Source organism: Macrosteles quadrilineatus, unplaced genomic scaffold (assembly GCF_028750875.1).
Source record: "Macrosteles quadrilineatus isolate MER2022 unplaced genomic scaffold, UCM_ALF_1.0 Scaffold_6__1_contigs__length_79288215, whole genome shotgun sequence".
NCBI lineage: Eukaryota > Metazoa > Arthropoda > Insecta > Hemiptera > Cicadellidae > Macrosteles > Macrosteles quadrilineatus.
In genome coordinates, this window is record NW_026542599.1 from 55,324,697 (window position 1) to 55,396,785 (window position 72,089).

A 72,089-nucleotide genomic window follows, 5' to 3' on the forward strand; every position below is an offset into this window, starting at 1 on the left:
CATATATTTTAAAATAATCAGTGAATTATAGGCTTTAATTTAAGCGATTGGACGTTTGAATCAGTTCAATATACTTTACTCAATCAAAAATCATAGATTTGATTAATTCTCGGATTATATTTATTTTAACGCTGCAGAGCAGCATGGGGCCTCTAGTTAACAATGATTATGATTTGTTTATTTATTTTAAAAACGTCACATATGAAGATTTCCTCTTGAGCAATACTTCCTGTGTAAAGGAAGCATTCTGAGTTTGTAATCTGTTTGTAGATCAACCAAAAGCTTCGTTTCCTTTTACAAACAAATGTACAAAAGAGAAATGTTGTTTATGTGACCAAGATGATTGTATGCATTTGGTGAACTAGGAGCTCTTTGGGGGATTATAAGTAACAAATAAAAAAGTTTTGTCGTTTTCAAAATGTGTACTTCAGGAGGACTGTACTACAGTAAATTTAACTTTTTAATAATTGTACTCATTGAAGACAATTAAGTACAAAGAAGTGTGTAATATAGTTTTGCCCCCACTTAAAAATTATAAAACAAATTGAAATTTTAACATTTACTTTTTAAAATTTTGTTATATGGGCATATCAAAGAGTATCATTGTAATAATGTATATTATAAAGCGTGCAGAGAGCGTTTTGGTTTTATATTAAAGTGTATATAATACATTTTTAACCCATATTAAATATTTACATTTTATGGATTACGTACATTATAACTCTAATAAAGGAGACTTAACTATATAGGTAAAGGAGGATCAATACATTATCTTTCATGACTTTTTATTTTTGACTTATGAGTGTATAGTGATAACGCAATTAATTATTTTACTGAAAAAAAAAAATGTGTTTTTGACCAAAGTTACTCAATGCTGTAAGTATTATCCATTTTAAAATCCTTTTAATATTACAATAACCGCGTACGATTATTGTAATAAACGATTTTATTACAATATGAATACTGCATGCTTAATGCAAATAACGAACTTAAAATAAAAATTACTTTTAATTTATTAAACTTACCAAAAAGAAAGCAGAGTGTGAAAATCAATTAAACACCGGCGACAGAACCTCTTCCCTTGCAATGTAAAATAAAATCCCCGACAGACGCTCCGTTGCCGTTGCTTCTCTACCCCGCAAAACCACAACATGCTACACATGTAGGCCTAAGGACTTATCTTGATGTAATTATGGTATTGACCCATCTATAGGTAAAACGTTTATGAAAAAGTATTCGGGTAAAATTGTCGTTAATTGGCCCTGTCATGTGGTAGTTTGTCTGGTAAAACATTTTCGTTGTAAAATAATTATTTTATGCTTTTAAGAACCGTCATTTGTAAATTAATTCGTATTGTAAAATCATTTGTGTGATGTCTTACTTAGTTTTATTCTAAGGTTAACAAAGACAATACACATTCAGATGTAATTTTCCCATGTTGACTTCTTGGCTGTTTATTTCCCACTGAAATAGCTTCCATCTGACCTGGAGACTTTATACGTATATGAAGAGAGGCACGAGGCTCTTTTTGCCTGTTTAACTGTTTATAATGTTTTTATAACAAATTCATAACAATAATCGTTTGCTTTGGTACATGCAATCGTCCCTTTTGAACAAAATATTGGAAAGCGAGTTAGGCTAGTGCACAGGACTTCGGCCATTGGTAGGTTCCGGATTCCAAACCCGCCAAATAACCAATGATTTTGTCTAAGAGATAACGCTACGAACCTCAAGGTAGCCTAATGTAATATAACAGTAATATCAAAATGGTCTGGTCTAGACTGGGACCGTGGTGTCGTCCTGTAATCCAGACAGGAAATTCAAAGGTCAGTCAGGTAACTTTAGACACACTGAGTGAATGTTAGACAGCCAATGTGCAAGCAAGTGTATTGGATTTGCTTCGATAAATCTTAATGTAGGAAGTACGGGAAAGAGCCAATAACTCGAGTAAGGTAACATCCGTGAACACTGTCTGGCAAATATATGAGAGGTTCTTGTGTTCGGTTTCATTTTGTTTCACCAAACTTTTATATATTTGTTCAGGAAATCCATGTAATACAATAACTCGTGTTCAGGTAAACCACGCAGGATCATTGTAGTGATCACGGATGTTTACGTTTAGTTTGGTTTATTTAAATGTAAGGGTAAATTATTGGTACATAATTTAACACTGGAAGGATTTCGTCATGTTTAACAGTAAATGTTTTATTATAAAAACCATATAATCTTAGTTATTGTAATGGTTGTAAGCGCATGTCAAATATGATCCTTAACTATTTTCGGTTCAGGTTTTTATTATATCTTTCAAAATTCAAGGTTTTTGTTACTAAAACGTATTGGCTTTTTAAAAACTTAACTATTAAAAATACAATTTGCACTTAAAATTAATAATTTAATTTTCCAGAATGCAATATTAAACATAATTAATCGGACACTGGATGGTATATAATATTAGGTAATGTTGCTCCATTTTGAAATGCTTGCCAATGGGTTACTATTCTGAGAAATGTATATGGGTTTCAGTTGAAATAATGATAACATGCATAAAGTAACAATATCAACATTAGTCAATATAAAAGTGTATTTTGTTACAATTATAATTATTAATTTGTGTTATTATTATGCCCAAGTGTATATTTTCAGGATTGTATCACTTATATTCAACAGTCTGGCAATATAATTATTTGTGAGGCATTTTGTAGGCATTAACTCGTCAGATATTGTGTTTGCAACGGTTATGTGTATAATAGTTGTGCCTGCATATTTGTAAAAATGCAAACTGTATTTGCAAACAAATTTCTAGGCTGATACAAAAAGGTTTCAACTGAACTGACTACAAGACCCCCGACTGTAAAACGGGCACACTGCTTGTAAATGTATTATACAATCACCAGCCAATATATTTGTAATGCAAAATTTTTAATTAATTAGTTATTAAAAAATAACGTCAAATACATTACGTCCAAATAGGTTAATGGCAATTTTATAATTTTGGCAACCTATATTATGGTTTAATACTTATTTTGGGAATTTTAACATGAACCTTAATATTTGATTGAGGATCATATTTTGTCGTTTAGTACTTGCCATTCATTTGTTCTTGTTATTATATCTCTGTTCTGTTATCACTATATCTCTGTAATTGTTTAAATGTTTGGGTTAATAATATAAAATATAATTTTGTATAATCGAATCTCGAGTACCCGTCTTTGTGTTCACTGTTAAGTGACAACCATCAATGTACAAAACTAACATCGATTTTGTTAGTTTTATACATCGATGGTGACAACACCCTCCTCAATTTACTAATACTAAATAGTCTAACAATCGCTTGTACATATACAATTTTATATGTACAAGCATCAATGTATGGATGTATGTTTGTATGAGATAAACTCAAAAACTAATGAACCGACTGGGCTCAAATTGCACACAAATGGAACTACAGCTGTGAGGATATATACAGAACTATTCCCGCTTCGATATTGAAATGAAAACAAGTAAATCGGCCCCGGATCTAAGTCTCGCCGTGCCACCTAAGCCTATGTATTTTTCCCTATATAGAACAATTCGTTAAAAACTGTAACCAATTCCTGCCTAAGATTTGGTACCTATGTTTCAATGTACAGATAACGTAACTAGTACATTATAAAATACATAGAGCTATCAGAGTTTAAATACCACGAGGCTGTGTTTCGAGGGGTTACACAGAAGGGGGAACCATCGTGCCTAAAGGACAATCGGTCGACTTACGCCAAAGTCACGAGCAAACGCTGCAGGAACACATACACCCGCCTACACTACAACTACTGCCATGTCAAATTGTAACACATCTACTGAGCCCACCCATGGTTAAGTATTGAGAGTATAATGCATGATATAATATTAAAAAAAAAAATAAAAAAAAAACTAAACGCTCATCTATTTTTTACAATCGTGATGGAAAATGTCCGCAATAAAAAACATAAACATTCATTTTCCTTTTGCGTCCAAAAGGAGCCACAGAGAAGTGGTGGTACGCTCAAAGCAAATATTTGTTTTTTAAATTTAGATCTTTTGACAAATCACATCAATAGTGTTTAGGAACTTGATGAGATCATTGGTAGAGTAATAGACTATGCGCACGATATCCGATGCACCTAGGGCAATCCAAAGAACACTTAGGAGTCCCATACACGAAAAAGGAAGGACGTAAAGAAGATAATGGAGAGTGATTCAAATACTTTAAAAGCAATTACATATGGAGAAACTATTAAAATCACTAAGACTTAAAGAAGGGGGCTTAGCAACGAATACCCATGTAAAGTTGGGGGTACACACCACATAGAAACTCATCACATGACCAATTTTGTGTAGAATCTGGGGCTGAATAAGGTTTTCTTGGGCAAAAAGGACAATGGAACAAGTAGGTTGCAGAGAATTTATCAGAATAAGTGCTGTAATGGAATTTGTAATTGGACATGCTGTGGTTTTATCACAATAAACATCTTTATAGATTACTACACAAGAATATATTTTCACCAGCACTTTCCAATTTTATTGATTTCAGATTTTTTAGTCCACAATAATTTAATGTCAAAACTATTTTTGTACATAATCGTAAAAGTGGTAAAATCACTAACGACTTTTGTCGCTTGATGCTGCTGCAATGATGCATGGAAAACACACGCTTTTGCTGTATGGTGAAAAGCGATTTTAGCACAATATGTTAGAGACCAGTTTATATTTTAATCTAAGCGAGTTATCTTTGAAAATTACCTAAATTCCTTCCTTGCCATCGAAAAAAACCGCCTTCGTGTATATTTGGAACTCTGTAAGAGTTTGGTTTCTTCATTGTGACGCGTTAGTCACAAGCAGTAACTTATGTTTAACCGCGTGGGAAGCAACACAAATGTAACAGACTGTGTTAATAAATCATATGTTTCGCCCTGAATGTAATTAGCGCGGAGTATACTAGGCTTGTGACGTCACACGACACGTCACGACATGTCGGGACACGTTTAACACAACACAACGCGTAACGGTGTTTCTGACTACAAACGTCAACACCGTAATGACCAGAGAATACGTTAAATGTTTAAAGTTAAATTTGTTAATTAAAGCTTAATTAGTCATTGTAGAAATATGCTAGGGGATGAGTTTATAAATGGCATAAAACCACTGTCGGTTAACAGGAAAGCATTCATCTTATTGTTATGTTGGGAAAATGTCCAATTGAAATATGATAATTTAATATGTTGGGACATTAAGTTTGATAGAAGGTATTAAAATAAATTCATTGGGGTGGGATATGATAAATAGATTTTTTTAGGTTTGTTTTACAAAAAAAAAGCTGTAATTTGGGTTGCAAAATCGAGTCAAATTGGTGTGAAATAATTATTGAACTAACTCATAACGTTACTTGATATAGTAATGTTTCCGTCTGTAATAGTTTTATTACCACGTGAAGTATTTGAGAACAACATTCATCTTAGAATATTAATTGTTGTTATTACTCGAGCAATTAAACTTAACACACTCCTTTGCTATATTAGACTAGATAGTGTGACTCATTTAAATAATTATTAGTTTCTGACTGTCGGTATTAGCCCTAGCAGTAAGCCCAGAGTACATCATTCTTACTTAGCGTAATTGTGTTTAATTAGTTAAATTATCTATTCTATAGTCATAGTAAAGGTCTCTTTTAATTACAGCTGGAATAAATACTATATCTCTTTTCAATTCAGTTGACGATTATTAAATTACAAAAAACACACTCAATATAGATACAATACTGTGAAATAGATATTCCATTTCAAATTTGAAGTCTCAGTCAGTTTAAGTAAAAATCACAATTTAGTTTAGTTCAATTTAGTCCATGACAGAGTGCGCTTCTGTAAAATACCACAAGCGTTTTTAATAACAACTTTGTAATCAGAGTGTAGCAGAAATACGAACTTATCGTTAACCGATTCTGTATTTTGTTTACTTGAATCATGTATGTAAATGAAATAAGACATAGTATATTATAATAAGCATTACAAGACTTATGTAAAATTATTTCCCAAAGTTGTTTGGCGATTGGATTGGTAGTTTAGTAATACACAAAGGACATACAATACAATCAGTTTTACATATAGAAGATTTGACTAACTAATTGGAATACCAGTACAGCACCAATAGAGTTCAAAACAGTCAAAGAACCCCTATATGGTATCCGATAATGTTTGTGTTTGGGTAAAAAGAATCTTTGAGGACATATTAGCAGTGATTAGCACTTTTATATTCCTCTCCTCGGGTGTTAAATCTTTTTAAGTGCCACTCTTCAGATTGGAAAGTGCTTCCCCCTCAGAATTGCAAGGGAGAAGCAACGTTTCTGTTGTCGTATAACAATAAAACATTGTATGTTTTCTGATATTTTAGTTGCTTATAGCATTGTTAATCTATAAATCTTTTTGTCATTGCTTTTTAGTAAAATAGTTTTCCAATAAAGACAATTTTCTCCACAATGACTGATAATTTGTGATTACAAATTTCAACAAAACTCATTCAATTCGTAACAAACTATCACCTATTTTGAAAAAATAAGTCTGCTAAAACTAGTAAAGTTTTTAAATTAAAATATTGTATAGTGTAATGAAATATAGTTTGTTATTTCGGCAGGTTATGGAATTACTAAAATAATTAGCTTTAAAAAAATCATACTATACATTCATAAACCAAAATTATACAAAAGAGCTCGACAGATAAAATGCGATACATTTGCACTTAATTTGTTTTGAGGGATAGCATATTGAAGATATTTGTGACATTTACATTCGATAAGAGCATTTTTTGACCTCTTAACAGTCCTATGGGTTTGACTACGAATTTAAGTATGGAAATGGCAAGGTTCATAAACAAAAACAAACTACGTAAGTAGATAAAATGTAAACACATCATTGTACTATAGCCTCCTCTAATACAAGGCCACGGCGAGTCAAAAATGGCAACACTGCAGGCCCGGCCTACCAACAACTGTTGCAAATTCATAAAGGAGTTTCTGTACAATGTTAATGTTTACAAGTATCTTAATACTTTTATTTCCTTATTTACGTGGCAATAAAATGGCCGGCGTGACTTTTCCACACACTAAGAACTAATTCAAAACAGTTTTTCACTAATTTAACTAAATCCCCAACATAACCTGTATAGTTTGAAATAGGATTTACGTTAAATTTTGTCTAAGTACAGGTATAACCAACTGTCATAACTATTGTATAGTTTAAAATAATAGTATATTTTAGAAAGAAATGCGAGTTAGAGCCTCATGCTTAAGATGTGTTGTTTATATGTTTATAAAACAGGTAGAGAGCATTCCATCCATCATATAGTGGGGGGTTGTCCCGTCCCCCCGTTTTCAAACCCCCCTCAATCTTCTAACCGCTCCTCGTTCCCAAATGATCTCCTGTGTATTGAATGTTTCCTTTATTCCTGGTTCCATTCTTCCTTAACACAGCTTCAAACAATGGTTTGGAAAATAGCTCATTGGTAAATTTGAAATAAATATAAAGAGCAATGAAATAAATTTAAAAACTAACCTCAAGTCCAACCTAGTGTCCATAGTCTCAATTGAGCGGAGCGACCTCTTTGCGTTCGACTTCAATGAAAACTTTCTTACACTTTAACTCAATAACGGCTTTAACATATTTTAGCCAAACTTGCCAAGGTTGTTTTGACAAATGTTTGGAAGGTTTAGACAACGAGAGGTGTCTCAAATTGATGACGGAAAAACGGCTTAACGTACAAGGATGAAATAAAATTATTTCCCGCTAAATCAACCCCAAGGAATAACGTAAAAATATTTTTAACTTTTTCCCAATACAGGGTGTGCCAAAAACTGAGGGCCACTAGTTCGAATCTCGGAATTTTCAAATGTAAACATATGTCATATTATACATACTTTTAAAGGTATTTGATAGACAAACATTTTGGCTAAAACAGAAATTAGTTATCTTTTTCCGTTTCAAAATGGCGGCAGTTTTTTTTGGAAAAAAATCTATATTTTTTAATACTCTGTGTTTCCTATACCAATGCATTTATCCCTTCTCCGGTTGAATTTTCTTACTCGTTATGAAATTAGCTTTACTTTGATATGCTACAAGTAACGGTTTTTTGGAATAGGTAGTAGATGTAGTTTCGATTTTAAATTAAAACAGTTTGTCGAAATATTTTTTTACACATATTCACACCAATGTATTCAAAATATCCGATGCATTGTGTTCTCGATGCTACAAGACTTCCTAGTAGAAAATATATGATTGCAGCAGAATCCTATTTTCAGGTAGATTTCTATTTTCAGGTAGTTCAAACTATCAATGAATACAGGTTATAAAGGATTTCGTTTTAAAATACCTTTTAAAGTCAGGTAGCAAAGAGTGCAAAGTACCTTCAGTTTCAGAGTAAAAAAATTACAAAAACACTAAGACGTAATAGAATCCCAACCAAGTAGCCCGGGAGAAGAGATTTCTTTAATAGCTTCAAGTAATATGACGCAATAAAATTGAATACAACTCTAAGAAGATTAAATCGGCCTTTGTAGACTTAAGATGGAACGCATTTTACAAAAATATCGTCGCTGATCAGGCGAGGGGTTTATTCCAAGGAAGGTATAATTATGTAGAAAATTTATATATTGAAGTGGAATAGTAATTCTCTAGGGGTTATTACATACTTTGTACGGTTTTTAATTGTTATACTTTTAATATTTATATTTAGGGTTTTATAAAATAGTGAATTATAGACCTTATAAACCATAATAATTTGAACTGCAACATGAGGACTAAACATCCCTCGTTAAAATTACTTGTGTAGTCTAAAACATACCAAAAACTATACAACAAATAAGAATTATGATATGTATACATTGATTATAAAACTATAGTTTGTAGCCAAACCGTGGGCTTGAAAGGTTAACTTCTAAAAACCTCCTAAATAAAGATATTCAGTTTTCACCATAGATGCACTTACATAAAGTAGACATGCCATTATAATATCATCTTTTGTAGTTTCGAATAAATGAAACACAGCTACTTGTTCCATTTGTTTAACCACAAAATACAATTTACTTAGTCATACCCAAACTTATAATATTGCATTATCAAATACATGTGTATTATTGTCATGTAAAAATTTAAGGAAACCAAATCCGTAGTAAACAAAAAGTACACACGTCACTGCAACTAAGCAAATGATTTGCGTGATTTGATTTTAATTTAAATATAGATATTTAAGTTCTCCTTAAATTCTGTTTCAGATACCTTACATTTTTATGTGTTAATAATAGTTTATTTATTAAGTACTGGAATCACATCTGGAAACTTAATTTTAAACATTTCTTGGCATCAAATCAATGATTTACTTTCAACGTATTTTTCTAACTCTTCGATATTGGGGAAACGACATGTTGTGTCTTATTTACAATGAATTCCAAAATAACACTAAACCTCATATAACTATGCAACAATGCATATCAGCTGATCGGCAATGAAGAAAAAGAGTTGTTTTTAAAATGCGTCTCACAGTAATTTCAATTTGGGTTGCGCGTAAAAAAACCCCGTATAAAGAGTTTCAACTAATTGGAATACTAAAATAGTTACACTTATAGTACATTTTAAAACCTTGGATCCAATATAAATGGAAAATTCGTAATATGAATAAATATTTTATAATAACTCGAAAATCACTAATTATTCATTTCTTAAATGTATGCAATGTACATTCATGCATAACATCACAGGATCAATAAAAGATTCATTAAAAAGTCATCTGAAGACGTTGAGACAAAGTAGAAAAGTCTGTCAAAGGGAAACAGGTTAAAAGAAAAATTAAAAATCATCTCCATGGATCGCGTTAGAGCTGCTAATTTATCAAGAAGGATCTCAATATTTCTCCAATCTTCCATTGCTACAGAGAGAGACTTTAAAAGTTAATCTAACTGAGTGATTTTGTTTAGCATAAAGTTTCCTTTCCTGAGAAGAGTAGGGACAAAGCAGTCTTAAGTCTTTCAGTAAGAAATTAAACAACCGCCTTGCTCTTGGATTTGCCCCCACTCGTCGCCTTGGGCCAGCCGTGAATAAATTGTTGACATCAACATTTGCGCTAACTAGGTTTAAATGTTGTATTTGTTTCGAGTCGAATTTTGTTTTGTTTTGAATGATAACGATTTGTGTTTACCACGCTTAAACTGTAATTATTTTCTTTCAAAATGGGGTTAGATTTTGTTTACGAATAATACAAAATTTGGACATAGAGGAGCTGTTGAAAAGAGTTAAAAGAACTAAGACATTAATTTAAATTGTAATCTACTAAGTCCGGCTTAGTCTTAAGATTTGTGTAGGAGTATAATTTTATATTGTTTCGAACGGAATCGAATTTTGTTTTACAAACAATTGATACGATTTCGAATGTAGATAAAAACAAGACGAAATAAGCATATAAAGTTTAGAAATACCATTCAGTAACATTATTATGCGATATTTTTGGCTCTTATGGAAGTAAAAACTTAAAAAAATACAATAATTTGCCTTATTAAGCATATTATTATTATTAGTTATCAGAATTTGCCTTATACAGTACAGTTAAGTTTGTGATGGCCAGTGAAGAACAGATAAATATAAATACACTTTTACATAAAAACCTATATATTGGAACTGAGATATATGTTAACAATTACAAGCAACTTGGCCTAAAAATAGTTAAAACACCTAAAATGTTGATTACTCTAACAATAGACTAATTGCTATTGTCAATGTTTGTTAGGAATGTATTTTAATTTTCAACTTACAACTTTAAACGTATGTTAACATTGCAACAGACAAAAGTAAATTCAATCCTTAAATTGGCATTTGTCCTTAGGGCTGTTGTATTAAGTAACTAAAATCAAATGTATATCATACTGCAAAAATAAAATATAAAGTATTACTTAGTAAACATAGTTACTTAGTTGAAAGATAACTTTTTCGTAAATAATTAAAATGTATAAATATAAACAACTGTACATTAAATCCATACATATAATGTTGCTCAATAAAAATTATCATTCATTATAATACACCAAGTAAGCACAAGTATCTATCAAAACTTTAGTTTTAGTCTTCTTTGTGAAGCATCTCATATCAAAGAAACCTCTTAAACCAGATTTTATGTACGAAATAAGGTTTAAGATATTGTAAAACTAATCAAAAGACATCCTAAGAATAGCTTCTGTAATATCAATGTGGCTTAGCATGATATTTGCTTATCAAATATAAAGGGAGACCCAAGACGAAGCAGAGGATAAGACTTTTGTTGGTACAGTCTCGAAGAAAAAAAATTGTAACGTTAGTAGCCTACATAAACTCCATTCATACATGGAATATAATTATTAAATATTTTAAGCTTTGATACATTCAATTTTAAGGACCTAGTACTTTTTAATGTTTTAGTTATACACGGTGTTTTCTTTAAACGCAACACACATTAAAAGTACTGTGATACACATTTTAATGACAAAACAAACTTATATTTCGGCATCTTTGTTTTTTTTACTTTTCTATAAATTACCAAAAAGACTAAAACCACTTTCTGTTCTAATATTCGTGACTAAAACTCATAGATAAATATGCAGCAATGCTTATCAGATGATCGGCAATGAAGTAAAGAAAAAAGGTAAATACCGACATTATAATACACTTATTTTGTCATTAAAATGTCGCACATGGTACTTTTGACGTGTGTTGCGTTAAAAACACCTTGTATTTTGACACACCCTGTACATGATAAAACTTATTTATTTTAACTAAACTATAACAGTTATACTGTAAATAATATTTATAAACGTACTTGATGTGTATTTAATCTTGTAATTAGTCAATGTTTATAATTACATAGGCATAAACTAAATAAATAATAAAAAATAAATATTTTGTTGTGGTAATTAAAATTTGAGGTATTAGATTTGTTATTACTTTATAAAATATCTGCTAAACTTATTCCTGAGATCAATAAACCTATGAACAGTTTATAATTGAAAATAAAAACAAATAACGAGTGAAATATTTCTTATTTATCTAAAATTAAATAAATCAGAGAATCGTGATCTGTAATCATAGTTTATTATTACGAATAGAAACCCCCTCTTTACTTTAAAAAATACAAAGTTATTGGTCAAAAGGGGGTTGGAAATCATATTAAATATTTATTCGTTTAAGTGGTCAATGGATATACTTGGTAATTTAACCAATGACAAATATTTTCTTATTCCATAAAACTTCGTACACCCTCCACGAAGAATATAACCTGATGTGACTTTCAGTAACCAACAGAACATGGGTTTGATGATATTTTAGCACAATCTAAACGGACGAGACCCCATAAGAGGTCTACGCCCGTTCACATTGCACCAAGTTGCCCACGGTGTTCCTCAAGGTGTTCGGTGTGTTTGGCGTCCCACAGGGTAGCGTGTTGTAGAATTCTTCGTCCCCGTTGAAGCAAAAACTTGTCAGCTACGTGTATTCTCAAGCAATAACAGCGCTTAATGTGTGTTAATTCCCCAAGAATACGCGTGGCCAACCAAGTTAAAAAGGGTGGGACTTGTAGTCACAGTACGAGACGAGTGGCAGCTCATACGCGATTCCGTCGAAAACTGCTTGGAATACATGACTACGAGTAGGCCTACAATATAACACAAACAGATGCTCGTATTTTACAGCTAGGTATAAAACGAGTCCTTATAAGTAGTACACTGTTTCCTTGCAAACAGCTTTGATTGGGGTTTATCCCTTTAAAACAAACAACATTGTTTTTTACCTACTTTAGTTTTCTAAAATACAATCTTAAAAATTAGATGGAACCTTAATAAAAAGACCCATCAAAGAATCACCCTTGATAGTTTTTATTTTGAAGTATCTATGATTTTGTATTACCCCAAGTACATGACATTCAAAACTTCTATAAGAAGTCTAACCAGATAACAAAAGTCCCCTATTTGATAATCCCCATGACAGACATGCTATTAAGGTTCTACTGTATTATAATGACACGCATACCAACCTTTGTACCTTTGCCAACCTTTAATAACTATTATTTAAATAAGATGAAAAAAAATTAGTCTGAGGTATTATGTAAATAATAATGATTGAAACAACAGAGCATTAACCGAAAACCGTAAACAATAATGTATATAACTACACGGGTTCCGGGGTTTATCTTATATAAATAAGTGAATAACTTGTTCAATATTGGTCAAAGATATTTGAAACTACTCAGGGAATGATTAACAATTATGGTAAAGGTAGTGCTACGCGAGGCGGTACTATAAAAAAGGATTAAAACGAAAGTTTTCGTCAAAGGATTTTTCAGCTCAATTTAATTTAAATGCTCAATAAAGTAATGGAACTAAAATCAAGCAATAGTTTTACTACATAAAAAAATTAATTCCTCTAATTTTGTCTTTTTCTCTTAAGTGTGTGGTAATAGATGCAAATACTATTTACAGTATTATTTAAGAAAGTTACTATACATACTAAGCAATTAAAAAAAAAACAGGTCTTAAAATAAAACTAATGACAACAACCACACTATCCAATGTCTCAAACATTAATTTTCAAATGTCAAACTAACATTTACGACTAATATTCTTACAAGAGATTTGTAAGAATATAAACTTTTTGGGAGATTCAGGAAAAAACAAGATATGTTACAACGATGCAAAGGATGATAGACGATTTACCTAAGGGCTTATTGACAAGAATGGCAAATATAACAACCTGGGATCTAATGTATGAGCAGTGAAATCATTATTTATGATTTATTACACTGAAACAGTACTTTCTAGCTAATCTACAACATCATATTTTGGGCCTTAAATAATAATATTAATTGAGATACTGATAGAACTGTAGAACTATTGAAACTTTGAAAAATGCATTGAAACATCGATGAAGCCCTATTTCAAGGTGGCATTTTAATTGTGTAAATGGTGGAAGGTGTAAATGGTGTTGTATGTGAAGGTTCGTTGCTGAAAGTAATGTTACGTGGATCCAACAAACCACTTAATATTTGGAAGTTTTAAATATTCTTACCAAAAAACAAGTCAATGTTGATAATATAAAGCCCGATTTAAAACTGTTCATTTATGGAACTAAACTTGGAAAATCTGCACGTGGAAAACACCAAATTAACCTATATACCACATGTTATAGCATCAATAGTCGTTAACACCAACGACTATTTTTGGTACCAGCTGGACTAGCTGGACTAGCTGGACTGTTGGAATTTATAACATGAAATCTCAATAATATTTGCCAAATGTAGTTAGTTATCTGGCAGTATTTCAAGTCCTCTTTTGTGGCTTAGTATGTATAGTAACTTTCTTAAATAAACTAGAAAACATATTTCTATTACGATATCTGGATGTACATAACAATAATTTATGGGCAATCAATATTCTCATTGCATAGCATTTAAAATGCGTTCTGCAAATGTTAAGCATGAAGTTTCTTTTAAGAAACGTGTGCAATGACGTATTAAATACATTATTTATCTCTAAAACAGATTGAGTTCTGCTACAAGGGTTTGTACTTAATCAGCTGAAAGTATGACTGTGTATGATTTGCATTTGAAAGGGGAAGACCTATTCTCAGGGGGACTTCTAGGAACAAGACATCCCAGTGAAATACTTGCAGGGACGTTGAGGGGTTCAGGTTTTGTTGCGGGTGTAATTTTCCTTTAAATTGTCGTGTGAAACCATAAATGGAATTAAAACACGCATCATAGCCTGGAAAGGTAATATTTTAAGGTTTCACGAGCACATTGTGTTGAAGTCGGTTAGGGTAGCGCAAGTAAAACTTTCACACATGGATTACAAACTACAACAGGATTACTGCATGTAACTGATCCATCAACTAATATCATGCTTTGAAACCAGATAAATTTGTAACACTTGTGAAAATATTCAATATACGTCGGAAATAAGTATTTGAAATATAGAAAAAACAATGTTAATGGGAAAGTTTATATTAGAATATTGATCTTAATGTACTTTAGGTGAAGGCTTTATGCTAAAAATCTATTGAAGAATCCATATTACTTATGACTAAACTCGTATTATTAGCTATTTGAAACTTACATTAAGCTGGAGGGTCAGGTATAAAATATGTAGCACTTTATGCAAACAGTTAGTTGTTATGGCCAATACTACTTTATTATACACACCCCACCAGTGAATCGATACAAAAACAAATAAGCAAAATACTTGTTAATTCTTAAAATGATAACACTTAAAATGATCATAGCTAATAATTATTTATCTAAAAAGAAAATAGCAAATGTTCTGGCAATAAACATACTTAAACATTTATTCCTTAACTAGTATTGACATTATAAAGTATGGGGCCTCTGCTGTGAAGCAAATCCAGTATTACAACTCTACTGAATGACTCCAGCCGAATTAATAAAAAGCAAAACTGAAAAAAGCAACCTATTGTATACTATAACAATAGCTACAACTAATGTCCAAACTTACACACAATTCTTTCGCTACCTTTTTCTTATGAATGCTACCCAAGTACACACGTGCCTGTGGTCTGTCCATCTCAATGATTGCCCTATCTTTCACAGTCCTCGGTTGACATCCGTATATCTCTAAGGGTTAATTGTGTTAAGTTGTATGTTTCATCGAGAACGCATATTAATCAACCAACATTGATGCTGCATTAGACGCTATTCACAGACCTCACCCCCTGAAATCCCTCCCCTGAAAACATACCCTTTCATCAAGATTTTTATCGACATCCTAATTCTCTAGTAGAGTTGATTAGGGGCAACGTGGTTGGGGCCATGAAAAGTATTGTGGGTGACCGCAAATTCTTCATTTATATATGAATATTTTTTGTTTGCAAAGGTTTTTTTTTATAAATTAGGAACTGTGATTAAAAGTCTCTAACATTAAATTAACAAAGTTTATAGCAGTAAAATGCAAACTTGAGGTCTCTAAAATGCTCGTTTTCAATATGTATGCATGCAAGATTAGATTGAGAATTTCCCCAATTTTCTCAAGGCAGCCACTAGAGTAGTTATTACAATACTCCCATACAATATAGAAGCTTAATCAATTTTTATGAAGTAATAGAATGCATAAGGATTATGGGCTCCATAATGAAATTATAAAATAACACGAGATAAAATTATCCACATGGGCAATACAAAACGATACACAAATAAATAAATGTACACAACATTGAATTGATGAAATATATATTTAGAATAATTATGATACTACAAAAAGTTGCCAGACACCACATTAGCTTTTACAGTAATTCATAAACATAATAAAAGTTATTAACATTGCTATCCTAATATTTTACCAATCAAACACTTAAAACAGGTTAAACCGTATAATTATTTTATACACATCTAAAATAAACGTGAATTAGTCCCCAGTTATTATCATATTCGTATAACTGGGAACCAGTTAGTTCCCAATTGCCTTGTAAACATTACATAATTATTAACAAGTAATATTTTATAAACATATGCTTTACGCTTTCAACAACACAAAACTTTCTCTGCCCTAACTGTTAGATGAGTGAAAAACGCACACACAATATCTATACACTTAAAATGCAATAAGGGTTTTCCATGTAACATACATTTCACCTAAGTATTTATATCATACTTAACTGATTTTTACGATTGGTCTGACAGAGGGACGAATAGTAACCAACAAGGCAATTCCTTTTATGACTTTGCCGCCTAGTGTTTGATTTATTTATAGAATTCATGTTGAAAACAGTTTTAAAGAAAGTTTGTCAGCATAACTGGGCCCTTGAAAGCAATCTCTAGAAATAAATCAAACGCTATGGGAGCAAGGTCCTATTATAAATTAAATTTTTAGCTATCATTCTCCCCCCTCCACTGGGTCACGAGATTTAAATTAACACCCCGAACGTAAAAAAAATGTTAAGCAGGATTGGTTTAAAAGGGGTGTTACTACGAAAAGCCTTATTGATGCCATATATTGTGTTGCTAATTGTAAGTTATAGATTATAATTCAGCAGCTTCGGTTGAATTTTAACCTTATTCAGATGAAAGAAGAGACGAAATGGTTTATGAAAATGGATTTAGACTACTTTTATTGATAAATAGTCTGATTGATTAAGACAGATCTCTCTTAATGGTAAACTAGCTGTTACCACGAGCTTCGCCCCGTTTGACTTCATTCGTATTAATAAAACTATCGATTGGTTAAGTTAAGCTGGAATAAACAAAACAAAATAAAGTAATACAAACAAATAATCACACCTGATTTTAATCTATCTATACTATTATAAAATAGCTTATTCCCTATATGGGAAATTCGCTAAAGAGGTGGTTGCTGTATGTGTGTATGTGTGTATGGGAAAAGTAAACTCGAAAAATACTGGTCGGATTGGGCTGAAATTTGGCATGATGATAGCTCACATTCCCGATTAACATATAGGCATATTCTTATTTCAAAAATCCTTTCGGGCTCCGCCCCAGTGGCTCTGGAGTTTCCCATGTTAACCTTATGAGAAATGGAATTATTGAATCTTAACAGCTGTTTCAATTAAACAAGTTGGTTCTGTTCTATGATGTTCAATAGCATTAAAGTTACAAGGATTACCAACAGGGTGCAGCACTATTATTTCTTTTACATTTATGACAACAGCTAATTTGCAACCAAAAGGTGAGTGAGCGTAGCGAACGAACTTCAACCTGGAGGCGAGTTAGCGTAGCGAACGAGCTAACCTGAAGGCAAGTGAGCGCAGCGAACGAGCTCCAACCTAAAGGTGAGTGAGCGTAGCGAACGAGCTCCAACCTAAAGGTGAGTGAGCGTAGCGAACAAACTTCAAGCAGGACGTGATTGAGCCATGCGAACGAGATAATCTTGAAAATAAGGAAGTTAAACGGGGCAAAGCCCGCGGGTTACAGCTAGTAAGGTAATAAATTGAAAGAATAAACAAGAAATAAGTACAGCTGAGGTGTTTTTAACATTAGTTTTATAGAAAGTCCCTTTAGACAGGAATTACGACCTTAATGGACAACTGATGAAATAGTGGAGTTTTGCGCAACGTTTCTCGTCATGACGAACATTTTAAGTATATGGTTTATGGGGATGTGACTTGTAGTTTTCTCAAAAGTTCATGGGTACTTTGGGATTTATATATGGATATGGATTTACAAACGAGAAATTTAATTTATTGTAAATTATTAGTTTAAATTACATAAAAACTATCTTTAAACAAACTTAGTCTTATCCATAGTAATTAAAATATGAAATCATAAATAATTATTTACCATAAATAAGCCAACTGTAATTAATTATGTTAATAATTCATTGTGTTTTTTAGTATTTTATCTTGGGTTTCTACGTAACAATTTTATGTAAACAAATTTTAATATACTACGTTACATCGAAAATCTGATGTAATTGTTTTTACTTTTCGATTAATTTAGGTGCTTATTACTTAACCATATTAGTAATAATATTAATATTTAAAAGATAACCTAATTTACGATTAACGAATATGTATTAGTACAATTACTGCAAATTTATTAGACCTTTTTCAGGTCCTACAACTTGGCATTACATCACGCTGCGTGCGACTCAGTACTACATTATCCCATTGTAAATCCAGTTCCTCCTCAGGGAGCGATTTACGTCCGATCGATATTTACGTTTTTCTCCAGTCATGCTACACGCATGAAGCCATCTTTATGGTCATCCAAAAGCTGTAAAATTAATTGCGTGGAGGACTGATTTACAGTTGTCTTGCAGAACGGTGGGTAATATTTAATATTAACTGGAGTAGTAAACGTGAAATACAACTAATGAACTTCACGTGTTGAGAATCATGTTGAATACTTGAATATTAACAACAAAATATAAAAAAACCATTAGGTTTTGACTCCTAACACAGTGAGTTGGATCTATGTTCAAGTTAAGGTAGTAAATTACAAAAAATGATTATAACAACAATACTAAGTTCAATCACGCCATCGATAGAGGTCACTGCTGTAAAATTCAGTTTTCGTCTTTTACACCAACCCTTTAACTATGCGAAACAAAAGGAAAAACTAGGTTTAACCACAGTACATTTCAAACCTCAATCAAACATCATCGCTCGCGAAACTAAGAGATATTACAAAAATGAAATACTAGAACTTCTTCTTATAAGCGACTCATTCATTTAATTATGACCTTTGCTAATTCTAGTTGAATGTTGGATAGAGCTGGTCTATGGACACTATATATAATATTCATTGCCTGAGTGATAATTTTCATATATGTATATAAAAGCTAAACTCAATCATAAGTCATTCGTAAGAATATTTGATCATACACTTATGTTCACGTCTAATATAGACCTTTCCCTACGTAATGATTGAATAGAAACACGATACATATAAAAATCCTTACAATACGATAGTAGTTTTACGAAATAGTTACCACTAATTACATACTACTTAAGGGTGTTTGATCAAAAATTAAAATTCCAATTTTTATGTTGGAATCTGTTTGTTGCAATGTATTAAAACTAAAATGAGGTTTTAAAAAAATACAACATTTTTTTTTAGAGAATTACAAGGGGTTAAAGTGCTGATATTTAGGTATTTTTGTACTAACAATTAAAAAAACCCATTGGGAATTTTGAAAAAAAAAATTCGTATTATATATTTCTTCCTTTAAGCACTGAATAGAATTATTTACGAAAAAAATATTTTTAAATTTTTTTTTTATTTTACAACTTGATTATTAGTTGAGTGTAACTACTATTGTGTGTAGAACTTAATGATAGCAGTTTTAATATATCTGGGTTTAATCAGTTAGAGTAAAGACATTTTTTAATAGTTTCTATGTGTAACAATTCTGTCTCAATATTGGTATAATAGGCCTTATGTATAATGTTGGAGTGTAATGTATAATGTGGTAGTAATGTAGTGGCGATGTATTACGTGTTTCAGATAGCATATTAGATGGCTATCTATCAAACGTTGGTTCAGCCAATGTAGTTAGAACTATAAACGAATCAATTTGTCATTGTAGGCCTGTAGCAGTTGACGTGCACTTTACAGAATTTCCCCCTAATTTCACCACCGAAGCTAGGAAACGAACTTGATTAGAGAACTAGAGTGATTTGAGGGAAACCCGATTTTAGTGGAATTTATATTTGTTTATTATTATTAATTGATTGGACGCTTGGATTTGTGTTACATACAACACACTTAAAGCAGTCTTGATAGAGGAAGAGAGATTGCATTTTTAGACTAAGTACTTAGTAGTCTGTATATGTCAGCTTAAAATTATTTGAATAATATGTTTAGTAAGTGGATACAGAGTTACTTTTTACAGCTTTAAATGTGTATGTAAGTTATATTTAGGAAAACCCTTTTAAATAGTCAAACAGTAGATTGATTACATACAGCATTTATGTACAACTACTTTTGATTTATGGAATAGCTTACGTTTGTTAAATGAAAATACTACAAATTATTTATCACATTTAAAATATGCAACAAATTATTCGAAAATAAAATTTGAAAAAAAATAAACGGATCCAGCAAACTGACACATACTTTCTCCCATAAGCTTGTAAACGACCTTTATCATGGGTAACTATGAAATTAATTATAGTTATACTAATTTACGGAGGGAGTAACTATGAAATTCTATAGGAATAAATTACAAACTTGCAATAACTTTTGAACCGTAATTGTTACTAACAGCAATGGTGGGTTGCAATATTTTTGTTTAGAACTATAAGGACCATAACACATTCAATTTAATAAAATTTAATTTAATCATTTTTTTTCTAAAATCAAATATTTTTTATTGTATGGGGGTTTTTATGGGAAATAACATTAGTTACAATAACTTTTGAACCGTACTTTTGACGAAAATGAGATCCGTACCATTTCGTTGAAAAATGTAAGCACCATAACATACTAATTTTAATCAAAACCATCCTTTTAGCGAATTTCCCTATAGGGAAGTAGCTATTACCGTAGGTCTCATGGTAAGACCTAAGCCCGGGACCGATTTACTTTTTCATTTTGATGTCCCCAGAGGCCAAAAACACCATTCGTTCAAATTTTTATATATCTATATATAGATATATATATATATATATGTGTGTGTCCATCCGCACGATAACTTGAGTAATTTTTGTCCGATTTTGATAAAATTTGGTTAGAAGGTGTAATGCGGGATAAACGTGAATGAGTTCGCGAACCAGCATGATCGGACTATGGGAACGGGGGTTTATGGGGGGTTTTATGGGGTAAAAATAGGTTTTTCCCATTTTTGACCCTAAAAACACAAAATTTCACAATTTCTTTTTAAACCATTTTGTAGAGCTTAAAAAAACAAATAATTTAGTATATTGAAGCGTTATTATGCGCCTAATTGTTACGGAGAAAATTCAAAAAAATTGTAATTTAAAATTCCCATGTTATTCTTATGGAGAATAAGTTAACTGTTGTAGTTTGCTTGTTTATGAACATATTTTGATTGATTTTGGAAAATACTTTTATTTCTTACTAAACTATTTATCATTTTATAAAAAAAATCTTTTTTACCCTCCCTGTTGCAGCAAACCTAAGTACTCGTTAAACTAATTCTATTTAAATAGGAAATAAATGTGCTATTATTATGGAGGCATTTTAGTGTAAATCCAATCAGGTTAATGGAAATTCGCTTAGTCTGCAGGTTTGCTGCGGCGGGGGTATTTTCTAAAATATTTTGTTTCCTTTTTCTGGGGTTTTTATGGGAAAATATCAATAACTTTGCAACCATAATTTCTACGAAAATGGAATTTGTACCATTTTGTTCAGAATTTAAAGGACTATAACACACTAAATCAAAATCAACTTGGGCCGTTTTGAAGAAAATTCTATTTTTCCGTTATTTAATGGGTTTTTATAGGAAAATCACCATTAAAAAAAAAATAAAAAAAAACACCTGGAGATATAATTGATTGGTACCTACGTACAAAATTTAATCAAAATCGGACGACAGGTGTGGTCTGTAGCTCACTACACATCCACAAACACACACACACTTCGTAAACCACTGTTTTGGGTTCAAGGGGACCCAACGGCTACGGTTGTTTATTGGATATCACTTTCAATTAATTTTACTTTTTTGAATTTTACCCCCTATATAATACTTAGTATATAGAGAAAGTATTGTTTTCGTCAAAACTTTTGAATTTTTAGTTTTGAGGTTCAGGGGTCGATTTATTATTTTATTTTAATTTTTTTTCAGGGTCGACCATGAACAGAAGTCGTTTTACTATATTGTATAATTTCTCAAACCAAACTTACTATCTTAACCTTTTACCATCATAATGTTTAAATACTTTACCAATATCCTTACGTTTGCTCGGAACCTGTAACAAAGTAATACTCACTACTAGAAAACAAAATTAATGTAATACTAGCTTGATTTATTTATCTATATCACATTATAAGATAACCCATAATTATATATTGCAGTTACAATTATAACCACAAATAAAGAAAAAATATTATTAATAATCAATCAAAATACAGTAAATTTATTAAACTAGCTGATACCATATGAATAAATAATATTAAAGGATTATCGTGTACACGTTCTATTTAAGTTTGATATATACTGATACATAATTATCTTAAGTGTCAATGGCTATGTATTGTCACCTACCAAAACATACACAGCGCATCCCCATAAGGAACTCCTTAAAATTCAACAATATAGTTTTTCAAAATTATTATAAAATGTACCACTCACCGACAGAGTTGAAACGTTATATAGCTTAGGCCAAGAGATTTGTGTTGCAGATTTAAATAAAAATACCCTTGCCCTAGTCTATTTCTATTTTGAACTTTGAAACAAACAATTTTGAAATTACTTTACAAATAATTTTGTAGCGACACAAAAACATATAATTCAGTATATTGAAGGGTGCGAACTTAATGGTTAAAACAAAATAATTAAAATAAAATTAAAATTTAAAAGTCAAAATTGAAAAATAAATTTTAAATTCTTATGTTATTTTTATTACAATAAGTCAAATATTGTCGTTTCCTTCTTTGTGGGTACTTTTTTTATTAAACTATGTGAATTTGTTTATTTAATATTAAAATTTAAGAATTTCACTAAAACACGCATTATTACCAGGAGAAAACCTAAATGCTCATTAAACCCACTACTATTTAAATAGGAACAAATCTGGCATTTAAGGTTATATTATTGTAAAAATCCAATCAGGCAAGTGGAAATTTGCCTAGTTTGTGGGTTTGCTTCGACGTGGGTACTATAAAATTGAACGGTTAGTAACATCATAGATGAAGTAATATGTTCCTTCATCTATGGTAACATCCTGTACTTGTATCCTAAAGCCATGCAAGAATCTCGTTGGAATTTATCACTGCGTAAGAATAACATTTTCAGGTAAGATGTATGGGACAGTAAATCCAGCGGTCTAACAGATGGGGCCTGGGTATAAATCTTGCTCTCTTATTGAGAAATTGCCATGGGACAAGTTTCCTGGCTTTGGTTATTATACATCAGTGGAGGAGACAAGCAAGTAATTGCTGCAAAGTTTCCCTCGACGAAACTTGTCTAAGAAAACTCGGAGTTGTGTTTATGTATGAGTGTCAAACAGGTGGGATATTATAAAACAAATAGGAGATTATGGATTGGGTTTGGCTATGTTTAAAATGCATAAACATAACTATCAAAAATAGATTAACTGCAGTTTTTATCTTGTTAAGATACAGTTTTATTATTAATTGTAAATGTTTCCAGTTTTTTGAAAGCCATTGAAGGTTTTCAGACCACGTTTGATTGTTATATGAATGAATATAACATTATTTGGTCACTAAATGTGAGTGAGAGTAGCGAACAAACTTCAACCAGGACGTGATTGAGCCATGCGAACGAGATAATCTTGAAAATTAAGAAGTTAAACGGGGCAAAGCCCGCGGGTTACAGCTAGTTAACAATATACGAAGCTTTGCAAAATTAACTATTATTTATCAAGTGACTTTATATTTTTTATTTCACTCAGTGAAAGCTTCCTTTGGTTGCATAATTCACTTGAGTGTTGAATTGATTATTTTGTGGTTTTTTAGTCCAATCTACGGGGTTTCAAACGAGTATCTATGAATGCAATGAGACTATGTTCCTAGTCACTGAGGAAGTCACTTCATTTAAGGCCGAAATGTCTGGCAACTAGTGACGACGCGGTTGACGCCGAAAATACCACCATGAACTCTCATGACACCGGCCGCGTAAGCCTTCGAATAACAAAAGCTTGATTATTTAATTGTTTATGCATAAAATTTTTTTACTTATCTTATAATAATGAGATCATAGATCAACGTTTTACCTAGAGCCACACAAATAACTAATAATTACAAATCACAAGGAGAACTAATATAACTGAAGATAACCTACTGAGTTTAGCACTTTTAATCCGTCTTCTTTTACGGAAACTTTACTAGTACCGGTAACAATGTTATTAACTACCATAACCCAATAATGGTGTAAATTACCGTGATGCATAAAGCGTAAACTTATTGTGGTACTAATATTTTACAAACAAAACAATGAAACGTTAAGTTTGAGGTTAGGTCTGCGGGTGAAGCGAGTTTTCTCTACTCAGATCCTACCCTCCTTCAAGTACATTTAGCCTGCCAGATCCTCTCAACAGTTTTGAGTACCCTACAAACAGACGGCCGCTATTTGCAGTGCTATTAGCAAAATACGAAGTCGTTTAAGAACTTCTCGAGTTACCAATAATGTACTTTACACTTTATATAGGAAACGTGTCCGATTAAGAAGTATAGCTTGATCAATGCACTCTCTGTGTGGTTTTAATGTGACGTTTTTATTCGAAACGGTCACTTGAACGTTAATTTCGTGGTTAATTAAGACGATTTAAATAAGATTGTAGTACGTGGCCGATGTTGTATTTGATAACAAAGTATTTTTTTCGAACATAATTCCATCCATACATAGCTTCGACTTTTCCTGAAATATTTTATCCATGCAATAGAAGGCGTAGCTACCAACTGCAGTTGGGAACTAAGGTAGGTGTATTTTCAAGATATGTTGTGTATATTTAAATGGACACCTATTCCTTTAGTCACTACCTATGTTTGTTGCATAGTTTCCAAGCCCTCAAGTTTTATAAAAAAACACAGTGATATTTTACTTTGATCTGATCTAAACACCTTTTCTAAAAGAAAAAAAATCTTCAAAGTCAGTGTAAAATATGGGTTGCTATACTTTTACACTGACTTTGAAGAATTTACCTTTTCTGAATAACAACATTAACAATTCTTGTCTTCATAGTATAGTGCAATGGCTGCCAAATATGTTATACAACATTCTAGCAGTCATAGACAATTTATTAATATTGGAAAATTAATTGTATTTTTTCACTTTGAAACTCAACACTAACTATTAGCAAGCCAAAAACGATAAAACTCGTTTCCACTCAATTTAAAAGCCACCAAACACTAGTAGTTAAATATAATCTTAATGCAATTTCCCTCTTCAAAGACACAATTATTGGAGCATCCACTAAGGATTACCTGGCAACAAAGAGGTTCTTTATTGTTCTCGCTTCATTTCAAAGCATAAATATGTTTAATAGAAATCAAATTAGGTGCAAGGCAAAGCGTAACATCAAACAATAGAGTGTTGTAATTCCGCCTCGAGAACGATTGTTACTTGACGTCCAACTGAAAATTGAAAACAAAGAAACCCCGAGTATGGCCTTCTTTAGTGGCTTGGAGGAGGGGTTCGTCTGGGGCTTAAGTTTTCTCCCCCTGGAAAACAATCCCTAATAATGCCCTTGCCAGGAAATATTATATTTCATTTTTTCAACTTCAATTGCAACGGACCAATTCTACAGCGGGTTTTATACCACTAGGGACCTTGCATTCTAGCATTGTGTGTTTTCATTTAGTGTGTATTGTAATCGCACTTTGATTTATTTGTATGTACAGTATTTTATTTAGCAATTTTAGCTTGTTTTAACTCTTTCAATCAACAAGTTTTTAGTGAAAACATTCCTAAACAACAAAATTATAGTATGAATCAGTATACTAATACTATCGTTGCTTCGTAGTCAAATTGTATTACAACTTGTACAGTTGTATGTAACTTGTATAGTGTACTGTCGTAGTCTTGTAGTATAATTGTAGTTTTGTAGTGCTCTCCTAAGTCTTGTAGTACAATTTTATTCGTGTTGCCTTGTGGTCTCTGCCAAGTCTTGTAGTTTCAACGTTGTCTAATTATCGTAATCTTCTAGTAACATCGTATTCTTGTAGTTGTGTCGTGGTCTTGTAGTATCATCATATTATTGTAGTATTGTATTATTATCATAGTCTTGTAGTATTACCGGCCCCTCGGTTGTCACGGTGACCAGCACCCAAGGGGCCGTGTCAATCTCTTACTCCACTTCATCATTGATCCACTTTACTCATTTTAAGCGGTGGTATTTTTCTCTTTCGAGGGGCGTCGACATCCCCCTCTCCCGCCACTTTCTCTCGCCCTTCTAAACTGGCTTTAAGACAACGTGAAAAATCAGGCGATAAAAGTTTCACGCCTGGGTTAAGTTTCAGGTTTATTGTTTAAACTGAAAAGTTGACGATTTTCTTCGTCAGAAACGCTGGCTTGCTTTTCAATTAATTATTGATTAACTATGAATACTCTTTTACATGTTTCAAAATTAATATATTTGGGTTAAAACAGTCTTCTAGGGTGGTTATCGACTGTATAAACTCTTCCTTTGTGGTTTTCTCGTACTAAGAAATATTATTACGAATAACGCTGCCTACATGTCAAAGGAAACTGAAGTAAATATCACTCTCCCTCCTTATTGGAAACCTAAGTGTTTATTATCAAGTCCTTACATCATCACAACACTAATGACTTTAATAAAATAAACTCTGTAAAAAATCCGATATGGACATTCGCTTAAAGTGAGGTGCAGCTGGTAAAGTGGTTAGCGAAAGCCAGGAAGCTGGTTTAAACACCAACATTCAACCAAAGCATTTGGCTATGCATAAGGGGGTGAACATTCAGTTTAACTGCCTCAACATGTAGTTTCTCCTATCCTTAAAAATTGGTTGGGTTTACCAGAAGAGAAAGGTATTCTCAGTTTTAAATCACTTTATTTTGGAACTCCTAAAATAGCATACGCAGCTGAATAGTTATGACTCATATATAAATCTAGTCGTTGCGGTGATTCGACCTTGAGAATGATAAATAGCTTTTTAATGGTTTGAAACTGCTCTTAGTTGTCCAAAACAATTGGGATTTCATTAAATGTCCCCTGTTAAAGGAACGGCTGATTTAAATCAGTAATAAGGCTTAATAAATCTTTTTTTTACACTCATTATGAATTCATATTAAACAAATACGTACACAAAGTATGACACTGTCTATGTTACATTGTGTATCCTAATTAAGATATTTATGTAGGCTACTACTTTCAAACCAATTTTGAAGGAGAAGTTCATTGTGTGGTAAAAAAAAATACTTTATTCAACTTTTCAAACTTATTTGCCAATGCCTCAACAATATACTCTCCTTCAAAGCACGAACGTTCAAACGTCTTTTAAAACGTTTCAAAACACCTCCAACATTTTAGCTAGGAAAGGTCCAATAAATGGGGAGGGTCTGAAAACCAATAATTGGCCTGCAGCGTGTACAAGTGTACAAGTGGCTCTGAGAGATACATAAACGTTCCGTTGGTCTCTAATGAGGCCTCTGTATTCTGTGAGACGACGAGTCAAATGTAATAAACACCCGCCTCGGCTCATTTACATATTTCAAATATTTCCCCTTTCATAATTGCATTCCTTTAACTGTCGTTGCAGATATGTGGTAATTAGCTTAGTAGCAAAAAGTGAGCGATACCTCAGGGTAAAAAGCATGCGTGCGGGGTAACGGAGAATTGGAATTTTAGCCTTGGAGGGGGTTTTTTTTCGGGAGGGGGGTAATTGTTGTAAACCCGAATTGAAGTAAGTTTTGTTTAAAGTCATATAATTAATTACACTTTTGGAAACATATGAATTTGGAAAGTAAATTTATTCAAATTAAAGACTTTAATGGTCGAAAGAAATCATGCTTCAATTCTCTTCACTTTATATATAAATAGGATAGGATAATGTATGATTCATACTGTTTTGTATTTAAGTCCAATGAGTCATACAAAACCGAAAATACAATTATTTATATGGTTGAGTGGAGAATTGGTTAGTCATAAAAATAAACAATTTCACTGTAGCTAAACTAAACTTCATGAACTTCAAATGACCTAACGTATTTTAGTAACTGTAACCGTTTTTAGCTAAGAAACAGCTTAAATCCTATACTCTTATGAGCAATGTTTGCTTGCACAAAGATCTTGAAAACGGCTTCGACGATCTACTTAAAATGTTGTAAATAATTAATTTCTGGCCTAAAACGTGTTTAATGCAGTTAAAACTTCCAACAAAAATCGAATTACGTAAAAAAATGAAATTGAAAGTCGAAACTTTTTAACATTGACCTTATAGGTTGCTAAGTAACCATGTTTGTTGAACAAAATATCAAGGAAAAGTAAAAAAAGTCTTCTAATTTGTGACGTGTGTTCATAATAAGCCACCCCACCTATAGTATACTAACAAATTACAAAATACAGTACAAAAGGAAAATCATCAGTTCTTGCCATTGAGCAGAGATTATACTGAAGAAAACTAGTATATAGGTAATATAGGTGAAAATAGTTCCAAGTTCCGATCAAATACTGATTTTTTAACTTGGCTCTCTCCTACCAAAACTTTATCCCCAAAGTAATCAGCTGTTTTAATTAAAAAAAATTTCATAACAATGTTTTTGCAAGTATAAGCTATTATAAACAGTTTATTTGAATTTTAATTTATTTAGGTAAGTCTGTGGCTCAATCGGTAGCGTCACGGACTTCGGGCCAAGGCAGCGATGTCGTAGGTTCGGATCCTCGTCACTGCTGTAAACATTTTATCAGTACAGTTCACCTTTCTACTGTAACGGGTCACCCCTTTGCTTTTCTGGATACGTTCCACCATAGACAAATAGAATAAATATAGACGGTCAAATGAAGGTTCCGGCGCCCACCGCGTAGTTACGGCGCTTTATGGTTCCACGCACGGGTAGTTAGTGTATGTGGACGGGCAAATGCAAGATTAAAAGAAGCCGCCAACCTCTAAAAAAAAAAGAGCGACCTTTTATCGACTGTAAAATAAATGTCTCGAGGATTGCTGGGGTAAAATTTCCATCATAGTAAATTTAAATTCAACTGAAACTTAAATAATAAAAGTCAAAATTAGTTGTAAACGTGAGCTTTCTTTATATTGCTTTTACGAAATTAACTACACCGAACCATGGGTCGGTCCCCAGGTACTATGTAATAATGCGGAAACTATTAATGAACTGTTGGACTGCGAAGTCGATGACACCAAGGCATAAAATAACTACAGTAGTGAGCTTTGACCATTTGTGCACTATTGCACGGTTGGACGGTGACTATCGATGAACTATATCGAGCTTTGAATTTTAATTAACTATTATCTCTGAACGCTGACTCGATTAACTATTGAACACTATGTTGATCATTCTACTGTACTACATGTAGTAGAATAAACACTACATGTAGTTGAAGTTCATTAACTTCAAGGAATCTAACGTATTTTTGTCACTGTAGCCATTTTTGAACTATTGAACCGCCAAGCGGAAACAAGTAATGAAATGTTGGAATGTGACTATTGATCAAATTGACACAATGATTTTTAAATAACTAGTGAACTGTGGCCATTGGTACTATTGAACGGTTGAACCACCATTGAACTATTAAACTTTGACTATCGATGAACGGTTGGATTATGACAATCTATTAACTAAACTACACGAACGTCAAGTGATTGAACGTATTCTGGTAACTGTAACCAATTTTGAACTATTACACGGCAACCGCTCATGATTGATTGGAAGTGATTATTGAACTGTTGGACTGTAAATATTGGGAAAGTCAATGTCACGATGACTTTAAATAACTCTGGTGAGTTCTGATACTTCCTGTACTATTGAACGGTTGAACGGTGGCTATCGATGAACTATTGAGCTTTGAATATTAATGAACCATTGAACTCTTATTGTCTATATAATGAACTACTTTATCTATTATCGATGACATACTGCAACTCGATTAAACCATACAAAAACTATTGTAATGTGAATATCGATTATTTTAAATACAACTAACGATAATTTCACTATCAATATGTACAGCCACGACATAGTATTAGTCCTTATATCGGACAATAGAGGCCTATTACAACTCTCTAATTAGAAGCCCTTAGCTGTAACCAGAGTACAGTACAAGGACCGACTGGTCATTAACAATGGATACTGCATATGGTACTAGGTAACCCATATCTCTATCAATAATACCAGTTAACCCAGTAAAGGTGTGTTGTGCATGAAGCGACTCTTATAACATTATTAACTAAATAAATTCACCTGAAACATCATACTATTCGGACAGTACTTAAAATTTTAATAATCTCAATCTAATAAAAGCAAACTTGCATAATACCGGTACGTGCTAACCCAAATGTCTCAATAATCCTTTAAATCTCAATACTCAATTTTTTGACATAATACTAGCGAAATCACTGTTTTACAATGTCTATCTGATAACATATTGCATTACCGTACTTAATACCTACCTGTTTCACACAACGTTTAAAATAATTCTATCTCAATATATTTTGAAACTCGATATTGAGATATTCCAATGCTCATACCGAATCCTGATTCAATACAACACCAATAATATCAAATATAACATCGCTACAGGGTATAAACAACGATGATTAATTTGTAACTCTACTCTTGCTCACACACACTATTATGTTATTTCAATACGGACTGTGCATTGGAAAGAAAGAAAACGCTTCGATAACAGGTTGTAAGTATCGAAAAGTATTAGTGACTAGTAACGAATCGTAAATTCTAACAATCCAACTGCTACTCATTCATTGATAAACTAAAATCAACAGCAACGCTTTTCAGTGTAGGCCTACTGATATAATACCTAATTATCGCTGTTAAATATTTGTTTTTAAAGTCAACACCTCTAGCATTATGTAAAAATAATTCACAGATACAATACAAGGAATGCTGTCGTATATTTTAATTATATTTGAATCTAAAATGAAGGATAAATAATACGTTTTGTAGACTCGGTAGGTTTACAATACTAAAAACACACAAAAATATAAATTGTTGATTTTTATTATTTTCTATTTTAACGTGTTCAAACTTGATGTCTAATATATTTTCAGATGATTGTCAGTATTTCATTTTCAACATTACCATCTCAAAACACTATGAAATATAATAAAGTAAAAAAAATAAAATACTGTAATAGTTATACAGCGAGCGTTTGATTGTAAACAAACAAAACGCAATAAATTAACAAAGCGAGAGAGTTTCAGGTTGGCAATAATTGTGTTTCCATCGTCAAACAAAACATTTTGTACAGTAAATATTTGTCACCATATTATACAAATGGAATGCTGGAGTTAAATGTTATTGCATTTTTGATCCATATGATGTGCAACAGACTAAATATGCTATGAGCACCAAATATTCTGTAATCATAGACTATCAATGTGTAATATAGGATTTTATAATGATTATTGTTTTTCATGCATAATAAGTGACTAATACTAACGCAAGAAAACGATGGTAACACTATTTGAAGTAGGCTGGTTTAAATGTCTCACCTAAAAATCCATCACTGTTTAGTAATTATAGACGCGAGTTGCGTACACTAATAAAGTTTCCTCGGGTAAATGGCCTTTTTACTCGTTTACGTACAAACTGAACCAAGGTTGATACTTAACTGAAGTTTTGCAGCTGTGGGCTAGGAAACAGCTGATCTTATTATAGTTAAGAAACATCTAACCCATTTCACCCTCACCTTCCTTTGGTATTTGAATAAAAATATTCCTTATATGTGTCCCGATTTCACAATAGGCTACTGAAATTGATATGATTTGTTTTTATATATAGGTAGCAGAAAGGCTATAGTGCTTGTCTTCAAATTTAAATGCTGTTAGCTCAGACCAACCCCGTCATCGATTCTGGATTCTGGTGCTTTTTTCATTGGGCTATCATTGACGAAAAGTTTACGTTAGATAGTAACGCAACCCGCGATTGATTCCTTAAAAAACTTAACAATGCCAATGGCGCAATATAAAGCAAATACATAAGTTAAACCATTAAAACCCATTAAGATTCATACACATTTTAAAATAAAATGTCATTTACTCTTAGTTATTCCGAAAATTTGGAAACTAAATATGAGTATTTCCGTAATTATCTGTCACAAAAACCTCACAAGTGGGATAAAAAAACTTCACGACCGGGAAAAACGGAATTTATCGAAGTGCAAAACATTCTTTTACGGTCTGAAAAACAAGCTAGTGATCCCAATTGTCACCGAAGATCAGCCAAGTGACCTAATAAGAGTAGTAACAAGGAAGAGGCGCTGTTTTGATCACGGCCTAAGATCAATACTTGGCAGAGGGTCCAAATTAGCTGGTCGACTGCGCTTCGCTTCCCGCCCTAGAATAATGTTTTCCGAACCGACCTGCGTGATTCGTGGTATTGTGTTTTCTTTGCCTCCAATAGGTCGCTGAGAGGTAGAAGTATTTTATTGAGGTCTAATTTTAGCGTAGGAGGACTCGATGTTGGACTTACTTGTCCCTAGAACTCACTATTTAGAAACAGTTTTTACATATTTTAAATCAAAAAGTATGTTGTGTGGTATCGGTTAAAGTATCATCGGTATGAAAGTTGATGATTTGGTTTATGAGCTCAACATATTATTGGTCATTCGTCATCTTTATAGATATTATAGAATACATCATGGACTAAAGGGTTATAACAAACACGTATTAGCTAGAGAATGAATATTGTTATTAATTGTGATCATAGGCATATTAAAAATTTCCTTATTAAAAATACAGTTACATCATTTTAAGTTACATTATTAACAAAAGCATACATATCATACTTCAAATAGTAAAATAGAAAAGCTAGTTGTCTGCTCTAAAAGTGAACAGTATAGGAATTTATACAAATTTAACTGGACTTTTATGTTTTTAATAATTTGTACCAATATATTTCGATCCAAATAAAGTTTATCTTCTCTAGCCATGTCTGCATTTTTAACACAGTTTATCGTATCATTGACTTCCTACACACGAACACAGTTGTTACGTTCTACGTTTTAAACCACCTGTGTATGTAGTAAATAATTATAATCGTTACGCATAAATCATTAACTTAAAATCTATTTTTTTACAAAAATAGTGTTGTTGTGTCGGGTATTACATTTCGATGTGTATATTCTGTCTAAGATGAAATGTTTTGTAATGCGTTAATTCGTATACAATCTATACGCAAGTTTACCGAATACAGCATATTTTTGTGCTTGTAGGATGCAGTAAATTCCAAGTAGAAACCGGAACAGGAAGTGGTAGTGGTGATGAACCATTTTGGCGGATATTAAGACGGCAATGTTGACAAGCGGAAGTGAGCTCCAGGCTTGCCAACTGTGCTTTACCTTCTCGTCATCCTGTCGATATAGTTGTGAATGTATATGAAATTATGAACACCGCTATACAATATGTGGCTAAAGTTATAAATGTTTACAGTAAGTATGAACTACTAAGGTCAATATTCAAATGCACGATTTTTTGTGATTCTTTAATCTTATCACAAATACATTATGTTTTGTGATTCGTTAACCTTATCACAAATACATTATGTTTTATGATTCGTTAACCTTATCACAAATACATTATGTTTTGTGATTCGTTAACCTTATCACAAATACATTATGTTTTGTCATTCGTTAACCTTATCACAAATACATTATGTTTTGTCATTCGTTAACCTTATCACAAATACATTATGTTTTGTCATTCGTTAACCTTATCACAAATACATTATGTTTTGTCATTCGTTAACCTTATCACAAATACATTATGTTTTGTCATTCGTTAACCTTATCACAAATACATTATGTTTTGTCATTCGTTAACCTTATCACAAATACATTATGTTTTGTGATTCGTTAACCTTATCACAAATAGATTATGTTTTGTCATTCGTTAACCTTATCACAAATACATTATGTTTTGTGATTCGTTAACCGTATCACAAATACATTATGTTTTGTGATTCGTGATCTTATCACTTATTGGACTTGCAGACTATCGAAATGATTCTTTCAGTAATTTTGCAGAGAGTTCACATCTTTCGTAGCTTGTGAAAATGTTTACTTTGAAAGTGAACTTAAGATAACGTGTTGAATATCTGGTGAATGTCTGTTTAGAAAATCACAGAGGGACTTTTTGCCTCATCTTCTTTATCTGAGAAAACTATTCTGAAGTTAAAAATGAAGGTATTTCCTTTAGCAATCTGAAAATTTTTTAAATTGGTCCATGGATTAAAAGGCCTTATAACACTTGAATTACCAATGTAATTAATAAGGGTGTATCTCAATTGACCTGATTTTGGTTGTAAATTTTTGTATGTAAGATTTTCAATAAGAGATAAATTTTGTAATTATAGACACAAAAATAAATCTAATTGCTTCACGATTTCAAAAGTAATACTGAAATAAAACATACGAATATTAATTTAATATAACAACACTTTCAGTATATAAAATGTACATTACTGTATAAAATGTGAGCGAATTATACCTAGAACCGATGTTCTGTACATTTGTAATACAACTCAAAGATAGGAATGTTCACATTTTTGGTAAAAATTATACTGTATGACGTATTTGTCAATTAACGTTAATATTTTGCCAAGTGTCTTCCATAATCGGCTGGTAGACAACAAAATACATTAACAATATTTATATTAAACTTTTGAACCCTTAAAAACAACTATCTCTGTCCAAATACCCGATGTGGACTCATTAGCTATAATCAAACTGTGAAAAACACCTCAACTATCAAAAATGAATGGAAAGAAAACAGGCACGAGGTGCAGCGGGCGACGATCAAAATCAGTGTAAATAGGGCGGAGTTGGAGATCAATAAAGGGAGGCCCCCTACCCCTAGCAACCCCCCTCCACCAGGGGGATTAGCACTCCCATTCATTCCTTGTTTAATATGCGATCATACGGTTCCGTCGCACAGTGGACTCGGTGCACGCTTTAACTAATTTGTTAAAAGATCATAATCTTTAATCAGGGATTTTCCCGGTATTGTTTGGAAAAGTAAATGATTTCAAATATGTATGTTCTGTAAACAGCACAAATAACAGTGAATAATTTGAAATACAAAGTAGAGAACTCAACAAGGAGAAACACATGTGGGGATGAATAACTTTTATAAACAAAGCCTTTTTCTGTCCACAAAAACTTAATGTACAAATATAAGATACGATCCATACACGCTTGTCTGAAACACGAACTCTAACATGAACAAAGGACAGAATTAGGCTACTGAAATAAAGTAGCCACTGATAAAAATTAAGTACCGAGTATAATATTTATAACAAGTAAAAATATAATACATGGAGAGTGAGACACAATGGGAACCAAGGGATCTGTTTAGAGTACCAAACAAAAATAAAACGCCCCAGATGGAACTTACATGTAAAATGAGAGGAGATGAAGCAATGAAAAAAATATGTTAAGACCCCGACTGGAAGAAAACCCTTATTGATGCCCAAAAATAAATGAAAATATGAAGTAGCCTTATACAATTTTTGAGTTAAAAGAAGGGTCAAAAGAAGTGGACGAAAATATATGGCGAGGCCAAATTCCTACATAAATATCAGAAATCAAATCAGAAAATCTTTATTGTTTCATATTTATTTACAAGCTTATACACAGAGTAACTTAAGAATAACTTCGATTAACTAAATATGGAGGACTGTTGACTGATTTCTGACGGACTATTTTTTAATGTTTGAAAGTTATTGCACGATAACTTTAAAGAGGAAATTCGATATTCTTACATACTTTAATCGTTTGAGAGTTAAAAGTTTGCACCAAAATGGCTGATATATTTTGATTCATTTACATGTGTTACCAAGATAATCAATCATTTCATTTTGTACCACCACTACAAAGTATTGTCATCCTACTACTACCTTTATTGTCTTTATTACGTTAATTCCTATTGAGTATATTAGCAAAAAAATAAGTACTTAGTTAAATAATAACATATTTTTATAAATACCATTTCTTCGTACCAAACCGTCATAAAAAACAATAGTTTCCTAAAAAGCGCATACTTAGTGAACTTTTATAATCACAAATGTAATGCAATTTTAAAAACAAAATAAACAAATTCGATTCCACACTTTCAACCAAATTCAAACCAGCTAGCAATTTCACCCCAATTAAAAATATCACAAGTAATAATAAACATAACATAGTAAACATGTGATTTTGTTCAGAAAGGTGAGTTTTAAAAACATACGTGCACTGTGCAAGTGTGAGGGGTGACATCGGCGCAGAACTCGAAGGTTCCCCACTGCGATAATACAGTGAGACGATCTTTATTGAGTTCGTTGATATCTTCGAATGAAGATATTGGATCAGCCGTTCGGATTGCTTATTTAACAGCTGATTTAAGGATAATACAGAGAACCTCTTTCACTCCCTTCACTCCCAATTTGCTATTTTACGACGCGCACCGTGCCAATTTGACAGGTTGAAAGAATTCATTAGGGCTCGGTGTTTTAGAGCTGTAAGTTTATAACATGACATCGCAGATTGTTATTACAGTAGTTAGGGTTTTGCTTTATTCTAGTTTAATACATGTACTGTATTTGATTAGTTTTAAAAGTTAAGTTATAATAAGGTAGGCGTTAACATATTCAAAGTCGTTTAATACATTTTGTTAGTTTATAAAATTTGGAAAGTATCTGGATCAGTTGTTAGATAGGCGAACTATGAATAAATGGAAATGATGTCATTGGTTCGCCTGCTGGTATTGCCAATAATATTTCATTAGTACACGGTAGGCCTACTGTCCACTTCATTCGGCATTGGTTTAACATGTGGTGCCTTCAACATGGTTGAATAATAATCTCATACAGTTATTTAAGTGATATATTGTAGTTTTTCATACTACGCCAATTGATGTGCACATGTATAATGCCATTGATTACTTACAGTAAGTTGGCATTTTATTTTCTAATGGTTAAAAAATCAACGTATAATACAGCTATAATTTACAGTATTATCCATCAAACTGAAAACTTCAACAGTAATAAATATTTGCTGTTTATTATTTATTACCTATGTATTTACCAATAACAGAAAGTTGGTTATTACTTACGCATTTAAATAATCTAAGAATGTGATTGTTACCTGTGCATTTAAATAATCGGAGAAAGTTATAATAACCTATGAATTTAAACAACCAAAGAAATTAACTATAACCACTGAATTGTAATAATGAAATACAACAAAACTTTTGTATATGAATTTCAACAAAACTAGATCTTCACAAAAGTACAAGAAAATGGCTGATACCCTATTTTGTAGCTGCAAGCATGTAAAATATTTATTATCACACGTGAGTATAAGGAAATAATTATTTTTCATACTGTGAAATATTTAACGTAGCACATATTTTAATTCAACAATTTTACTTTCCAACCCTGGTGCGATATCTTGCAGTAACCTGCCGGTGCCGATATGTGATTTTATGAGCTCAGGAGAGCAATAACTGAACATGTTATCGACGGAAAAGAATTCAATATCCAGTTAGAGGTACAATAGCCTTTGAACGGGCTTATTAGAGTCATACCGTTTAAAGCCCGACTTAGCTCAACGGGTGTAAAAACGGGACAAAGAACCGTGCGTTATAAAGCATTAGACTTCATACGTTTAGATTTATTATATCTTAAGGTCGAATTTATCCCAAATTATTAAATCCTCGATTAAATAAATGTAACGGTTTGGTAATACTATGTAGGTTTTGACTACTTTCAATTGTTAGATCAATTGTGCTAATATCTACTTGTTATGGAACTAACTGTTAAGAAAAGAAACCTTATAAATAAAATTAGATTCATCCAAAATTGAAGCGGTTCCTCTTCCCTAAAACAATTCTTAAAAATCCTACTAGTATTACATTTTTTGAACACCCTAAAAAGAGGGATGGGCCGTTGTGCACCTGAGTGTAGTGTTTGTAGACCATTAGACCACACCCTCTACACGACAGGTATGACGTCATACAACTGAAGTGTGGGACAATACACGGTGTTAGTGTTAGCTAGTAAACAAACGTGACAGTGTAAACTGTGAACTGGATCTTGGGACTTATCTTTCACATATATCTAGTACAACTGTTCTTATAGATAGTGGATCACCTTTGGAAAAAATCCAAGATAAAGCTACTACAAAGTGGTGAGATAGAACCGCCTGATTCAGTTTCGAGGTTAAAATCAGTAAGAAGTCTATAATAAACATGTAATATAGGTTAACAATAGAATAAGTTGTAATGGGTACAGATGGTAAAGGGGGGGGGGTACAGAATAAACTAAAATTTCGAGTTTTTTTTCACACTCGTCCAATTAAAGATAGTATAATTTAAAATACCTCTATTGGTAACAAATCATTCAATTAAGCTCCAAAGTTTATGAGTAACTTACCTTAGTAGAACAGATTATTTGGACCTGAAACAAAACACAAATATGAAGCCACATTCGTTACATTCCATACGTACGTTATGAAAATAGTTCAACCCTATTAATATTCATCAGTCGTATTAGATTTTTAGCTATATTACACCATTTTTTTAATGAAACCCAAATAAACATTTTTCACTCACAAACTCGATTTATTACTTATTTCGTTGACTTAATCAAAACATATTCTTGCACTGAAGGTGTAAAGACTATCGGATGCCGAGATTACTCTTGGTAGCTGCGTCTTCATTTATTGAATTTATCAACCAATTAAACGTAATTAGACAAGTCATCGCTGAGCTCTCCTAGCGGCAATATTCCCAACTACAGCTTGCTAATGCTGTCTGCACCTGAGTGTGTTTATATGTGTAAAGATACGATATGATTAAATTAAATTACGATGGACAAGATAAGTGTATATTTTTGGTTTTGGGAATCGAACAAAATACAACGCCTAAAAAGTATGTTGACAAATTCTAGAATTGGACTAATTAGATTGCTGATTTCATGCTACTAGTATCTAATAATTCAGAATAGTCTTCTGCATATAGGCGGGGCTAAGAGTAGTACGTAGTTATGTCCCACCTTAACATTCTAGAACGAAAGATCCTAGCCCTGCTCTTTCTTACACATTAGGTATAGATGATCGTGGTTATAATTACATAGAACCCCCGTTGATGACTGTCCGGAATCCCCGGAATCAAAGCTCCACGCTATTCCCCTAGGTCAGTTTGCTCCCTGATTAATGATACGTAATATAGAAATGTTATGGTTGAACGTCATTTTGTGTATCAGTTGGGGCCGTTATAAAATAATAATGACGAACACTTAGTTATGCGTTCCAGATTTTAAACTTCGAATATGAGCGCTTGAAACTTGTTGCTGTTTTTACAAGGGCACGTTGTTGGTTGTTTAGATGTTAGATATGTGTGTAAAGAGGGGGGAATTCTGATTCAGGGGAGGGGGGTTTACTGTACCGGACATTCTGTCTGTCTTGCGGAAATTTGTGGCGGAAACCTCCTTTCCCCTCTTCCCCACCATCCCTTACCAACAACCTTCCCCACTGCCTTCATGGGCCTCGAGTTATACCGAAATAGGCTTCATTTATACCTATCGAGGTTTTATGCAAACAGTTGGCTGTTTGTAAAAACATAAAATAAATACTCAGTAATAAATGCAGGATTAGTTGAGTTTTAAATAGTAACTAATTGTTAGGAAGATGTTTTTGATATTAATGATTGTTGTCATTATAAGAAAACTTGTAGTAGTAGGTTGTATCATACTTTAGACTATGATGTTGTATGAGGTTCAATTGGTTGTGTTTGATTAAATCTTAAGATTTGTGTCATTTTAACACACTATTTTAAAATCCTTTGTTGAAGATTGTAAGTGGGCCTTTCAGAAAAAATTCTTGGCAATATTTTCTGCAAACGAAAATAGAATAACGAGTAAGACAATACAAACTTTAACACCTCTTTCAGGCTTTGAAAGCTTAAGCATGCTTAAGTCTTAGTGTTTTAAAACATATTAAATCCAGACAAACTGATGTTCATGACTTTGTATGACCTTATTAAATGTTTGTCCCAGTTTTATGTTAGTGATGAAGTAAATGGCGCATGATGAGACGTTGATAAAGCATGATCATTTATTACAGAACGTTCGAATTTGACTGGCTTGTGTGATAAAACGATAAAAACAGAGTCTTAGAGCTGTTACAGTAATGACGATACAAATTTAAAAACGAAACGTGTTTTTACAAAACTAATTATAGTTTGGTACAATTTATTTTTGACACTTTATATTAATATACACTCTTCAAATCAAGATAGAGAATGAATTTAGTCAACAAAACTATTCTACCTGCAATATCTTTGTAAATAAAAATAGAAAAATCAATATAAATTTAATTCAGTTTAATTTGATCAAAAAACAATAATATAATCATAAACATCTAAGAAAATTTGTAGCGCTTTACAGGCACATTTAAGATGAAAAAGAGAGAAACAATAATGGCCTAGGGGCAGAACATCGTCACTTCCCAACTTTTCTCCTTGTTCCGCACAGGGAATCTGTCCCATCAATAACCTCCCTCTCCCCTTACCTTTCTGTGCCCCTCTACCTTCCTGCTTGCCCTCAGCACACAATGTGCATGTCTGTGAATTAAATGTGAATGGGGTCTGTTAAAATATGATAGAATAGGTGTATTGGTAAGTCATGTAATTGGAAAATGGTATTCATGCTGGTTGGTAGTAGGACTGACATTCCTTTTTTCTCTTGTTGGAGTAAGGAAGGGCTGTGGCAAACGCTTCATAGTGTTGAGTCATAGAGTTGCTTTTCATTGCTAATGAGGTGATATTAACCCAATCACTGACTTAAACATAACTAATGTCAAAATTTTCAATTGTTCAAAACTCGAGAGAAAATAAGAAAAGCTGCATCATTTACATTTAATCGAATAAAGTTTACATAAACGATATTTTTAGTAGAGATGACATGACCTCTTGAGATACTATTCAGGAACATTTGTTTGGATATTGTATAGGTTAAACTAGATAAAGCAAATTCTTTTATTTGATAACATTTATATTTTCGTTTTAATTCGATTCGGTTTGCACTCAAGTAACTAATCTCTTTTTGATTTACAGCTGCAAACAATCAACTTTAAATTTAACTGTAGAATGATACCAAAACGTTTTCGAATCTCCATAATCTATGTTTATACGCCAGCCTCTGGTGACTAAACTGTAAAGGCAATATGAGCTCTATTCCTCGGAAATAGGAAGAATTTCATTGCGTGTTATTTACCAGAGACCGTCTGATCAGTAGCTAATAAGGTTACAGCGGGAAATACAGAGGGGCGCTTCTGGCGTCGCCTAATGCAATTCCAGATACCTGGTCCAATTTTTGTAAAACATATTTTAATCATACCTAAAGGCAATGCTGTAATAAATGCTCTAAAAGGGTTTTAATTAAGCATATTGTTCGATGAATAAACATACAAGTCGCTATGTTGATTGATATTTTATAATGTTATATATTGTGGAACATATTTTTAAAAGTTATAATTTATAACGATATGGCTAAGGAGAAGGGTCACTTCCAAAGGAGATGGTGTTTATAGACTTATTAATTTTCCAGCTAGGAACCAAAAGCATTAAGCAGACTTCGAACTACCAAGTCATTATTGTTTGGTGAAATTTGAACCCGAATCGTAAAATGCATGCCGTCTCGAATCAGATTGAAACAATATAATCCATTCGCGAACGATATAGTAACTAACGTATAACATAACATCATCATTGTAGGCACAAACGTTAATATTGACATTCTTTAGACCCGTATTACACTGTAAAATGTTTTATAAAAGATCTTTCATAGTAGACGTCCAGATTTTTTTTACTATGCCAACCTGTTAAATTTGATACAAAAAATTATGAAAATGACATATTTTTATAAAAGATTGCGCATCAGACTATCAAAGATATTTTAGTAAAAGAACTTTTATAAAAGCTCGTTTATAACATATTTAACACTGAAATACGGGCCTAACAAAGTGGTGGGAAGCTCTTATTGGGTACCCACAACATAAAGAATGTAGCTTTATATTGGAGTTTAATAAACAACATATTCTGTATTGGATGCATACCTTATTAATATGCAATATTTCTCAGCAGTAAATAAAGCCCGGATAACTAAAAACTGTGAAACTGTTGATAAAATTACATTTTACAACTTAAGGATCAGATTTTTGATCCGTGGAGTCTCCATAACAGTGTTTTAAGCAACAGTGACGCCTTTAACCCATAAAGAGTTTACAGCTTAGCACATTTAGTGCGGTCTTTACTCGATACTTCGGCTCCGTGGTAAAAACCGGATCAGCCCCATAAAGTGGTTTTTATCAAAACCCGCCTTAGGGGTTAACAGCAATCTCTGCGAACGTTAAAATTAAACACGGCTAATCGAAAACTCCGTTCCGCAGATGGGAAATTAATAAAACTGGAATGAAGAGAAAAGAAAAACTCCCAAAGGGATCCGGACGAGATAGTACTAAAGTCAGATCACACATCGCTTTTAGGGAAAAACTTTGAAATATTTGTTTTGAATAATTTAAAAGCGGAAAGTTACATATCCATTTGAGAGTAATTTATCTTTGATTTAATCTTTACCTCGTGAAAGAGTTATTGGATTTTTTAGGAGAAAGTTTTCATCGAACAGAAATAAAAAAGTATTTGTTTCAATTAATGTGACTATGGGAATCTATATTGATTTATATATAATCAGAAACTAGACTTTTAGCTGAAAATAACGGTGCAAAAGATTTTCCGTTGACAAATATTAATGGTATAAACATAACGGTTTCTTAAATCTGTAAGAACCGTATAGCTTGATAAAAATTATGTTCAGCTTTTTGTATCTTCATGTTTTGTATATTTTGTATATTATTTATGAAATGTTTTTATTATATATATATATATTTGACGACTGAGATGTATGATTGTAACAAATTGTACCTATTCATAGAATTGTTATAGGCTACGACTATGACTATAACAAAAAATTGAAAGTTTAGGATTTTGTAAAAGCTTCATACGGATAGACAACAACTATACACCTTTAGCAAATTTTTACAGAGAAATATCTTTGTATGGATGCAAAAAAATAAATCAACAAGGGAAAAGGTAGTTCTAAGACATACTGTTTGGTAAAATTTGTTAAAGGTGTTTGAGTTTTCCTAGGTTTCACTGCATTTTCTACCTGGTAAAATATAGCGTTCTCGATGTTTTCATGCCAAACATCATTAACGATGCCCTTATCGCAGTTTGCTCGTTATAGAGAGGAGTTCTCTGGGTTGTAACGACTAAGTGTTTGTAAATACCATGTGAGTGTCACATTTTCGATACAGGGAGGGCCCACAGGATCAATAGACGACCCTCGAGAAATCCTGAGACCAAAACGGAAATATAGCATCACATTTAATCAATCAAAAAAAATTCCTAATTTCCAGATAACTACTGTTTTGTTGGTTCAACAGTAATGTGTAACAATCAAAGTTTTGCAGTCCTCGATAAAAAAAAACATGTTCATTCTATTAGTACGTTCTATGTTTTTTGAAAGGGCATGGTCCAAACCTTGGTCCTATAAAATATAACACCTATATTTTAGACCTCGTCATTAATTGACTGCCCCAGAAAATGTTTGTCTGGATCCAGGATTGGCTCTTTTCGAGATCAAACCTTTGAAAGGTGAACAACCCACCAACTGAATTATCGGTTTCACGTATATTATAATTATAAGGTGTCAACAAGGTGCCATACACGGCATGTAAACTATATAATAAATAAATTTAAAAGCACCCCTACCCCCAAATTGGGCTCTTTTGGGGCATTATTCAAAATTGAAAATAATTTTATTTGATTTGTCATGTCCAAATTAGGGGAAAATGAGAACAAACAAGTGTTAAAAGCCTTACCTTTGCACACAACAGATATGGAAAGTTTTCGAATGAACACCCTGTATATTAAAAAAATTTAAATATGATAAAAAATATAATTAACACGTGACTAACACCTTCGTGCAATACATTTCATGGGCATCATGCACGTAACGTAACTATACTACATTTCATGGACATCATGCACGTAACGTAACTACACTACAATACATATTATGGACATCATGCACGTAACGTAACTATACTACAATACATTTCATGGACATCGTGCACGTAACGTAACAACACTACAACACACATGAACATCATGCACGTAACGTAACTACACTACAATACATTTCAAGGATATCTTCCATGTAACGTAACAACACTACAACACGTATGAACATCATGCACGTAACGTAAGTACACTACTGTACAATACATTTCATAGACATCATCCACGTGACGTGACTACACTACAACACATTTCATGGATATCATCCATGTAACGTAACAACACTAAAACACGTATGAACATCATGCACGTAACGTAAGTACACTACTGTACAATACATTTCATGGACATCATGCACGTGACGTGACTACACTACAACCCATTTCATGGACATTATGCACGTAACTACACTGCAATACATTTCATGGGCATCATGCACGTAACGTAACTATACTACATTTCATGGACATCATGCACGTAACGTAACTACACTACAACCCATTTCATGGACATAATGCACGTAACTACACTGCAATACATTTCATGGGTATCATGCACGTAACGTAACTATACTACATTTCATGGACATCATGCACGTAACGTAACTACACTACAACCCATTTCATGGACATAATGCACGTAACTACACTGCAATACATTTCATAGACATCATGCACGTAACGAAACTAACCTTTTATAATTTCACGGCTAGAATATACGTATCGTGTCACTAACGTGAACATCCACGATAACGTGTGCTGACGACATAACAGATGATGCAGCAATTAGCTAAATGGCCCTCCACCCCCGCAATTAACCCAGGGCCCGCTAGGGTCTTGCGATATAGTTTTTACCTTTATTAAAACCTCGCCCTATATAACCTTCCGCGAAGGAGACGAAACAAAAGTTAGCGGCATGAGAGAAAACTTTATAGAAACACGATTGGGGTTGAGGTCGATTTTTTCTGTCAATCATACAATTTAATGATGGTAAAGTCATGATGAAGCAATCGTAATGTATTTTACTAATATACATAGGTATATGGATTAGTCATTGATTGACTATCACAACATGATCGCTCAGCAAAATAATAGTGGTCTCCATTGCATAATCCTAGCTTACATTATATGTTAGTGGGCTCCATAACATAATCCTACCATTTCAAAACGTTTAAATAATTATGTCAAGTAATTATGTTTTCTCATTACATAACTTAATACCTGTAGTCTTCGTCGCATAATGGCAAAATTAAAACAATCACATACTTGTGATTAGCTTAAACAATTTGCAATAAACTGTATCAAATAATCTTTTGAACAACGTTAGTAGGTTATAAACATAATCCTACCATTTAAACACGTTAGTAGTCTCCATTGCATAATCCTAGCTTACGAAACATGTTAGTAAGCTCTATCGCAGGATCCCATACCTAAACAACGCTTGCAGTTACCTTACACAATACTAGCTAGTATATGAACAACTGTTTTAGTCTTAATTATAGAAGTCTGGACAAAAACTAAATTACTTTTCAGTAACCTGGTTAAAAACTAACATTTTCTATACAATAACTATTGAAAATTAGAAAAAATTAGGACGAACTATTAACCAACCTAGCACCAACCTAGCAAAAAAAAAAAACAAACATACTGACTACAGTGATTCTGAGTGAACCCAATCTTACAGATATTAAACAAAAATTTGTTTGCACTAGGCCTATACTTTCCCACTGCAGTTACTTCATTTAGTTTTTTTTTACCATTTTCATTATTCCTTACTTCAACTCCTATTGTAATATTATTGTCTGAGTAGTTAAAGAACATGCCTTCAAATCTTCAGATCTTCTTCGGCTACTGGTTCTATCCTGAGCGGAAAGCATTCTGAGGTGTTATTCGTTATTGGATCATAAATCAATGATGCCACAATTAAAGAGAGGTTGACGTTATACTGTATAATAAAAAGTGTGCAAACCGTTCCTGTGCATAACCCATACATGTTTAATCTTGAGCTAATCTTGAGTATAAACAACTTTTTTATTGCTATAAATATTTGTTAGGTTTTCCTGAGCCTTTCTATTGCGTTTGGATACTATGCTTTGAAAAAAACTAGAAATAGATGAAACTGTAGGTGGAGTTTTCTCTAAAAGGTCGACGTGCTGCAATTTCTCTACAAAGCTCGTACGCCATACTAAGTGGATTATTTTGCCGATGGAACTCCCGACTTCCTGCAAGCCATTACCCTGGTCCATTATCCATTTAGCCGATGCAGATCCTTTTTTACAGAACGAGGGAGAGAAAATAGTTAGTTATAAGTTGAATGTGGAATTCCATTTTAAATTTGAAAAATATATAATGTAGTATATGTTATGAAAATGTATTTTTGTGAATAGATTTTATTTCAAATTTAAATTCAATTGAAAATCTGCGGAGCACCGATATCAAAATTTGCGAAATATAGGTACATTTTATAATTATTGAAATTGACAAGTATTTTGAAAGGATTAACCAGACGGTAAACTTGTCCCATCTTCGACATTGCTGTGTTGTTCTATTCATTCGTCAACTTGAATATTCAATGTTTCTATTTTGCAAAAGGTTTTTAAAAATTATTTGGTAATTTGTGAAACAAGAAAGAAATCTAGGCAAACAAATCGAAGACAAACCTCAAGTCACAATCTCTTTACATGAAATAAATTAGTGCTTTTATAAACTAAAATCTAAAGTAACAAAGATAGGTTAGGTTTATTTTTACATATAAACATACTAACAACATCCTTTATTAAATACTGTTTGGATAATATTTGTAAATATTTTGTGTCAAAAGGTCTGATACATTGGGATCTTTGTGTTGTTATTCTACGCGTATTATAAGAGGTTTCTTCCTTGGTTTCGATACGGTTTCAAGTTGTATTACTTGATACGACTTCAATTCCATTTCATCTTTTGGATATTCGGAGCTTCTTTTAGCTTAAAATGGTTATTCTCGTGGGGTGGATATTTTACATTTCCATCAAACTTTTCGAAATTAAATAAAATTATTTTATTCAAATGGAAGCCAGATAAATACATGCATAGTTATGCGGTGATGGTTTAAATTGGACACGGCAATAATAATCTTGCCCATCACAGGTGATAAGATCATAATTATGATTATAAATTAGAACATAAAAAATTATTAATTATTTATTACTTTTGAATTTTTTACAAACCCATACTCATTACGTCTAAAAAATTCATAAACTATCATCTCTAATATTCTATAGGTTATACTTTATTTTAAAATTTGTTAAACACATAGACTGCATTTTTTAGTGCTAACATTTGTATCCTCCAAATCGTCAAGGACACGATAACATGTTATACATGCTATAAACAAATAGATTTTAAATGATTTAAGAACAAAATATTAAAGAAAGGGACAAATGTTTGAAAAATTTTATCAACAAATAAAAATACCAAGTTAATTTTTAAATGAGTACTAAACGTATCCGGGAATATAAAAGTATTTTAAAAACGTAGAACTATTGTTTGGATGTTACATTTAAGACAAACTTTGTTGGCTAAGACCCATATTTTTTAAATTCCTCTATATAAACGACCCACAGCTATATGCCCCAATACTCTAACCAAATAAAAACTAATAAACAAACTAAAGAAATAAAACCCCCACTACAGGTGTGAAGCCATCCCCTGAATTGTAACACATTGTCGGCGTAGACAAAGGAACTTGAGCCCAGTCTGATGCAAATTCTCAATCGATATGGGTATCCTGTGAAGGGCGCTAGGCGCCACCGGGGGGCGCTGGTGGAGACCGGGGGGCGCTGGTGGAGACCGGGGGGCGCTGGGGGCGCTCGATGGACAATTGCAGCATTCCTTCACGCCCTGGAATGCTAGGAAGCCTATCTCCCCGGTACTTTTATTATATTTATCATCTCTCTTGACGCCCTGTGAATAGAGTGGTTCGGTCTGGCCCTCTTTGTTCTAAAAAGTCCAGTTTAAAGTTAAATTTTATTTTGTGTAGTAGCGTGTATTTTTATTGGCAGTAATTAAAGGTGTGAATTGTTATTCATATTATTTTTGTTAAAACCCTTAATATCAACACCATTTACTGTATTCTGAAATGAACTAATATGTTCTAATATATAATTGTTCAAAAGTTGTTATCACAGTAGTTAAACATACTTTTAAATTAAAATTGTTAGTGTTACAAAATATGTATGAAAATGCATTTTGCTCAGTTTCCATTATGTACCAAGGTAATATTATGTTATTAGCCTAACATTTTCATTTTAGAAACGGATACTAAAATACTTCATTGAAACACATTTTAAACATATATTATATTTAAGTAAACTTGAGTGTTGTTTAGCGTTTAGACTACGACGAACAAGCGTATAGTATTTGCACGCTTAAAGTATCATGTAATAAAATAAAAAAAATCATTGTACATTATTGCATGATGTATTAACCTTATCAGTACTTAATAAAACCTTAATTTAAACTATTTTTGTTACTTCCCAAGGTTTTCAAACATTTTACAGATCTAGCCTTTAATAGTATGAATATGATGATTTTAAGGTATTTCTTCGGTTTCTTTAGAGTTGGTTTGGGTGGTAACTTATTATTTTTCTTACTGTGCAAACTCTAAAACTATTCAACTACTAAGTATAGCAGTACCTACCAAACTATAACTAAAACTATAATTTTAACGTGAAATCTAATCGCCCCAATACAGTATATCTCAATTTACTACATGAATATGTTTAAGACCATTTTAAGGCATCTTTTGTCCGGTTTCTGTAATGCAGTTTTAGTGGTAACTAATTATTTCTTTTGTTTAACCAGCATTGAAACTATTTAACAAAGAAATTATTCTTTAAATTGTTTTTTTTTCATCGGTGTTACTATTTATCTGTTATCTATAAATGTATGCGGGAAATTTACCTCGAAATAAGATAAACCCTACACTTTACATCACAACCTTAAAACATAACCGGAAATAAAACACACCCCACTTCAAATTTGCAATGGTAGTATTTTCAGTAACCAAAGTTACTTTTTAGATCCTAAAATTCCAAAAATTCATTCTATCCCTTACTATCACATATAAATACACATTTCACACCCTACCATCTGGACCTACATACGCCCTAGACGTCCCCTGTAGCGTTACTATTTCAAAGGGTAGAGTAAGGGATGCTACACTTCAACAGGATCGCCCCAAGCCTAGTTCACATTTGTCAGTTTCAGTCTAAGACTGCGTTCAGCGCTGGTTAGGAAACGTTAATTATCTTACCTCTTGAAACGTATAATTAACTCTTGAAACAGATGATTACCGATACTCACTACCTTCTTGTAGAGTGGATTAACTCATTAACACACTGATTGGTCTCGGGTTTGTGTGTTTAGCTAATATCCTTGCGAGTTTCTTCAAAGTATATCGATTTAGTATTAGTCATGCATTATTTCTTTTACGCAAAAAGTGTTGATACATTTAGTAAGAAAATATTTGTTCAGTTTTCTTATTGATCTTTTTATTTCTTGTGTGAAATTTCAGATTTTTTGGTCTCACACATTAAATTTATTAAATAAGCATAACTTAGTCATATTAGTTATAATTAAATAGTGAAATATAATGTTTAAACCGAAAGAAAGGGGCGGGGATTTTACTGAGGTTTTGGATAATTTTAAATCTTTTACCTTTTACTGAATACTGTGGCATCATAGTTTCAAGGTTAGTTATAAACCTAGTAAGTTATAGGCCTACAATCTTGTACGGTATCGCGTGTCTTCTCCTGCTCGCTTGATGTACAGTACGTGTGTGACCATGGTCGTAAAACTGTATATAAATATGTGTTTCGTGAACTGTGTTAACATGTTTTGTAAATTGTGACAACCACTTCTGTGGGCAATGTTGAGACCTGTGACAGTACTGAAGATGCATTGTAATTAATGCGAAACGCGTCTCGCAGGAGATAAGAATTTTGGACACCTTAGGCTACCAAAAAGGTAAAATATTGATAATAAATAGGTGTCTAGGCTAATATCTAAAAAAAGATATTGATAATATTTAAAAAATTATTTGATACAATTAATTGTATAAAAACAAAAACTCCTCGGCAACTTAGCCACGGAGCTGTGATGCGAATAGGGAATGGAAGGGAAGGGAGGAGGTTCAAGAAGCATCCTAAATAGGCCCGACCAGATGTTGGTAAGGCGATTATCGGGGTAAGCTTAGAGCACAACACTCATTACCTATGAGTCGAGATAGCGAAAATATCTTAGCGAGATAAAACTAATGCTACCAAATAGTTTATTGTTTCAGCATGGTTCCCTCTCTAATTACTAATAATAAAAATAAGATGTATTTTGTGTACTTTTCTGTCAGATAGCTTTGAGGAAAATGAATTCAGAATGGATTACATAAAATAAGGTAAGGTTAGGAGAGTTTTGTTTCATACACGCTTCGATCACTGGCATTGATGTATTTTGAACGTAATTTGGTTTTAAGAACCATTATCATGAAGTAACTTTCCTTAACTTAAGCTTAAAGCACAACAATGTTCATTGCCTATGAGTTTAGTCGCAAAAAAATCTTGGCAATAAAAAAAAACAATTAGTTGATTTAGGTCAGCTTAGTTTCTTCTTTAACTAGATTAATTAAAAAATAATTATGAAAATAAAACGTGTGTGGTCTACGTTTTACATTGTCGGATAGCTGTGGGGGAAAAAATATGTCCAGCTAGCAACTGTTTTAAACTAAGTTCTTCTATTTCTTTTGAGGTATTATTGAGGATTGGAGGTAAAATCAAAAATTCTAGTTTGTTTTACCATTCTTTGTCTATTAGTACCAGTTTTATAATACTTAGTCTAATAAATTATGATTAATTTTTACCGTAAATATTATAATTTTAATAGTTAAATTACGATGATGTATGGCTTTTTTAGACTTCTCCCGCACACACCAGCTTTGACCATCTTTACTTGGGTGGTTTTACATCCTTATACGAGTTAATAACCTACGAATCAAGGTATCAAACATCGCACATTGTCATTGGTATTGGTATTGCTGCTTAATAATCCTGATTAACTAACTATATTAGATGAACGAAGAGTTCATGCTGCTAAGTCAGCAGGTAGAGTAATAGATTGATCGATAGGTATAGAATACTCTCAATAAATTAAGAGTAAACTCGAGATAAGTATTGCACCGAGTAGTGCTCAGACATTGTAGTCTATTAGTTAGAAGAGTGAACGATTTGCTCAAGGGGAGAGCGGGATACGCAACCCGGAGAAGAAATGAAGTAATACGAACCGTTAAGGCACTGCCGGGATTTGATTAACCAGGAATCAATACTAGAAGGTTGGTTTCCGATACGGCCCGAGACCGCTGTAAGAGTGGCAGAATCGTCTTGCGGCTAAACGAATAACTCAATTTATTCCACCTTCTGTTCCCATCGGGTTCTCAGATTTCGGCAGTTTTCTACATCGAACCAAATTTGATTTGTCTTGTTTTGTTTATATTTTGCGAGATTGCAGCATTATCGATTTTGAAATGTGGATATTATTATTTAACTTCCTAAGAAGAGTAAATAAATATACCACCAAGTATGGTTTTGATTTTATTTAACTCAGCTTAGGAGAAATCAAGAGTGTAAGCTATAGCAGTTTATAGATAAAAAATTAACAAAGTTTTCAATATATTTTGAAAAATATTCCTAATACCATTGTCGCAATTGTATTTTGTGTGGTCACAAAAGGAACGGAGTTGCCTATAATACTAATTTGCCAATGCCATTAATTAATAAAAGTTTTTGATCGTTGAAAAGCTATTTACCTAATTGTAAAAACAAAATTTTACAAACACTTTTAACTATAATTTCAAAGATTTTACCGTAGATATAGACCATTAAAAACGCACAATTTAATCAACGCAATAGGAAATGCTGCATAGTATGGCGCAAGATGCAATATGACTACATTAGTGTACTGCAGGTATTGCATAGGTTAATAAATGAAGGCGCACTCAATAAACTTGGAAGGTTGGTTTATACAAGTTGTTTTTTTAACGCAACCCAAATTACGACTGTCTGATACTCTTTAGCTTCAAAATATGCTTACATGTTGGTATCCCAGTTTTCTTCACTTCATCAACGATCAGCTGATAGCATTGTTGCATAGTTATCAATGAGGTTTGGTACGATTGGGAAATTATTTTAATTAAGCCTCAACATGTTGTTTTCGAAAGCTCAATGTATTGTAGGTCTACGTTTTTTGTTTCCTACTAATCGGGCTTAGTTCATTTGGTACTGGAATCACTCCTAAAAACTTAATTTCAAACCTTTCTTGGCATAAAACCAATGATTTAATTTTAACGTATTCTTTTAACTCTTTGATTTTGCGAAAACACCACAATGAGTTTTATTTACAATAAATTCCTAACAACACATAACCTCATAGATAACTTTGCAACAATGTATATCAGCTGTTTGGCAATGAATGGAAAACAGGGATGCCAACATATGAGTTGGTTTATTTGTTTAAATGTCTCACCCTCACCGTACTTGTAATTTGGGCTGTGTTAAAAACCACCCTGTATTTTTATAGAACTTGGGATAAAACTATGTTAGATTAAAATGGCACGTGCCTTAAATACGTTTGTAGCAATAACGCAGGGTTCGTACCCTTTTTTATTGAAATAAAAGGTTTAATCATATTGGAGTCAGACAGCGGATTAGTTAAACGAACTAGGGAACAAATGGTTTTTATAAGACCAAATCAGTGATAAGAGACTATGACAAAATATCTGTAAATACATTTACATTATTTAAATCGTCAATGATTATGGAGTTAGATGTAGCTACCATAATCTGACTTTTTCGTAAGCAAGTCCAATCTACACTTTAGTTCCCCACACATTTTGACGATCCGTGATTTATTACATGAAACAAATGTACAAGAGACAAATCACGTGTAAGGTCTATCAGCCAGTAACGGACACTGCCTATCACAGGCTGGGCCTAACTAAGTTAAGGTTCGTTTTGGTGAGATCGGATGGTCAAATAAATTGCCTCCCCTGAGACTCAAGTGTGGGTGTGATATGGCTTGTTATCAGAGGAACTCATGAGGGGTTCATATTTGTCCTTGAGGGGAGGTTTAAAATTATTTTCTTACAAGGGTGGTTTTTGTCCGATCACAAACTAAGGTAAGGTATTTACGAAAATAACAATGTTTTCTATTAATTCCGTAGTATTAAATGTATTATTAGATTTGTTTATAAATCTATGTGTTTTTAGATTATGATAGTGACGAAACTAGGAGTTTTTTTTAACACTAATATGAGTAAAGAGTGCCTGTACAATGAAATTGTCTTGTTGACGCTTTACTGACTAAGGCTTGATGTTTACAAATATTCGTTTTTGCCACACTACTATGTTTTAATGATATTTTATTCACACTTCCCCGTTTAAATTAACTTCCCACGCATGGACTTAGCCTGGAAAACAGCTGTTTGCCGCCTGCTTAAACTTACAAGAGAGTTTGAGATATATATTCCAACAACATTTTTACCTCGTTTTGTAAAAAAGGATCTGCATCGGCTAAATGGATAATGGACCAGGGTAATGGCTTGCAGGAAGTCGGGAGTTCAATCGGCAAAATAATCCACTTAGTATGGCGTACGAGCTTTGTAGAGAAATTGCAGCACGTCGACCTTTTAGAGAAAACTCCAACTACAGGTTCATTTTCTTCTTTCCTGCTTGGTTAGTCGTTGATACTAATTTTTGAAGGCTCCAGGCGTAATCCAAAGGTGGAAAGTCCATCTAAATGTATAACTATTTTCAACAGTAATTGGATTATAAACTATATTTAACTTGGATCGGGCAATTTTTGTTTAGTCTACGCTTTTGGTATTTTAGTGCGTTTTTGTAAGGGGACGGTTCCATAACTCGTCTTATCACTATCATACCTCCGACTGCTGTGAAGTAGCCTACTATCGTTAATTAATAGCCCAGTGACAAGTAGCACCTTAGTTGAGAATTGATCTCGCATAGAATTGAACCAGCGATTTGTAAATTGAAAGGAGATCACTAAAACCTTTCGGATACCTAGATTAATTTTAAATGTTTTATTTTCCAAAATGTGAAAATATATTTTATAATGTGCACTTATTTTGTACAGAATTTCCAATAAAATATATGAACCCCAGCGCACACTTGTATTCGAATAAGGTGTCAATTATAAAGCTTATTTACGAAAACATCACGAATCCATGTGTCCAAAAACCGTAGTTTAAGGTGGGGCTGAGTCGAAGCAAGTGACAATCCAGTGAGCGTCGTTCATCAACTTGAGTGATATGTACCTCCGTAATAAAACCAGGAAGATTCACTGTATCATATCAGACAAAGTGGGACTCCGTTGGAGCTTAGGAATCATCAAACAGGGAATTACGGTGTTTCATGATAATTTCGAAACTTATGTTTTGAGTTGATAAAGTATAGATTAAACAGCCTCATATAGAGATTCTGCCTTTTCTATCAGCATACGATGATCTTAAGGGAACTTTCTGTTTGGTACGTGTAAAGTCTCGATGTGAATTTGCATTATTATATCACTAACGTTAAAATGTGTTAACCAAGTACAGTAGGAACTATCAAACTATAATAGTACTATCTTCTTGTTTTATCATAAAAGAGGAAACAATATTCTACCCTGAAGTAGGAGAACATTTTGTAATCGACGTACATAACGTAACCAAACATGAAACCCACATCATAGGTTTGAAATATTATAAAACAAAAAAATCTATTTGCATTTTTTGAAATCAATATCATTTTTTAAATTTCACACCAATTCTTGAGCTATGCAACTAATACTTAAATTTAAGTAATTCAATGATAAATATTATAAATAGGGTTTCCGAGGACAAATCGCATAATTAATACCAGATTATCTATGTTCAGCAAACTGTAAAGTAAGTGATTTCAAATATTTCGTGGAGGTAACATTGCTCGTATTATTTATAAAAGTGAGATAGTTAATTAAAATGTTTGCTTGTAAATTATTTGACATCAAACTTAGGCCTACACAATATTTGCTGAATCATTGGGAACGAAAATGGAGTTAAAATAAATCACGGTAAGTAAAAGGATATATTTTCCGCTTACTCCAGTAACTATTGAAATTTAAGTACCGGTCCGGTAATGTAATTTAAGCAGTACGTGGAAATAAAGTGGAGCCTTGTTTGACCAATCACATAACAATCAGCGGAACGGCCAAACTGGACTTTCAAAGGGACGTTTACAGCATCTAGCACGGCCAATATTAGTAACCTAACAAGGCTTGGAAGTTGAGTAATTGATTATATTAACCAAATTTTAATAGAGAAATACGGTTTTCCCATAGTTACCTGACAAATTGGGCTTCATTGCACTGATTATAGCACGCAAAGTAGATAATTGCTGCATCTACTCACTTTTTCCTCACTCATTTGTCCGCACTCCAGTATTACAACCAAACAACACGAAACAGTGTGCTTTTATTAGGCAAATAATACCTGTACACTTGAAAATAATTTGGCAACACCTAAAGATACTACGACTTCGATCAGCTGTTGCTACAGCGTTTCCCATTTAGTCCAACGCTTTGATTTAACATAATATAAAAAATTAAATATAAATACGTTTTTTAGTTATTATAGTGTTTAAAAAATATCTATATACACTATACGAAAAATGTTATGTGTAACGCGAGCGCAAAGTGCCTTCGCTGTCCTCGAGAAACTTTCCACACTATTGTGGCTCGTACGTAAACATTTTCTCTCTTGTGCAGGAAAGTGCCACTTCGCAAACTCTTGTTACACAAATAACTGTATTACAGATATTATAACGCAAACAAACCTAGTATACATTTATCTGTTGCAGTCAGTGACGTTTCTGTGTCGTTCCATAATTGGACTAGGGACATTTTGCGGCTCATTGATTTCATTGTTTTTAACATATTAGGTTTGTTCTTACTATTATATTTAGCATGTTGTACTTCAGTATTTTAAGTCAATGGTTTTACTATCATGGCCAAAATATCGAATACATTATTTCGTGCTTTATACTATAACACAAGCTCTCTAAGCAAATCGTGGATTTTTATATACATATAAATTTGTATGGTGGTTATATCAAAGAGCTTCTGTCTTGAAGACTTGTTCAAAATTTCCAATCACGCTTGGTGTTAGAACATACTTGAGCGCTCAAGCTCGAGGTCGACTTATATAGTAAGCAATATATCTCTTAGGTAAAACTAACTGTTGGGACGAAAAGTCAACCGATTTTAATCAGACTGAAATATTAAAAATGACTGATGATAAACTGTAAGAACTAAACAAATCTTTAAATTTTATTTCTAAAATCTCTCTTAATTACTCCAACTATTTAGCAAAAAAAAAAACAAAAAAAAAAACAAAAAAAAAACAGATAATACACTTGTCAAACACTCAGATGATCCGTTATGACTATAGTAACAATGCAATACATGCAATATTTTGACATTGCAGTAAAAATGTCAACGGCGTAGATAGCAAGAAGAAGATAAAAGAAACTGGATACAAAAACTGCGTCAGAGCCTAGAATTTATTTTGTACTTAAAACGTACAATTTTATAATTCGAACTAGAGCAGTGCAATGCGGACAGTATTTCGAAATATTTTCCGGATTAATTTAACCCACCCAAAACAGGTAAAATATGCAGAGGAGTGTGATAGCTAGGAGAAAAGTGTTAATATTAATTTTGCTCTGACTCACTAGATATTACTAGATATTATATCATTAAAATGATTATACTTTAACAATCCCATAGAGCTAACTCCAATATAATCTTAAAATAATACATGCTCGATTACCCTTTCACAAAACCGAGTCCCCTTCATTTAGCGATATGTAAGGCTCAATAAAACACAATATCGTCGCGTGTTTTCCAACCGTCCCTCTTTATAGTGAATCCTGGCGCCGCTGCGACTCATGATGCGATATTCAGCGATAAATGTTACAGTTTTATGAAGATTGCCAAACACTCTTAGATTGTTATGGTTCGTACTGAATTAGCCTTCATCATGTAACGTTTTTATACTTACAACGATATTACTCAATCTTGATTTCTTACTAGATTTATTTGTACACATCGACTTTTCAATCTGAAAAATGTACTTAGAGTAATCTTATGAATATCTTAGGTCAGTATCAACGTCCAAAAGGGAAGGATAAAATTCCAATGGCAATTGAAGGGACAAGAAAGTAATACCCCCGCTACTGCAATCCTACAGACCAAGTGAATTCCTTTTTTACGATTTTCGCAAAAATATCTCCTTTAGTAATATTTATTTCCTATTTAATAAACACTAGTTTTAAGAGTACTTGGGTTCGCTGCTACATGGGGGGTAATATTGTGATTTCGAGACCAAAATAATAATAGTTTAGTATTAAAAAAATATGTTTTCCAAATTTGATCAAGGTATGTTCATAAACAAGCAAACTACAGCAGTTTACTTATTCTCCACAAGAAAAACATAGACATTTTAAAATTATAGTTTTCCTGAATCTATAACCAAACCAAAGTGCATTACATCGCTTCAATGCACTTAATTATTCGTTTTTTAACGTTCTACAAAATCGTTTGGAAAGAAATTGCAAAAGTTCAGTATTAGTTTTTAAACGCAGAACTCAGTTTCAGCACTTACAGTAAATAGTAATAGTCTGCTTTGGGGTATTGTTAAAGCAAATCTAAAACCTGACCTTAACTTTAAGTAGGAAAAATCTTTCCAGACAAAACACTTAAAAATGGAAAATATTTCGCACCATTTAAAATGTGTTCATGTGTCAAAAATAACATTTCTTAAATAAATATATACACCTGGCTGGTTTCCTCTCCATTTTGTTGTGTTTTAATCCACAAGAAAGGCCCCGAGCTGCAGACCCAGGTAGTAGTTTAATCAATCACTCTGCCTTACCTTCCCAATTTGGACTCTATCCATCAATACTTCAACTTAATCTCTTAATGCATACAATGATTTATAGTCTGGCGCAATTTATTTTTTATTTTAATGTTGTTGTAATTTGTAATTTTTACAAGGTATAATATAGCATACAACTATGGTGAATTTAATAATTTTGGATTCAGATGTGGTCGTGAGTGTAATGTTTATTTTAAAACTGGAATAGCAATATTAAATAAAAATAAAAATAAAAAAATTAGTCAACAGCGTAAGGTTGTCCATAGTAACTAGTGCGTGAAAAAAGTGGAATAAATTTTATTAGATTTTTTCAACTCTAATAATGTCGTCAAAATTATTAATCGGAAAATCATGAGTTTTAAAAAGTTAGTTATGATTTTTTCAATATTATTGCCACAAAAAAATACAAATAATCAAAAACGGTTATACATTTTGATATAACCGCTCAAATTGCGGTTAAACTTAAGCTAATTAAACTTAGCCAGATGCCACCAAGGCTACTTACTATACAGAGTCTCTGTATAGTAGCCTCGAGAAGCCACCACATAAATAAGAATAGGGACATTCCACTTTTTATTTTGTAATAACACTTTGTAAGAAAACAATACAATAAAGTATGACAGTTTAACATTATACAGGGTGACACAAAGGAACCGGACGTTTTTTAAACAGCTGTTCCATTGTTGTCGCACGTGGTAGGAAGATTGAAGTTATGTCATTACCTTCAGTGAGGCTTGCCATTTTTGTTGAAATGGCTCGGTGGACCCTAGACCATCGCGTTTTCGCATACGATACTTTGGTCCGAAATGGTGAATCCGTCGTCAAATCCAGCGAGAATTTAGTCGACATTTTAATATTGAACGCCATGGAACGGTTCCAAGCCGGAACACGCTATTAAGATGGGTTTCAGGGTTCCAAACAACTGGGAATATAACAAGAAAGAAACCACCAGGCTTTGTTAGAACTTCGAGAACACCCAAAAACATCGCCAGAGTGATAGCAGCATTGAATGAATGTTTCCTAACAAGGTGATCTCCCTTTGGTGACATACCGTGGCCGCCAAGATCACCTGGCTTGTCGACTCGTGATTATATCCTTTGGGGGTTTCTTAAGGAGCAACATGCTCACAATCCACACACTCTAGAGGATTTGAAGTTTGCAATCACAGAAGATATCAATGGCATTGAACAAAACCTCCTGACCCGAGTTTAAGATGATTTTCAGACCAGAATGAACATTATTTGTAGATAAGTACATGGCCGCCATATGCATGACGTCATTTTCAAAAAATGACTGTTTTGTAACAAATAGCAAATGTTTACCTCACTATGTACAGTATTAAAACCATTTTATTCCTTTTAACTACTGTGTACTACTTATTTAAAAAACGTCCGGTTCCTTTGTGTCACCCTGTATTATTGTGTAAAATTGAACTATAACCTTAATTGAGTTTATGGTATTTGTTCCGATATAAAAATATAAAATATGGGTGTGTTTATAGTTAAGAAGTTGACGTCTCAAGGTTCGTTACCTGGGTGAGCGTATCCACGGAGGTATGAAGCATTTGTAAAACCTTATCCTGTAGTCGTGTGTAACTGTTGCTCCCTGATGATGTTTTTTGTTTTCCAGTAATTTAGTTTGTAACTTAATTTCAATGCCATTTTTTCAGTGGGTGATGGTAGCTAGTATCTCAAACACAGGATTCAGATACGTGAAGACCTTTCCATCTATTTAAAGCATTATTTTTTTTGCAACAAACTAATTATTCTTCTTTCACATAAAATGCCAAACTTTCTTGAACACTGACGAAATAAGATACCCCCGCCGCAGCAAACCTGCAGACTAAGCGAATTTCCATCTACACATCTTTAATTCCACTAAATTATTCCCTTAAAATTGTCAGATTTATTTCCTATTTAAATATCATTAATATTAATGAGTACTTAGGTTTGCTGCTACAGGGAAGAAAATAGGGGTTTTTTATTGAAATATTAATAGCTTAGTATGAAGTAGGCTAAACAAAATTTCAAAATTTCATTAAAATATGTCCATAGACAAGCAAGCTACAACACTGTATTTATTCTCCATAAGAATAACATGGTAATTATAAATTTTCACTATTTTGCGATTTTTCCGTAACCGTTAGGCATGCAACAATGCTTCAATATACTAAATTATTTGTTTGTTTGAGCTCTACAAAATGGTTTAAAAAGAAATTGCAAAACTTTATGTTTTCAGGGTGAAAAATTAGAAAAACCCATTTTTACCCCATAAAACCCCCCATAAACCCCTGTTCCCATAGTCCGATCATGCTGGTTCGCGAACTTGTTCGAATAAATGTAGGTTTACACGTTTATGCCAAATTTCATCAAAATCGGATCATTTTTGCTCGAGTTGTCGCGCTAACGGACACATATATAAATAAATATATATGTATATAATATATATATGAATTTGAACGGATGGTGTTTTTGGCCTCTGGGGACCTCAAAACGAAAAACTAAATCGGTCCCGGGTCCAGGTCTTACCATGAGACCTACGGTAATAGCTTATTCCCTATATGGGAAATTCGCTAACAAGATAGTTACAAGCAGAAATAATACTATTTTCAATTTTACTTTAAACCCCTTACTTCATAAAACAGAATCGCCTAAAAAAACCCTATGAAAATGTTAACCCAGAAACGTAAACCATAGTTCACAAACTAAATCCACCATCATTTGAAGCTTAGGTTAACCCGATTAGCCAACTATAGTTAGGATCAAGCATTAGGATTAGGTGAATCATCGTACAATAGCCACTGGACCTGGGTAAGCTGCTATTGGGATATTACATTAAAGAATGTTTTACCGTCAGAGCACTGAACGTGCCACTCTACTAATGCTGCAGCATCACCTGAGACCTCGACTCATTTCCAACTATTCCAATCGTATTAGCTCTATTTGAAACGTCCTTCGAAATGGGAACATTCAGTGTTGTGTCTTTTTAACTTTAGAAGGATTTTATTTAAAGTATTCTTAAATTAGTATTTAAAATTTTTGTGAGCTAATTAGACTCGTTTAAAAGTTTTTGAAATTAATAATGTCCTTGACAAGTTTTGAAATACATGTTTTATATAATAGGGATGAATATAGAGATAAAGCCAGTTGTTACAATCCCTCATTTCGTCTCGTTGCGAAAGTAATCCAAATATTGGAAACAACTGTAATAAATACCGGAGTATATTTGAAGTATTACGATTGGCCTAAAAGGTAACTAAAATATGTTTCCAATGGATATTTTTTTTTATGAGTGAAAATGTAAAATCAGTACAGTACTACTATTATTTAAGTGAAATCAAATGAAAAATGTGACAAACATGAACCAGTTAGTTGTAGGTTGTTTTTTGATAAACCTAACCTAAAATAAAATAAATATTTTTTAATTTATAATATTTGGTTAGTTATTGTTAAAATTCAAGTTTATACCAACTGGTCAAATTAACTTAAGATTAAGGTAGTGTTCCGAAAATTAATAATGAGGCAGCGTTAAAGGGATTAGTATTTGCGTTTTGTGTTTTTCTTCAACGTTAATATAAAAACTATGGGTATTGCAGCGTGAGTATTAAAGAGAATATTTATTAAGCATAGAACAAAGCATCCGAAAAAATCCTAGTCAAAAGATATTACAATATTTTACCAACACTCTTGTTTCGACTATTTCTCTTGTAAAGAATCTATTAATAAATCAATATGCCTACTCCAACTCTCAAACCACATCACAGCTTGTTCCTTCACTATCGAAGGAGTTATTGCTGGCGATCACTAACAAGTTGTTTCAACTTCTTAGCGATTGATTATGTTTGAAGCGCCTTTTTCGTTCCACTTTATGAATAATTTCTTGACATTTACATACATTTCCATTAGCTGGAACGCGCCCCTGAATAGCTGATCAAGTTGTTTCCCATCGACGGCAAAATGTGATTAACGTAACTTTTTCGAAGGAGCTCGACCACGGTTGGGATGGTTTTTTGGGTTGTTCAAAAATATTTTAAATATAAGCAATTATGAGAAAGTAAGTATGCAAACCAATAGATTGACTTTGAAAATGTACCTGGAATTATTAATGTTTTAGGCTTAGACCATCCTTCTAAAGGTCATCTCAATTATTTTTAGACTCGCCATTAATATATAATTAGCTAAAAGATGGAAAAGTGTGCGTTATTATCTTTACTAAATCCGTTTCGGGCTGTTTTAACAGAAAGCAAAGCGAACTAGGGCAGTGATATTTCAGCTCTACTATTGTTCATAATTTGTAGGCTAATGTTTCTTGTTTTATTTACGAGGCTAATTCTAATTCTAAGGCTCCACAAGAAATAGAACGACGACAACCCCATCCCGTGGCTTGGAATCAATTCAAATGTGTTACTAAAAGGTGTATGATGCACCGTTAAGTCACATGTACCAATTTAAGAATTTTTACGTTGTTCATATTTTTAAGTCTCCTTCTCGGTGACATATTTTATTAAATTAGTTGTTACAAGTTTAAAACGGTCAATATTGCATAAGACATATAAAACAATCGTGGTAAAATATACTTTCTACATTGGCAAAGGAAAGCATTTCTTATTCATGATTGTAAAGAAGATCATTATAGCATCGAAAAAAGCATAGTGATATTGATCAGCTGGTTGGATAAACTTACATAATTGATTTGAGTTTATGAAAGAACTTATCTGAATTAAATTAATACAAATTTTTAATTTAAAACATTATTGAGGACTCATTTCACTTAACCTGAAGTCAATAGTTCTTCAATTCCCCACGATGCCGACACAGCAACTGTGGAAGGGCTTCCTTCAATTCGTTTTCTCATTCCAGCGATAGCAAGATAATTTTACATTTCAAAAACGCCGGAGTTTCAAAGAAACGCTAAAGAAAATATAAATTATAAAGAGCAGCAAACTCGGGTTTTGGCGAGGTGTAAAGTTTTCTAGAGTGCAGGGAAATGTCAGAGCAAAGTTAACGAGAAACAGAAGAAGATCGAATAACAGTCTGAGATTGTTATCGCGAGTCAAAGAGAGAGACGGATACATTTGAGCCCCCTCCCCTCTGCTCTCCTGGGTTACATAAAGATCTTATTAAGTTTATGAAAAAATTAAAACATCTAATTAAGCCTCAGGTAACGGAGTAATTAAAATGCAAAGGAACTCTCTTAAGTCCTTTATCTGTTGTAATAATTGGAAAATATTACTTGGGAATGTGAACAATTTGATCACACACACTTAAGTTATTAGTCTGAGAAATATTGAAGTCTTCTAAGTGAAGGGTACAATTAAATTAAAAAAGCTGTGAGGTTCGATCTTATTAGTTTTTCTTAAAGCAAGTAATACACTTGCAACGGTCTTACACATTATGAGTAGATAAATTATCTTTCACTACTTTTCAAAAGAATTTCAAATTAACTTGACACGGAAGCGAAGTTGTTACAGTGTTCACTTATTGTTTATACGTACTAGTATTAAGGAAACTCAACATCTCTTTGATGGTTTGAAACTAGACCAAGCTGTTCTGGAAACAGCTAACATTAGTTAGTAACAAACCTACGCCAATCATTCATGTAAGTTAATGCTAAAATGGATTCAGGCAACCTTTTGTCTTTAACTCAATAATGTGTGTACATATAAACCGATTACATAGGCCATATAACATATAACCTAAATAATATAATGTATAACCTAATTGAAGCATCAAAAGTCAACCAGTTACTTAAAAAAAACGCAAAATTCGACTTTGTCCAAAATAATCCATCGTAAACACTGTTAAAACTATTCAGAATCATTCCAACATGAAATTTTTCATAACTGTCTGTAATGTTAAAGGAACTGTAGAAGAACAATGCTCGTGACGTAAGAATATATAATTACTGTAAAGTCACGCCTTACAGCACCCCCAACAACCCAAAGACGCCTAGAATAAAATAATAAAAGTTGAAAAACATACAAATATAAACGAATAAAAATACCAACCGTACCCATCAACTGCTTCAAAATCAAACCGGAAACAAAATCAGACTGTAGTACAACAAACTTGTGATTAACTGTTACAGTAGTCACAGTTATATGCGGGTTGCACCTGGTAAGCCACCGTGTAGTGACTCATCACCAGGTGTTCATCAGGTGTTATTCAGGTGCCGCAGAAGGTGCGGGTACCTCGACGCATGCGGTCTACACCCTCACTCTGGGGTTTAATGTTTACATAGATTAAGGCTACATATTAAACCATTGGGCATGAACTTGACAGCATCTGACTACTCTATTTCTCCAAATTTCAGTCCATTCATGTAGGATACCCCTAGTTGAGATCCTAGAGTGAAGGGCACATTGTAGCAGGTTGAAAGGGTGAGAACGTTTTGGGCAATAATTTTGTGAACGAAAGGGAGAGTATACAACATTTCAAGCAGGCCAAAAAGTCAACAACGCCATAAACAACCATTAACTCTAAATCCCTACAGTTAATTTTACAAATTTCCAGCTCATTTGTCTCGCAACCTTCAGTTTTCCCAAGTTATATTAATTTCAAGTTTCATTTCCTTCCCAATTCAAACGAAGCAATAAATGCCTTGAAACCATCCACTTATTATAAACCACCAAATTAGCTGTAAATTCAAACTGGATGAGAGGCAGTTGATTTCAATTACTACCTAACCACCAACTAATCAACATACTGTACCCAAGTAGCATTTAATTTTGTATAATTAAACACGATTTAATATCCACCGAGTTGGACTCCAAATGTTGGCCGAAAACAAACATTTCCTATTGCTGGAAATGAAACATTTCTGAACAAATTTAATTTCACAGTTTTAAAGTTACAGTTTTTTGTTAAATCCAACATATTCTGTGTTGTAAAACTATTATGTTTTTTTTATCAACACAATACCTGACTCAACGTAACTTATAGATAATAATGATAATTTTTATTTATATAGATACAAAACTATATATATTCTATAAAGTGTGTTTTTTTTACATTTTATAGTGTGAATAAATTAAGAAAGGCTAATAAAAAACTCATATCCACCACTTTACCTTAGGAATTGCAAAAAGAATTGCCTAGCTTTTTTCAGATATGCACGAGATAGAAATACCAACAAGAAAAGAAGGGATTACATCAGATATATTTATTCAATATTCAATTTTCCTTTTCTTTTATTGCTACAGAAGCTTTAAAAACAGTTTAACAAACGTAACGTATCATAGTGTTACATTTCTGATGTGATTAAATAAAAAAAAATCATCTGTACCAATAACTGTTTCAATTAATAATTCAATGATACCAGTAAGAAACATGTCTAGAAACACTCTTGGCACAAATTTTGTATACGATTCCCAAAGTTAAAGATCCTCATACAAAGCTATTATAAAGTTAAACGTACAAAGTTAAGTCAGTTTTAACTACTATTAATTACCGACAGATTAAATTTATTATCCAGGATTTATTAGGAACTAAGACATCCAAGGGCTTATCGAAGATTCCAAGCCTTCCTAAGAAACGCCGTATGTGATATTGACTGAAGGCTTTGATAACATTCTGTTAAATTAACCTCAATTTGTCCCGACTCAAAGCAGATATCAGCCAATGTTGATGAGAATGGTGTGTCACAGGGTTAGTACATGGTTGGTAGGCTCTACTAGGGATGGGAGATTGGGCTGAATCATTTGCAAGGCGTTTGAAACAGTTAAATTGTGATTTAAATGAATGGTTCTGAAAAAGAATAAAAGTTGATTACAATTTTATTTTTTACACCAACTATGAGGGATGAATATTTATTGCAGGTAGTTAATATCCGATTTTAAAATCTTGGATTAAATACTATCTTAAAGTTAGTAATGGTTATCAAGTTTAGCTGAAGAAACATTGAATATAATTTTTTTCTACAATGATTCTTGATGGTGTAGGCATTTCGACAAAAAAGACACAAGACAAAACTTAAACTTTTCAATGTTTACACATAAAATGATAGGGAAAATATTTTATTTAAATAACTCTTGATCTATGAGTAATAACTCTTGACTGTGTTTACTATGGGCAAATGCTGTTCTGTTGCAAAAGTAAACTTAATAAAATCTGCTCTAAAAGTATATCCCCTGAAAATGTTATTTAAATAAAGAGGTGAGAAAAATGATCATGTTCCAATCAGCCAAATTATGCTCTTAGGTTCATTTTTTACACTAAGTCCTCTCAAATAATTAAAAAAAATATTTTTGAAAAAAAACTTTAAGTAAAAAAGTATAAACAAATGAGACATTTTCGGGTTCACAACGCTAATTTAGGTATTATCCTTTGTAAAATTGTAATAAAAACGAGAGCAAAACGGTGATAGCCAAACAATAGAAGACACTTTTACAATAAGCCAGAAGCTCACTTATTTTTCTTTGTTCTCAACCCTCGCAAAGTAGCTTTAATGTTTTGTATTGCGAACATAAACCTAATGCCTTGTTTTTATCTTGCTTGTCGGGTTATTTTATTACAAAATTAAAATGTTAAGTAAAAGGAATATTAGACATTTACTTGCTTAAATCAGAGAACAATAAAATACTACGTACATTGTACGAGCGTAAATCATAAAGTGGAGAACAATAAGTGTGAAAATAACATTGGTTTAGAAAACTATTTTGCCTCTTGAGCTTCAAAGGACGATTCATTGGATGCAATTATTATAACCAAACTTCGACTTACGCGTATTTATGCTAGAACGCTAGAAAATATGCAATCATTGTTGTACATAAAATATAATTATATACAATATCATTAAATAAACCTTTTATACGAAATGAAGTAATTACTATTATCAAATTGGAAGAAATAGTTACAAATATGAACAAAAAACCCATCTTTGAAAACAAACGTTGAACAACCACATGCTATAGATAAAATAAACAAACGAGCACAAACTACTGTTCACATTTTACAGTGAAATCACAAAATGAAATAGCGTTTCAATGACTTAAACAAAATACAATTGATTAACAAAACCTATGATCTTTACACATATTAAAGACTGTAGAGGCACTTGCAACGGATTCTGTAACGCACTTAGTTAGCGCAGCCAAAGCAGAAAAGTTAGCCTTATCATACAAGTACTGTAGAAGAAGAAATGCTTTATGCGAATATTTAATCAACAACGAGTGATTGGGGGGGGGGGGCTTGTTTGAAGGGACTAAAATAAATGTTGGTAAATTGTATTTTATGGGCATTCATTGTAATTTATTTGTTCCAATTGTCAACGAACTTTTGTCTTTTATGTAGAATTTTTCAGTAAGATCGTGTTTTATTTACAGCTAGGCCTTTATTGGTAAACTGAATAGTTCGTCTTAGTATTTGGTTAGTCTTATTAATGTTGGTGACACTATGAAATATATAGCAGTACACAATCGTTACATTACACTTTTGAAATTGTGTTCAGTTAATATAACAAACATTATAGTTTTTTGTTTATTTTTTTATATAACACTCACTGGAACTGTGAAGGGCCACTTTATCAGATTAAAACTTCTAAGATAAAATTATTTAAAATGTAGGATCACAAATAATATTTCAGGAAATAAGTAATATTTATACTTAATGCTTTTTAAACTGAGTATGGTTATCAAACATCTCACCGTTTTAAGACCGAATAGAAAAGTGTACTCAAACGTACAATTTGTAGAAATACTCACTTGATATATAAAAGATAAACACGTCTGTTCGACATCATCACACTTTCAACAGGACATGAATCACAAATCTAAAATGATGCAGATTTGGCAATAGGATAATGAAGTCTATATGTACAATCTAATGTAAATGTAAAATATACTATTATGATATTAGTTCTTCCAAATATATGACAGTGACATTTTAGTAGGAAAATTGGTTTTAGTAGATTGTGTTAAAACTTTCCTAAAGTTACTATGATCTATGGAAGGAATTATTTATATTAAAATGCAGTTTTGTTGTATAGAGGTTTTACGTTGATAGTGATATGTTAAGAAGAATGAAATAGCTATTATTGCTCTACTAAAGAAGAATGTTTAATACAGTAATTACATTTCGTACTAATCTCTCTCTATCAAGACCCTTGCAAACAAAAGGTGGCACTTTCTAGGACAACGTAACTTACAGGCAGGAGTAGGTAACTATTTTCATACAAAATATATTATCACTTATTTCAAAATAAAACATATAAAAAATATTAAAAATAACTCTTCTGGATGAATTTAGGAGAATGTCACAAGGTCTCATTAAATGAATCATTAAATTTAGTACAAAAACGGATTTTTGTTTGACCCATTTTGGGTGCATTTTTTTGTTTGGTTGTGTTGCTAGCCTAGTGGTTAGCATCTCGGACTTCAGTGCGGGAGGGACGGTTTCAATCCCCGGCACATCCACAAAACTTAAATGGGCTTGGACCGCTTTCCCTTAAAAGTGTTTAAAATGACTTCATAACAAAAATGCCACTGGCGTAGATACGAGCAAAGAAAAAAAAAAAAAAAAAACAAACAGTAAAGTAGCTATATTGTACAGAATATGATAGCCTAACAAACTTTTCAAATGAATCGATGAATTTAATACTCGTTCGAATGTATTCAAAAGTTCGATTCGTAGTTTACGAGTTAATGTAAACTACCCATTTTTGATTTTTTTTGTTAAGGCAGCAATACACATATTTCTTTTTCAAACAAAATCTATGTTAAATTATTTTTACAAAGAAATATGTCTATATTTAAAACATGATAGACATAAGATAAGGAAAAGTAAGGAAATAAAAAGTACAAAATTTATAGTGCATTTATGTTAACAATTTTCCAAACTAAAAAGATACATTAAAAACTCGTTAGAATACATTTCATAAGACATCTTATTTAAATAATTCTGAAATATTGGAACTCCGAAATCCTTTCTTTCTAATTATTTCCTCCCCTTACGTAATTCCGAAGCTAATATTCCCACACTGGTCTCAAAACATCGGCCTCATGTTCATGAATAATATATTAAAAGTGAAGCACTCAGTGAATATTTTGAGAAGAAAATCCTCCCGCTGGCGGTATTCACACATTCATCTGCGTTCCCGGGATAAACCGTGAAAATTAACATCAGCTGGGTTTAGTTGCTTAATCTGGTTTTAGATCGGATTCCCTCTAATCATTTTGTAATGAAGTAAACAATTATCCTACGTAACTGTGTGTAATTGAGCTTCAATTTGATGATTATTTTGTGAATATTGTAACGTTATACTCGTTATGTTCTATGCTAACAGATGGTTTACAGTTTTAGTTATGCCATTAACGGATACGCATTGTTTTCGATTGTTAAAACATTACGAGATAAATTTATAGTTATATTTTTACCAATCAATTCGAGTGTTACATAAATTCGGATCTATATACAGAATCAAAACACTTTTGCTAAGCAAAGAAAATTTAAAATGTGACGTTATGTGGCCATTGTCTTTCGTGGTTTCTAAGTTGTGTGAGTCAAATAAAACATTAAAGTTTCCCATTCTAAAGCCATTTTGTAGTTCAGTTAAATGTATGTTTTAAGGTAATTAGCTAATTGGAACCTAATACCTATTTTCATGGTTGTAGATAAGGATTACGCTATTTTGAACAGATCAGGAAATTCGACTGAATGAATACTAAGTTCTAATAAGGATTGAATCAAACAATTTGAGAAGGTCTTGGTAAAGTTTTCAGATATTTCTTTCTGATTACGGAGCAAAGCCACCTTTTATACAATCAATGATATTTACTTGTAGAGCTTGATTGATCGGATTCAGCTCAAACACCGAGTCGAGAGTATGTTGAGGATTCCTCACTTAGGAGGACTCACTGGAGCTAGGTTAGGTTGTAGCTTTGCCAATTAACAGTCAAATCTCTCTATTAACTATTGGCTTCAGTATCCAATAGTCAATGCTTGTAGCCTTCATTAACAGTCAATACATTACTGGCTGATATTATTCATATAATACTAGTAATGGTACCCATGTCACACAATGTCTGGACTGGGAAGGTTGCGGAAGTATGGTCTAACTGAAAACTACTTAATCGCTGTCCAAAATGTTCTCGAAACTCCAGCTGCTTCATAAAATTTATTCACAAAGAAAATAAATGCAGTGTGATTGTAAAAGAACGTCGTATTTTGCGATGTAGATTGTATGCGTTTGTATGTTTAATATTTTGTTTAACACTGTACTAGTCTAAATTTTAATCGTATCTTAAATCGTGACTTGTATTATTAAAGACTAATTCTTAATGCGGTTGATAGCCGCAATTTATTAATTTAAAATTCACCTTTTTTAAAAATAGTGAAATAATATAAATAGTAATTTTTTATATACAGGGTTATTACAAATGATGTTCCTGATTTTGATTATAAATATTACTGGGTTAATTTGTTTCAAGACTATTTTAGTTGGTACCATTGGAAAGAAAAACTCATAGAGTTTCGTTTACATTGGTTTGGGTGCATATCAGCTGTTTGTCAAGTCAATTGTTGTAAGTGTTGTGTAATGGCTGAATTTAAAGGCAGGAAAGCTTTTTACCAGTTGGAATATTACATTAACCAATCTGTTATTAGTGTGCAACGACACTTTAGAACCAGGTTTAACGATGATCCTCCTAGTAACCACTATATTGGCAAGTGACACTTGAAATTTAAGAGAAATGGCTGCATTTGAATGTTACTTGTAGTAGGGCTGAACTTAACAATGTGATGCCTGAGATATGGAATGAGCTCGGTGGTCCGAATAATGACACACCCCTGAACTGGCCTACAAGATCTCCGGACATCACCCCCTGTATTTTTTTCTTGTGGGGATACATCAAAGATAAGGCGTACACACCACCATTATCAGATAGGATACTTGAGATCCAGCAACGGATTACCAATGCTAAATAGACCTAGACACACTTTTCAAAGTCTAGCAAGAGCTTGACTACATTATTGACATCTGTCGTACCACAAGGGGTTCCCGTATCGAGCATTTGCAGTTCTGTGTATCTGTGTCGAAACTTTTTGAGTTTTTCAACAGTTGTAACCATTTTATTTCTTTGTATAACAAATAAAACTATATTTTATGTATGTATGAAATCGTGAACATCATTTGTAATAACCCTGTATTTTAGAACCTATATAAACCTTAAAATTCTAATGGTACAGGTTAGTTACCTTTTGCTTTTCATAAGCAAATGAAATAGTAAAAAAAAAAAAACATATTAATGCTTATCAAAATAATGATCTTTGAGAAAATATGACGAAATAATTTTTAGTTTATGGTTCTTATTTTAAATTATCTATACTGAAATGTATTACAGTATGTAACTGCTCAACGTAATTAAAACAAAACTTATAGAGTTTGATATTAATTACCTTTCAGTATTCAACCATTAGATGAATTTGAAATACAACATTTAAAATTAATTTTTGGAGTCGGAACAATGAACAGCACGTGTCTTAAACAGTTGAAAACGTGTCAATCGACACGGGAATTGCCTGCGATTGAATTGTTGAGTTTCCTTTGCAGCAAAGTTCTACCCCAAAACTATAAGTTGGTCCAAACATGAATTTCAGTTGTGTTCCTACCCTACAAACTTGGGAGTTCAAATAATTATTGAA